Below are 72,089 nucleotides of genomic sequence, written 5' to 3'. Positions count from 1 at the left end.
CTTACATTTTTGCATCCATGAGATTGAGTCGCTGAGACCGAAATTCGATCAGCACACAGGGAGACATTACATGAATAAATGCCCTCGTCGTTTGATTGTTTATACCAGTTTGTTGGCCAAAAACTAAAGTTATTCAAAATACTATAGATTTAATGTCTGTTTATTTATTTTTTTATTTTAATTAATATAAAACCGTACAGATTTACAACGAAAGCGGTACCGTATGACTAAAAAGAGCTGCTATTTAGAATTTATTTTTTTATAGTTAGTGAGTTTTATTAACAAAGCTCTTGTTATTATTTACAAGTAGTTAAACTTTACATAATATTCAGTTGGTCCATTCATCAAAATACACATATAATAACTACCAATGTAAGTACAGTAGTACTGAAGGGAGTATGAAATAGGTAAAGCGATAATGTCAAATAACATAATCACAATTTATGACCTCCGTGGTCAAGTAGTGTGTACACCGGTTTTCAAGGGTACGTCACTCCGAGATTCCGGGTTCGATTCCCGGCCAAATAGATGTAGAAAAAGTTACTAGATGTTGCTTGGGCTTGGGTGTTTGTGGTACCGTCGTTACTTCTGATTTTCCATATTACAAATGCTTTAGCTACTTACATTGGGATTAGAGTAATGTATGTGATGTTGTCCAATATTTATTTATTTATTTAATTTGTGATTTGAAGGATCAAAGTGCTTTGATCAAAGTACTGGTCCTCTGAAAAACCAGTATACCTGCGTATGTTGTGAACGCAATATAAAAAGAAGGAAATAAATTAATGTGGGTATAACAATAAAATATAACATAAGAAATACAGTACGTAATAAATAAAAACCTATGTTTTTATATCGTATAGTTTGGCGAACTGGCAAATGAGCCTCATGATAAATGGTCACCCTTGTCCATAGACATAATGGTATTGTAAGAAATATTAATCATTCTTCGTATTACCAATGTCACCGACCTTGGAACTAAAATATTATGTTCTTTGTAGTACATACCCTGGCTCACTCACCCTTCATACTACATAACATTACTAAGTATCGGTGTTTGGCGGCAGAATACTGATTAGTTGGTAATAGCTACACAACAGGCTGGTACAAAATCCTACTAGCAAATAAATACAAAAATATACTAGTATTTTTCAACAATCATTATTACACTTAAATATTATATCATTTTTATAATGTACTCCAAACATTTAAGGAATAAAACCACGATTCTTTCTTTGTTCTTTATTTAAATGTTTTTAATAATTGTAATAAGTTTAATAATTATTATTATTCTTCAGTATTTCCCTTTTTATAGTTTCCCTTGGTAATTAAAATTCTGTTAGTTTATTAATTGCCGCTAAAACTCTCTAAGCTGATTGCGCTTTATAAAACTTTGTTGTTTAATCAAAGCTAATAATGTGTCAACAATTTTCTATTTACTATTTAAACTAAATAAAAAAACATATTTTTCTTTTTACAATAATAAAATATAACCTACTATATTAATAGTGCAGCTTGTAGAATAATAGTTTATAATTACAATTATTGCATGCATCGATCTTCATTGAAACCGATAACATATACATGTATTAGAACTAAATAAAATAATGTAGTTTATTTTTATAGAAACAATATAAATTGTCACGGTCATATTTTATTTACCGAAGAGCTAATTTAGTTTTTTAAAACGCAATTGTCCACTTCGACTTTGCTCACAATAGACTCTATCGGGTTTATTTGTATTAGTTATTTCCCAGATTATTCAGAGGACCTTTTGTTCTCTATACAATACAACCTTCGTTCAGCGACAATACGGTTGAAAAATAAACTAATATATTTGAACTTTTTATTGGCTATATAAATGGTGATGTTTTTGATCTTTATTTAAACTGAAAAATGGAAAATATATATTATTTTATAACACTTTAATAAGGATTGGACTGTTATGCAATTTTCGTCCGTGAAATATAATCTAGAATAATTTTAATACATAAAATAATAGCGATTTTTTTTTTGACACTTTATTTCCGAATCCAAGTATTTTGTTTTAAAAATCTATCACTAGAAATAATTGATATAGAGACTCATAATATAAGTTGTTGTTCTGTATGTAGTATTTGCAACTTAAATAGAAACCTAAATACGTACTTATACAAATATTTTTATTTTTCCCTGCTTTTTAGTATAATTATATTACTTCAATTAAATCGGGCCTCTAACATATCTAGAGCGGAACGTGTGCGTCATTGTCCCGTACTTAGCGTCGATTGCGGTGCATTAACGCGACTGCTAACCGCCGCTCATATTGAACACCGCTGCCGCCCCGCTGCCGATGCTCGCATAATACAAATCTCTTTGAACACTCGCATGATAGTAATCCCACTAATAGCCTTTACCGTCTAATTACCAAACGTAATGAAGGATTAATGTCCGCCACTAAGCCAGCAGACGCTCCACGTCCCACTAATAGTCGCTAATCTCTTGGCTTCGCTGCCATATTTTAACGTTCTACATTTAAATGCTCACAAGCGCATTGTAAGTGCTAACGAATAAAATCCGTTCTAAAACCCAATAAGTTAATGGAATAAAAAACGTTGCTAATCTCTCACATCGGAAAAATTGTTGTCGATTGTGGATTTATTTTAACTTTATTAATAAGGCTGTGTTGTGTTTTATATTACTTGTAAACCAATAAATTATCAGTGATTACTAACATGTTATTTTTATATAATCTAAGTCTTTCTCCGACCAGAAATTATATCATAATAATAAGCTAAAATAACGCAGTCATGATATGACAGCCGTCTTCTATAAATCTTGTATTATTAGTGAGATGTGTCTCTTGAGACGACAAATAATAAAATCATATATTTATATAATGTTAAACTGACAAAAGAATAACCTGCGTTGATAAATATTTGGATTCTTATACCGTTTACGTGTCTACAATGGTTATGAATCTGTTGTTATCCCTTGTGCCTGTAAATTAACTGAACACTAAGATAAGTAAGTAAGTACTGATTTTTACTTAGCCAGTACCTAACCTAACGCATTTGCAGTTTAGGCATTGAGCGAAATACTATTTTAGTTTATTACTTTCTGTGTACCTGATACTATATAACATCGGATCGGATCGGAGGCATTATTCAGACACCAACACTTTTTTGAATTTAAAATGTCTGCTTTCATATGATTAAATTTAACCTCAGTCACGACACAAATATAAATATAGTATGCAATGCTAATCAAATATAAGATTCTACTACTGTGTAGAATTCATCATCATCGTCATTTTATGGCTAGTTTTGGGAGTCAAACGATTATCGATTCTCTGAAATACCGTTACATCAAAACGGCGTTTATATATAATTTATGGCCAAAATACTCAATCAAATGATGCAGGATACACCTCATCACAAAAGCTTAATACGTGTTGAAAAAAGGTCCCAAATTTCTGTAATCGAGATTTAATTGTTAACAATACCTATACACCATTTTTCAAATATTTATAATTTTTCAAGGGCATTTTGACGACTTATCGATAAAGTGTATAATATTGGTTTTTATATTTTTAGGACGAATGTATTTTGAATTAAATTTTCAAAAACACTATACCAACTACCTTTTACCTATAAATAGTCTAAACAGCATTTTTACGCCAAATATTTCATATTTCTAGCATTGATAATTGAGAAAATTCAACTAAATTTTCACCCTCTTAGATGATTTTTCTAAGACACTTAAACAACTATATTTATTGCCTAAGCACTGATATCCATATTTCCATCATCATCATCAAACTTTCATCCGCTTTTTAAACCCCTAAGGAAATTTTATATTATACTTAGTTCTCACCGACGTTCCATATGAACTTGTTACGCAAAATTCGTAATTTTAAATACCTACAAAAATAATTTATCCGAATCTCTTCCTAACAATTCTCGACTAGACAAATGTTTTAATTTAACCGAGGTTTGCTAATAAACTTAAATAACTTCAAAACATTGCAATCAGATTTTCAGGCTTGCAAATATGACGATATATCAAAATTCCATTCTAAACTCAAATGGCTACGTTTTAGCTAGAAACCACTCTTTATTATATAGTCAGAATTCTCTTGCATACCTTATAGAAATTTTAGAGTTATTGACATCGTATACTGATAAAATATGCGGTAATAGCATTTACGACATAGATATCCCCCAGCATTAGCATAAGCCTTCCAATCTGTAGTACATAGGCATAATGTTTTCTCTTGTATAAAAAATATTTTCTAATTTTCCCAACCGAAATCCTGTACCATACCTGCAGTCGTTGTGTGTGTATAAATTTTGCACGCCAATTAGGGACCTAACTATAATGGTTAAGACAAGTAAACATACTATAACACGCAATAACCGAAATATTTGATCTGTTTCTATACAAACGAGTATGTACATACACAAAATTGAATGACCTCGGTATGTTTGTATTTCACTAGTAACGTTTGAATAGTTCCGCTTTACAAATCCAACTATGAAACCGAATATTTATTTTTGCAATTCCAAATTCAAGTTTAAAATGATAATTTTTTTTTTGCATAACTTCACTCCGGCTTTGATCACAGCGTTTGAGTGCTTTGAGTATATATGTATGTCAAAGTGGAAAAGCAGCCGCTTTTTTATTTAGTTAAGGAATATCTATCTACTAGAATAACGTTTATTTCCTGGAAACCAGACGGCCCTAGTTTGTCTACTATTCTGTATGTACTCGTGCACTGATCCATCTTGTTCAAGAAACAACTTCAAATTATATTTGTATTGTTGTATACAAACGGAACGTTAAAACCCCTAAAATATCTAAAACATTTATGAGGATAAAACTTTGTTTAACAGCCTCCACACTGCATACATATTCAACTCGAAAAAAAATACTTTCGGCATTGTAGTAAATAGTAAAACGAAACCAAAAAAATTACCACTAAACAGTTATTATCCTAGAGGGTAAATTAAATTATACGGAATAGCAAATACGAATATAAAAATATTATTAAAGTAATAAGCCTTTTTTTAAACAATTTTACAATTATTATTATCATAACTATTGTTCAAAGTACAGATGCAACAAGTTAGCGATAACTTAACTCAATGTGAAGGGTATTAATACTTCAATGAATATACACATCATGCTTCGCGGTAATTTAAAATGTAAGGCTACGGCATAAAACGTCCCACAGCTGGGCTAAGGCCTTCTTTCCTCTCAGGCTATTCTACTGCGGATTACACATGTGGTAGATTTTATCCGACGTATGCAAGTTACTCACGATATTTTCTCCTAACATTGAACACGAGATGAATCATAATAACAAAATGACAATGACATGGAAATTCAGAGGTGCTTGATCAGATTTAAATTTCGAAATCTTTGGTAAATAGCGTGTTCTATCCATTAGGAAATTATGCATCGAATTGGGTTTAAAGTCCATTAATTATCTATTCATCTTTCACATGTTCCAAAATTAAATAACCAAATTGACATAATGATAAAACCAGCATACAATGAGCAGTCATCAGCCGGAGCATCAACAGGTGCGTCGCGCCGCGACTGAACTTCATACAATATTTACTTCTCACTCCACACCTCAAACATCTCGTGCAAACGATGTTTGGCAAATACGAACAATGCACGTGAAAAATACTACAGTCAACACGTAATGCTATATGCAAATAATACGGTATGAAGAATACTGTACTTTAAATTTAAAATCTGGGGGAGCTACTTTTTTTTGGAAAACAATACGAGCAAACGTGGCCCGTAGATATTGTCTACAATCTTAGACTGGAGGTTGTTGTTTTCTTGTTTTTTTTTTTTTTTTTTGATGATATTGATACGTGGACTGCAATTTGGAAGCGGTGATCACCACACATAGACATTCATCATTCCTTGCACCTCTAATCAAATGTGTTTCATCATTCCTTGCACCCCCAGCCTTCAGAATAAGTTACAATCTCCTTTGTGTTCGTAGTTACATTGGCTTGCTCAACGTTCAAACTAGAACACAATAATACAATGCATTGCTTGGTAGAAAAATATATGATAAATGAGTAGTACCTACCCAGACGGGCTTATATAAAGTCCTAATATCCAATAAAAAAAAGAAACAAATTGATCACGGTCACATGGATAATGACAAGAAGAGATTATTTCATATTTCTAATAAGGTCTATGCAAGCCATTGTTTAAAAAATCCTCTAAATAGAACAAAAGATTTATAAGAACAAGAATGAAAACAATAAATATTATTTACTGATAAAAATAGAGACACTGATATTAACATTATACAGATAGTTGCCATTCTTTATAATATACTTAGAAATTTAAACAAATAATATTAAAAAAATCTAAACATTATCATTCAAACGTCTTATGGAACAATCGTATCAACCTAATTTGGGATTCATTGAAACATTTGGAACTGTTAATAAATGTCTTTTTCACGAACTACATAAAGTGTATTAAATGTAATCTGAAAGTAAACTAAAGACATTTGATAACAAATGAAGCACGAGGGCAATGAAAAATAAATAATCCTGCTGTGGTTGAATTACAAGCATGTATGTATTTGGTTGGGACGAAGCGTCGCATTCCTCTCTCTTCAGATTTACTACCTTTGTATAAATAAAGGTCTTTTTACGACCTTATCACTTACGTATGCTGCCGGCCTACTCTATATCCACTAGGAAATATTATTTAAATTGCGACGGGAAGAATTCGCAAAGCTTTCTAAATAGGAAAAAAATCTCCAATTATTATAGTGTTATTTTATTCCAATACATTAGATTAAATAATTATCATTAAATTTCCTATCTATACATATAATAAAAATGGGGTGTCTGTTTGTAATATTAAAATAGCCCTTTTTACTCAATGCATATGTATTTATACACCATACATATACCAAAATAACATTTTTTACAATTTCTGTCGGTCTGTGTGTTCCAGCTAATCTGTGGAACAGCTGGACCGATTTTGACGGGACTTTCACTGGCAGATAACTGATATAGTAGAGAGTAACTTAGGCTACATTTTTTATAGTCAATGGCGCACAAGATCGCGGGCACAGCTAGTTTTTAATATAGCATAGCAGTTGAGAGAATACAAAATGAACATTACCTATACATATTTACACAATTGGTACCAGTAACATACAATCGATTCCACAAAATAATCGACAGTACTTGATGAGATACAATCACTAGAAAGATTATTTCTGTGCAGCCGGACAGACTATGTTTTAAACTAAAATATTATATAATAATTATTCACTCTACCAATAAAACCGCTGCCTGAATGGAAAGTGAAATTGTAACAAACCTAAATCAGTCTGCAAGCGAGTCGGCGCTGACCGTAGTTTTACAAATCCGAAATTTGCGCGGTTTATTTGTATTGTTCAGCTACAGTTGAATAAAATAAAGTGCGGAATGAACATAAATGTTCGTATAAGTTGCAGGCGCTCTCGATCCGATCGAGGCTTTATTTCCCCAAGTTTGAGCGCAGTATCGCACAGAGAAATGCAAGTCGTCATAAAGTCGGCGGGCAGCGCCGCCCGTTTTATGAGGGCAATTTGTCGAAGCGGTCGCATTCGACACTCGATTTTTGATATCGAAACTTTATTGTGAGCTTGGGAGCGATTGCTCTCAAGCGCTGTAAGCGCCTGTGGGTTGCTAGTACCTACCGCCCTATTACTGTACGATTGCAACAAATACTTTATTTTATTGTCAATAAAAGCAAACTTACGCAAGTAAGCTTTAAACAGTAACCATGTAAGATGTCTTTATATTTTATTTTACTTTAAATCTTTTTTTTTGTGCAGCAGTTCCACGTTTGTTACAAATACTTCAGGATTGACTTTTTCCCTTCGCGTTATTGCGAAATCATCTTCTGGCGACTTATTGTAGCAGACGTTGGTTTCAATGCCAAATTCATGATTAAATATAAAACTTTACATACATATTTTACTTGCCCTTTTCCCATTTATTAAACTTATAAGTCTGACGACCAGTTTCACTTGGTAATGCTTTCTTTAAAAGGTTGTTTCATTGCCTCCACATGGATTCTCAGTTGCTGGAAAATAAATATTAAAATTACAATGTAACAAATATAAAACAAGAGCCAACATATAATTATGTTTTGTGGCAATTTTGTTTATATAATTCAAGTAACTTTCTTATAAATTATTTTTGAGATTTATGCATCGGCTTCAATAAATCTTTTAAAGCAAAGGAAGAAGCTATATTCCAGTCATATATTTTTAACTTTTATAGTAGTATTTTTAAAATACATAAGATTTTATAAATACATATATTGATAAGTTATTTGCGAGGAGATTGAAAAAAAAATTTTTATTTGTACAAATTTACACCGATGATATTATTTGAAACTTACAATTGAAAGTGAAGTCAGCTAAAACCAAACTAAATGCTGAAAATTAGTTTATATAAGATATATAATATTTTGTCGATATTCGGACACATGAAATGCGAATATCCAAATGATTGGAAATCGGAATCTAAATAGTAGAAATTAAAAACATAAAACGCCTTACTATGTTCAGTAATTATGTTCACCTTAAGATTTTTATAGCCACCGGCATTTTTCTTTTAGGCCTTTGTGATAACACCGTGAGCGCAAAACGCCTTAATAAAGGCGAGGCGGAAAAAGTTTAATGGGAACTTGAATTTTATGACTTAACTGCAGCACCGTAGCGCTAATAGACTCTTCAACTGACAAAGGCGACTTAATTTTAACAATGACATCGTTGACACGCGGACCCGTGCCGAACAAATTGTGTTTGAGCATCGGTGAGGCACGACAATGCTATCTAGCGAATAAAGCTAAACATAAAGGGCTATAAGCAATTACGTCGCCATCGCGCCTCTCGAGATTCAACAGCCGACACCTTTAAATGTTCAGTCGATTCGAACTTTATATGTATTGGCATAGAGTACAGTTTACTAAATTTAAATGTAATTGTTTATCGGCGAAGAAATACTTAGCCTTCAAGGGTCTTCTCACTTTATTTATTCCGTATAACGAGCGAAGTCGGCTCAATGGGTAGGAATTGTTGCGGCTCCCGCGGCTATTGTCATGGTAATAGCTTGAGTTATGTTTATCGATTCTTTCAGAAGATATGGAACACTGGAAAGGAGATTTTACTCAATCAGCTTATAATGTTCGTCATTCCAATATAAATAAACCACAATATAGTAATATTATATCAATTTGCATTACATTCACGCTTTTAATAATGATAGATCATGAACATTTTTAATTCGAGTGTTTGCATAAAACAAAAAAAAATGTGAACCAAGAAATCTTGGTGTTTAAAAAAACCGTCGTTACAGGATTCATACAAATATTCCGTAAGCTTTAAAGTGTGCTGTTATATCATAAGGTTGGAACGCAAGCTGTTTGCTCAGGAGCGAAATAACTTTCATCTGAGTAAAGTAGCGAGGAAAAGAAACGCAACAGCCGGCATGCGCTGTAAGTAAGGCACTTCATTACATCAAAGATTTTTCACGTTTGTTTTAATGTGCATACTTTAATTCGCCAGTTTGTGGGACTAAGATCCATTAAAAAACACAATAACGGTTAAATACTCAAAGAAATAAGTACTAGTAACTTAGCATACAACAGGCACCTCATTTTATTATTATTTAGGATAAAAAAAATAATAACGTTAAGATAAATGTACAATTGCATACTAAGGTTCAATTTATACTTTTTATATTAATTCGAACAAATGACGAATCACATTTACACCCTTTTATTTCCCAGCGATGTAAGAAGTTTTGATAGCGAGCAATTCGGTTGACGCCGCGCCGACCGCTCAGCGAGTCCATACCCATATATTAAAACTCGCCTTTGAACACGAATAACACTCAGCGTTATAGAAATGAGTCGTCGTTCTAAAACTATAATTATATAACTATTTATAATGTCAATTGTAATATTAATAATCGCTCGAAAGTCTTCTCGATTATTAGCCCCTTACTGATAATAATAGCAATTTTTATTTGTGACAATTTGCTTTTATAATCCATATATACTTAAATCTCTTATTTATTAATTACTTTGCTATGAAATATGACTTGACTAAGAAATATTGCGATTCGTTTGTTCATTTTATGTAACTTATAATAAAGATGTAATCGCCACGTATTTTAACGCTTAGCCAAGTGCAGTGCACAATAGAAAGAATAAAATCAAGTTATCACGATATCAGGAAAAGAACGAGAGTTTTTACAGGGTAACCTTTAATCTGTAATAAAAACAAGGACAGAGAAATAACTTCATTGAATTGATATTAACACAAGTGCGAACAGTATTACGTTTTCGACACAATTGTTATTCCATACTACGTCGACTAAAAATTTTAATTCTCCAACTTTTACTAAAGGAATAAATACATTATTAATACAAGGCAAATAAAAATCTACAAACTCGAAATAAGATTTCAATATAATACTCAGTATGAAAAACTAGACTGACGTCACAAACATGTTTAATAATAATTCTGAACTCCACTTAAGCTTAAAATATAATATTTGATAAAATAACTCGTCAAAACAATGGCAACAGTACTTAAACTGAGCGGGTGCAGGAACACTCACAAGTCGGCAAGTTTAATGCGGCGGCTATAAGTTTCAGATATACGAGGGGATTATCGGATCGGCTGCTGCGACTTCTGCAAGTGCCGGCGACACTTATATAATAGAGCCGTAAACGGGAGTCGGCGCTACGACTGGGCGGACAGGTGACTCTATCACTGATTCCAAAGTATCTTCATTCCATTCTTTTTAAAGATTCAAACTCAACTTCTATTTCTATATGGAATAGCTTGAAAATTTAAATTGTTAGTAAATAATATCTAATATCCGTATAAAGACATCGAGGCGACCACAAAGCTTTGTCGAGTTTCTGCGTTTCTTCTTCACAAAGTCGTTTTAAGTTTTCAAAAGGATTTCTTTGAGTGGATGAAGAAAGCTTTGACTCTTCAACTATTTATGCGTTCAGATATATAATTAAGCTCGATGAATTAAATAAAAACTATACAGAAATTATGTCATTATTTAAATTATTTCCACATACAGAAAACCGATATCTTGTAGTAGATAGAACACGTAGATCTTAGACTAGGATAAATAGGTAAAATACGACAAGCATTACTGGGTTCTCATGTGTTTATTATTCACTTCATGTTCGGTAGTTAACGGAAATTTCATGAGAACACCTATTTATTATTGTTATAAAATAAATAGCACTACATATAAACTTGCTTTAATTTCATCATTTCTAGTTAAAGAATTCATAAAAATAAACGGTAAAATTATACCCAGTGGTATAGGTAATATTTGTTCACATTGATTCGTCTACAAAAAATTTAGAGCTATTTTTTTTATATAATTTATACAAGTCACAAAAAAGAAATTAACTATTTTTTAATCTAATAACCCCTCACTTCATACAGTTTTCGCTACAAATATTTAACTCCACTTATTCTTTCAAAGCCATAGTCATGCCAATTAAGATGTTACGTCCTTTTTGCTTGTAGCTCAACGCTCTTTAAACCCACACCAAAGTATTAGAAAGTATTAGTACTATTCTTAGAGGCTTGGAACATCAACAAGTTATTATTATATTCAACCTCTTATAAATTTTCATCCAAATCATTAATGCCTACCACGTACCATTAGATTCTAGTGTTTTAAAAAAGAAAAACACCATATAAGGGAGTTATTTATATATATTTTAATTAGCTTTAGTGTTTATTAACACAAATGGTAATATTGTATGTGAATGTAAAATTGTATACAACGCGTCTGGTCATATAAATTGGACATAATGTAATGTACCCTTAAATAAGAAGACGTTAGTTTGTAATGACTTAATTAGGAAAAAAAATATATAAAATAAAAATTTAAAAAAAAAGAAAAACCGACTTCAAACAAAACACTATTTTAAAACAAATGAATATGCACGAAAAAGTAATAAAAATAATTGCGTATTCAACATATTTTTTAGAGTCTTCCTAAGTTAAATGAAATGAAAAATATATAATAATAGACTACTTAAAAGTCGATTAACGATTATATCATGTAGTTATAGTTATTGGTATATTTGGAGCCGGTGTCAGCCACGGTGCCCTTGTCCCAACAATCAAAAGAAAGAAGCGATACGAGCCCCTTGATTGATCCAGTATATTATTATGTAAAAGGTAATTTGTAAAAAACATATTTGTTAAAGTATTCTCGTATTGTTTTTTGATAGATATACTGTAGGGTTTTATTGGCTGACACCGACTCCAAATATAACAATAATTATAACTACATGATATAATCGTTAATCGACTTTTAAGTAGTCTAATATTTTTCATTTCATTTAACTTAGGAAGACTCTAAAAAATATGTTGAATACGCAATTATTTTTATTACTTTTTCGTGCATATTCATTTGTTTTAAAATAGTGTTTTGTTTGAAGTCGGTTTTTCTTTTTTTTTAAATTTTTATTTATTTTTTGATTTTAAGTGAAGCTGATGTTGACTAACTAATTTTTTTTTAAATATAGATAGATTAAGCGTTCCGTTTATATGAGTCAGAAACTACTTCGAGGACAATTTCAAAGGAAACTTGCGAATAAAGCAAAAATAGACTTTCGAGAATGCGGATTTAATACGTCACGCGGCGTAAACTACAAGGATCCCTCGAAAGAGCTGTAATCGAACTCAGCAAAAAAACTTTGAAAAAGACCAACTATATTTCGTACATCATATGACATCACATCACATACACAAAATTTGATTATAGATAGTAAGAAATTCTGCCCCATATCGCACTCTAACTGCGAGCCGTATAGGAGATCCATCACTACATAGTATATAATTTAATTCAATGCTATATTAAAGTGTAAATGCTTTCAAATATTAATAATATTCGTTAGTCTATTCCTTGTTAAGAATTGAATCATTTTTAAATATGAAGAAAGATTGAGATGGATTTTTATGTGCCTACTATGCGTATAATAGCGCCCCAGCTTTGCACGAGTAAAATACCGATACTAAATATAATACAAAAAATGTGTTTACTTACGACAATACATTTTTTTATAATATAGTTTGGCGGACGAGCATATGGGCCACCAAATGGTAAGTGGTCACCATCACTCATAGACAATGACGCTGTAAGAAATATAACAATTCCATACATTTTCAATGTGCCACCAACCTTGGGAACTAAGATGTCATGTCCCTTGTGCCTGTAACTACACTGGCTCACTCACCCTTCAAACCATAACAACTATACTGAGTACTGTTATTTGGCGGTAGAATAACTGAAAAGTGGGTAGTACCTACCCAGACGGGCTTGCACAAAGCCCTACCACCAAGTAAATTTAACTGACAGATAATTTTGAGTTACATTAGAAACTTCTAAAATTATCAGTGTTTCTTTACTTTAAAACCGTCCTCCCCAATCAATCTCTTTACTAATAAATAAAATTTTAACAAAAAGAAAAACCGACTTCAAACAAATCACTATTTTAAAACAAATAAAAATGTACTAAAAAGTAATAAAATTAATTGCATATTTAACATATTTTCGAGAGTCCTCCTAGGTAAAATGAAATGAAAAATATTAGACTACTTAAAAGTCGATTTACGATTATATAACGTAGTTATAGTTATTGTTATATTTGGAGCCGGTGTCAGCCACGGGTACACGCTTCAACAATCAAAAGAAAGAAGCGATACGAGCCTCTTGATTGACCCAGTATAATGTCGTATAAAAGGTAATTTGTAAGAAACATATTTCTTAAAGTATTCTCGTATTGTTTTTTGATAGATATAGTGTAGGTTGACTGACACCGACTCCAAATATAGCAATAATTATAACTACATTATATAATCGTAAATCGTCTTTTAAGTAGTCTAATATTTTTCATTTCATTTTACCTAGGAGGACTCTCAAAAATATGTTAAATATGCAATTATTTTTATTACTTTTTAGTACATTTTTATTTGTTTTAAAATAGTGTTTTGTTTGAAGTCGGTTTTTCTTTTTGTTAAAATTTTATTTATTTTTTGATTTTAAGTGAAGCTGATGTAGACTAACATTTTTTTTAATATGGATAGATTAACCGTGCCGTTTATAAGAATCAGAAACTACTTCGGGGACAATTTCAAAAGAAACTTTCGAATAAAGCAAAAATAGATTTTCGAAAATGCGGCTTTAATACGTCATGCGGCATAAACTACCACCCTCGAATGAGCTGTAATCGACCTCAGTAAAAAAACTTTGCAAAAGAGCTATTCGTATGCTAAGTCGTACATCATATGACATCAAATCATATACACAAAACTTGATTAAAGACAGTAAGAAATTCTGCCCCAAATCGCACCCTAACTGTAAGCCGTTTAGGAGTTCCGTCAATACATAATATACAAAGTCGCTTTCTCTGTCCCTATATCTTTAAAACTACGCAACGGATTTTGATGCGGTTTTTTTTAATAGATAGTGTGATTCAAGGGGAACGTTTGTGTATATAATAAATGAACAATATAGTAAAGAAACACTGACAATTTTAGAATTTTGCAATGTGATGTCGTAAATAAACAAATTCTTTAGTATATTTAGTATCAGTTTTGCACCCGTGAGAAGTCGGGGCGGGTCGCTAGTTAATTATATAATTCGATTATGACAATTACATGAACATAACCACGTTCCGGAAGATGATTTAAATATCCAAGTAACCCATAAATAAAAGATTCGATCGAGTATTGCTAACGTGCTCCTCAGAATTGTTCCGTTCCCTCCCGTTCCCTTAATTTGTCATGGATCCTATACTCAGAACCTTACCAAACTTTCACCAAACTACCCTTAAAGTATGTCCTTTATAATTTTAAAAGAATCATCAAAATTGTGTCAACCAATTTTGAGTTATTCACCTATTTATCGCGCATATACATAATGCAAATTTAAGACTTATGTCGTTTTCATACGGATACCATCATCGGAAAAAAATAAATAAAAAATGGGACCCCACGGGAAGCACTACCTTTCAAACAAAAAAAAAATTATCAAAATCGGTCCACCCAGTAAAAAGTTATGAGGTAACAAACATATAAAAAAAAAAAAAAAAAAAAAAACAAAATACAGACGAATTGATAACCTCCTCCTTTTTAAAGTCGGTTGAAAACAAAGTCGCTTTCTCTGTCCCTATATCTTTAAATCTACGCAACGGATTTTGATGCGGTTTTTTTTAAAAGATAGTGTGATTCAAGGGGAAGGTTTGTGTATATAATACATGAACAATATAGTAAAGAAACACTGATAATTTTAGAAGTTTGCGATGTGATGTCGTAAATACACAAATTCTGTAGTATATTTAGTATCAGTATTGCACCCGTGCGAAGCCGGGGTGGGTAGCTAGTTGATTATAATATTCGACTATGATAATTACATAAACATAACCACATTACGGAAGGTGACTCAAATATCCAAATAACCTATAAATAAAAGATTCGACTGAGTATCGCTAACGTGCTCCTCAGAATTGTTCCGTTCCCTTCCGTTCCGTTACTTTGTCATGGATCCTGTGCTCAGAATCTTACCAAACTTTCACCAAATTACCCTTGAAGTATATATTTTATAATAAAAAAAGAATTATCAAAATTGGTTAACGTGATTTTCAGTTATTCACCGATTTGTCGCGCATATACATAATGCAAATTTAAGACTTATGTCGTTTTCATATGGATACCATCATCGGAAAAAAAATTAAAAAAAATGGGACCCCACGGGAAGCACTACCTTTCAAACAAAAAAAAATTATCAAAATCGGTCCACCCAGTGAAAAGTTATGAGGTAACAAACATAAAAAAAAAAAAAAAAAAAATACAGACGAATTGATAACCTCCTCCTTTTGGAAGTCGGTTGAAAACTTATACGGGTAGCAGGGCGATTCGAAGAAGGTTGAAGTAGCCATATATATTTATGCTTTCTTCTTAAAAACTCTTTGAATTTTGACTCTTGGATATCCCTGTATATTATTTTCCTTTTTGGTGTGCAATAAAACATTTATTTTGTATTGTATTGACGCGCGACAATTTTAAGTTAATATATCTATATTTGAGGTTAGTAACATGATACATAACTACGAATGATAAGTGTTCAGTTGTAATTCATATCTTGTTATTAGTCTAATCTTATCTCTTATCTATATTTATATAGAAATTATGTATAAATATTTTAATGATTTCCCTAGTTTCAAAACAATGCTTCTTGAAGACAATACAAAAACGCCTATTATGATTTTATAAACCAAAATTATTCGGAATCCTTACATTGTATAAAAAAGTCACTTTCCGCTTTTTTTCCTATATATGCTTAGATCTTTAAAATCGGGAAAAGAATTTGATGCGGTTTTTTTAATACATAGTTAATAGAGAGGAAGGTTATGATGCATACACAACATAGTAAAGAAACATTGATAATTTTAGAAGTTTCTAATGTGATGTCGTAATTAAACAAATTCTGTAGTATATTTACTGTCAGCATTGCATGCGAAGCCGGGACGGGTCGCTAGTTAATTATAATGTGAAATATCATCATGACACTACACTTTTGCGACCGGATTGTTAGATTGCACTCTACGAACAATTTAACGATGACAACAACCTGTATTCACGGGAATTTTCTTCTACAATTGCCATATGACTCAGTATCAAGGGCAATGAACAATCTTCTGAATTATCTTTGACTACTGATAATTAATACTTTATAAATTCTATCTGAAAGACCTTTTCAGTTTTGGTTTCTTTTGTTTTATAATTTTCATATTACTCAAAATCCCATAGTCCCCGAAATATAATTCAACATCACATTCAAGAATTGGGCCACACTCATTTATTTGAATATACTGCGAATAACATCGAGGATGTGACATCAGGAGCTTGGACGTTGGACGTAAAATGTCTGACGGAATTGACGTTGATGTTTGTATTTTACTTGTTAAAGTAAAATAAATAAAGACAACATCAAGATAAGGCAACTATGAAAATACATAAAATAACAACAGCCTGTAAATTTCCCACTGCTGTGCTAAGGCCTCCTCTTCCTTTGAGAAGTAGATGCCAATGCGGGTTGGTGGAATACACATGTTGCAGAATTTCTATGAAATTAATGCAGGTTTTTTCACGATGTTTTCCTTAACAATCGATTTCGAGATGAATTATAAACATAAATTAAGCATATAATATTCTTTAGTGATTGTAAGGGTTTGAACACGGAACAGCTGTTAAGATGCACGTGTTCTAACCACTGGGTCATCTAGGCTCTAAAATACATATACATAGGTTTATAATTATGAATATTTTAATTTAAACATCTTCAATCTGGTAACTCGACTATATTGCAACCACCGCCGGGCAACAGTTAACCATGTGTGAAGAGTTTACATGTGGAACAGTTAGCACGGTACATCACCGAGCCGTTAAACGGCAACCGAATGCATGCATATTTGAAAAGTCACTTACAGTCCTGGGACAGAAGCGCAGCGTCATGTTTGACAAAATAATTCAAAATAATCACTCGGAAATTTGCATTTGGTCATTAATTATTGTCCTAAGTAACTGATAATTTAGGTTTTATTATTGTGGAATAAAAAAAATCATAATAAAGTGATCAAATATTGACCGGTACAAAAATTGGCGATATTTTCATAAAAAATGGATTTGATCTGACCAAACTTCAGATTATAATCTCCTCTGTCAGAAAATCCCATTTTAAAATGCTTTATTTTTGAAAAAGTATCTTTTCTACATTAATGAATTCTTCTTGAGCAAATTCCCGCCGCTGTGACCCTACTTGATCCTGACCTGTCGTTTAGACGTAATTATTAACCTCATAAGCTAAACTATTGACTGATCAACAAGAACTTTGCAACTGTAGGATATTACACTATTAAAAAATTCATGAGCAAAATAAAATTTCTAAAAAGTCCCTTAAGTGTACTTTAACAGTATGCCAGTGTTATGTCTTTGATCACGTTAAATTAAAGGCGTATTTTTTAGTTTGTATAGTCTAGATACCTAAAGGTTATCATCATCACACGTCCACTGTAGACTGAAAAGTAAGTATGGCATTGATAATTACTTCTAAAATTTACAGTTCCCATCCAGTTTTGAGAGACACTTTGATCTCAATCTGATGGCTAATCGGAGCGCGGTGACCTAACGCTCTCCTAAAACTTCTAAAGTGTCTTTCGTAAGTAATCAATGTTGACTAATTTATGTCTTTTTCGTCTATTTTAAAACTACTTTGAAATAACTTTTAACAGTGATGATTTTTATAGTAATTATGAAGAAATTAAACTGTATTGTTTAATATTTACTTAATATTTAATGTAACAATAGACTTATCTGCTATTGCTAAATCGCTGATCAAAGTCAAATCCCCAAATTTTGGTTTAATCTGAATGGTTATTGGTAGATGGCAGTTGACGATGCAAGAGACGACCAATAAGCGTTAAGCATTTAGTCACATTAGCAAATCCAACGGATAATTTAGTAACTATGAATTACACACTTAATAACATTTTTAATTGACTAGCTAACAGAGTGCAGGTTTAGACATAATGATATAGGCCTCAAGGTAAAATTTAGGAACTAATTTTAAAATAATGATGAAACGTAAGTGAACATTGTGGAAGGATTATTCAAAAACATATTTTTAGTGGGTAGGAAGGATTAAAGTTTGTATAGAAATTCGTCATTTCTGACGAACGAAATAATCAAATTGATATTTAGAGTTATTTTAACTAAATGTGTTTATACTACATCCTTATGTTAGAGACTAATGGACCTAGTGTAACTATTATCTAGGAGGTGTTTGAATTTAATTAGGTTAATAAGAAAGACAGATGAATAATATTTAAGTACACTGCCGAGTCAGTGAGCACAGGACGTTGTTATTGTCAAATTTTTCGCACAAAAACAGCCGTCGCCGTCAACACAATCGGAGTGGAAGAACGGCAGTATCATGCTGATATCTGGCAAAATAATTCATACAAAGTAATCGTCTCGGTATCTTGAATCGTAATAATTATGAATATTAGTTTCAAATGTTATCGTGTTTATGTCTTTTGTAATATAAGTGAAATGTTCTCTGGAATATGAAACATGGAAACGATTTGCGCTACAAACTATGCCAGCCATAATGAATCGCAGCAAGAGAAAATTTTATTTGGCCAAACTATCACAATTTCAATTTCAATATATTTCAGTATCAAAAATGCCTGGCTTTTTAATTGATGTAACACTTACCTTATTTAGTAGAATATTTAAGTTATTACAAAATAAATATATATGTGTATATTTTATAGCTAAATGATAAGTCATCTTATGTAACATAAATATATATCCAAACCGCACCGCACTAATAGTGAGTGCTACAGGGCTTAATGCTGTACACTCTTGAAACATTTCCACAATAGACCACCTGATGGTAAGTTGCCAACACTACTGATAGACATTGGCGCTCTAAGAAATAAGTACAATTATTTGCGTCGCCAATGCGCCGCCGTCCTTAAAAATTAGAAGATTGTTTATTTATGAAGATGTGCCTGTACTGGCCTACACACCTCTCAAACAACAATAGTAAGTAAGGGATGTGTACCTACCTGGATAAGTGAGCACAAAACCCTACCTTTTTGTAAGGATGATTGTTACAGTGTGTTGTTTCTTACATTAATCTCTGTATCTAGTCATATCCATATTTTTTTGAAATATCACATCCTTTCATATACATGGACCTTTTATTTAGTAAACCTCTTACCTTGTCCATATTTAATATCCGTCTTGTAATGAGATACGACATTCGGTTATTGTTCAGTTTATTTCACAAATACTTCTTTGCTATTACATATTCATCGCATTTTTCATCCCTTTTCTTCATTTTGTGACTCGGAATTATACTATTAGTTGTTTTCAGTAAGTTTAGTAATAAGACATTTTGCTGTGCCTTTTACTTTCCTCTCTCTTCAGATGACATTATGGATTTTATATAATGGTACTGTTCCGATGTAAGTGATTGAATACACATGTGGCAGAAATTTATAAGCACGTGACGTATCATCATCATCATCATCATCAGCCCGTTTTTGTCCACTGCTGGATTCCTTTCTCCGGCTACTCGCATCCAGCTCCTGCCTGCCGACTTGCGTATATCGTCACTCCACCGTGCCTGAGGACGTCCTACACTACGTTTGCCGAGACGCGGTCTCCACTCTAGAACACGTTTTCCCGAACGGTTGTCGGTTCTACGACAAATATGACCAGCCCACTGCCACTTCAGCTTACTAATCCGGTGGGCTATGTGTACCGATGACTTTGGTTCTTTGACGGATCACCTCATTTCTGATGCGATCCCTCAGAGAAACGTGACGTATTAGAAGCAAGAATTAAACTGATGTAAACTTAAAGGTACTTACTTGGATTTGAATTCCAACTGAGATCTCTCGGCTATTACATAAAATAGTTTAATATCAAACTAGATCTGTATGTAAATTATTTTAAATGTAAACATGTTTACTTGCAATTTGTATAATGCCAAAAACATCGAAACGTTGTAATGTGATGTATATGGTTCCGTATTAGTTATAAATTTTATCATCACATGACATTACTATACATAGCATATCGTAGTATTTCCTAAGCACGAGCCCCCTTTTTTGCTAAACCTCGTCACGATTCTGGCACGCCACAATGTCGCGTTATACAACACGCCCGTTGCCAACTCGCATACCATCGTGTGCAAAGTATTAGAGTAATTATGATTATGTAATTATACACAAATGTAATTACAATATTAATATGAGAAAATTGTGATTAGTATTTATCATTTTTTTCTTCTTGTTCTCAGAAAAGGAAACTTGAAAGTGAGGCTTTACGCATAACATACCGTTTGCCATCACAACAGTCAGAGGTACCCCTTAAGAGCTCCAATAGATGTATCACGTCAAAAAATTGTATGAAGAACGCACCGCAAGCGGTGCCAAGATTAATTTCCAAATGAATTCCGATGACGCCAGAATTTATAAGAAATTAACCTTAATTTCGTAAGCGTTTGTGTTTTTAAAAGCTACAAAAGAACAGAACTAATGCGTCGTCATAACTCCCGAGTAAACATAATCTCAGACGGAGTAATTGACGAAACTGTCCAATTTCGAGTTATTTACGTGGCGTTCTTTTCCTAGCGCCTTTTTGTATTCGTGTATCTTCGATTTCAAAATAGAATGTTTTTTTAAGCATTCGTAATATATCTATTTTTTTATAATTTGATGTTATTATATTTTGTATTGCTTTATTACATTCTAAATCTAAATTACTAAAATGTACGAAAAACTTTATTCGTATGGAATTACAGATTGAATTAAATTTTGATAAATAGAACGTTAGATGTCCGATTTAAACAAAGGACTTTTCAGCTTTCTATATGTATTATACATTAGTTGAATCAGTGGCTTTATCCGCGCGAAATTTGCAATAAAAATCGTATTTCCCCTTAAGGGTTGAATTAATCGAAGACACAGTGACTCCACAACTGATTAAAGAGCAAGAAATGAGATTGACTTTGATGGGATACAACGCTGGGTCCGATTCCAGGGCGTGTTCTGTACGACACCCTGGAATACCAAAGTGCAAGGCTTCAGGAACTGTTTGTACAGAAACAAGCGGCTTTTTACACTTTTGAAGTCATTTCTATTTCAGTCTCCTGGCATCCAATAACTGCATAACAGCAAAAACAAAATAATATGATTGGTTATTATTAAATATATTACATACATATTTCTTGCAAAGACAATGAATACAATGTTATCGGGCATATTAGTAAGGTTATCTACCTAATAAAACCGGATATACATATATATGATAGTAATTAAAGTTCTTACTCTTGTAATTGTTCGTACACATTTGTTGATAAAAGATACCTAAATAACATTTGATAAGAAATTTAATCTCTATTTGTAAACGGTAATTGAGACGTGATAACCTGAATAGAAGTTATATAAAGGTTAAACATAATATTGTTACTATATATTAAGTCTTCGAATGTTTGAAATTTACTTGGGGGTAGGGCTTTGTCAAGCTCGTCTAAGTAGGTACTACCACTCATCATCAATACATAGTATAAAACAAAGTCTCGTACCGCTGTTTGTCCCGATGTATGCTTAGATCTTTAAAACTACGCAACTGATTTTGATGCGTTTGTATGTATAAGGTTTGTATGTATAATACATGTACAATATAGTTGAAAAACTGTGAACATTGTAAGATTTTCTGCAATATATTTAGTATCAGCATTGCAACCGTTCGAAGCCGAAGCGGGTCGCTATTATATTACCCGAGAATCTGTACTTAGTATATTGTATTCCGATTTAAAGAGTCAGTGTATCTACTAGCACATGGGACATAACATCTTCTTAGTTCACAAGGTTGGTAGCGCTTTATTCATTTAAAAAATAATAATTAATTGAGCGCTAATTTATATGGAATGTGGTGACCACTTACCATCAGGTGACCCATTTGAACGTTCATCTTATAAAATGTATAGTTATTGTGTAGTGTATACTGTTTTACAAAATGAACTAAATAAAATTTCCGACTCTGCGAAGTCAATATATCCTTCGAGGAACGAGGATGTTATAATAAGACCACGCAAACGTTTTTACATTCTTCACTAAAGGCAAGCATTAAAAATACATTAGTACAAATAATATCTTATCAATTTTGTATAAAAACTTAGTTCAAATTCTGTAACTTTTTTATGTCTATTATTTTTAATAATAATTCCATTCGAATATACAATTGCGACTATATTTAGTTTTCTCTTGTCTCACATTTTTTTTATAATTAATAATTCTAAATCACAACATTAAAACATTTTAATATGACGTGCTATAATGCAATTTTACGGAATATATAGTTAAGATTTGAGAGATCTTGTTTCAGAAACTGCAAATACGTAAAGGATGTTAGCAAATAATAAATAATAATCCACAAGCAAAATTTATTACTTATTATATACATGTAAACAATGTATAAATCAATTGTTAGGTACATGTTTACATTAAGCATATGTATATTTAATTCTGTTTCATTTATGAGAGTATATTAAAATCACATTATTTTTATGGTTAGTTGAAGCTTTCATCCTCGTAAATCTCGGATTATACATAATCGTTTCATCTACTTAACGAGTACATCACCAACCGAAGATTAATTAATACAATAACACAATTTGCTAGATTGATGTCCGTTTATATTGATCTCGTTAATGAAGCAATTTGAAAAAATATATCTTAATAAAATAATACAAAAAATATATATATTTTCTAACACACACAAATTCTACTTTATCTCTTTTTGTATACCAATAATATATTATCGCCCCAATATATGAAAGTGCTATTTTGGCATATTATTTATAACCAATGGCAGGAGGGGTGAAGACAATAAACCACTTTGACCTTGAATTGAGGTGACCTCATTGGTTAAAATTATAGATTCGTGTTGAAGTTGACGATCGAAAATATGACGTTTTGAAAGTAGTCGCCGTTATTATAAGAATTTTGGAAGGAAGATAATATTTATGTTATAAATTACTCAAGAATTATTTGCAGTGCATAATAAAACAAAATTCAATTTGGTCTATCTAAAAGCAAGGTTTGTTGAGAATTTCTGCCATTTGAATGTTTCCTAAATGGTTTTGAATGTGAAGTCCTCTGAAAACGATTTTTATCAATAATCTTCAATTATAACTCATGTAACTGTCATAGCTTATGGTTTACCAAGCATAATGGATACAGTTGTGCCAATTTCCAAGTTAATTCGCATAATGATTTAAGTTAATACTTTATTAAATGTATACATACATTAATATCATGAGTTTCATGACATTGTGGCTTGTAACGACGTACTTCGGTTACGCGAGTAAATGGTAACAAATGTAATTTGTTTATTTTTTACTAAAATGTTCTTAAACTGGTGTAATATGATGTTCTTACCAATTTCGGTCCAAAATACGAGATTGATTATTCGTAATAGAATACATACATACAGTAGTCCAAGTAAGTAGGTATATTTAATACAGGACAGTCAGGGGCTTCGAAGTATCGAGGAGATGGTCTCGTACGATCTATTGGCTATTTAGTTAGTCTATCGAGTATCTGTAGACTGTTGACCATTCGTCTTTGCAGCACTAAAATCCAAAGTTCCCATCAAAGTAGGTTGTTCATCTGAGTTGTGCGGGGTAATCACACAATAACACTCCCAAGTGGGAACTCTCCTAGTGTCCTTTCCACCCTTAGACATTCCAGTGAATATAAGTGTGAGAGTCTACCAGCCTACCTCCATGAGAATGGAGAAACGACTCCTCGACTGCGTTAAAGCGATGTGATACTTACACAAATACGCAGTTGAAGCAATCCTGGTTGAGTCAAACGCAGACAATAACTGACGTCCATAAGTCAGTAGTCCTCATGCGCTGATTGGCTGGCTGTCTTGGTTCACGAGGTCGGATTAGACTGTCTCCTATGAGACTGCTATGGTCTAAAGTAGAAGACAAAGTAAGAAATAAATTGAGCCGATCCTGCTCGGCAAAAACTACGAAAACGTCATCTGAATTTTCTGAAGGTTTATGTCGTGTGAAGAAAAAGCCAATTCATCATTTACACTACGTGACTGTACTTTTTCCATACATTATACAGTCAACTAATATTTAACCTCAATTACCGTCGACTACATTAAAGTAACTGTTATGTTTAAATTAATTAGATAATTATTTGAAATTGCATACAATAGTTATTAGCATACTTGATAATTAAAATTGATAAAGTAAAAATAAAAATATATTTTTTATACATTCTATAACCTATATAGGTTTCATATGCTAAGTTTGTTTTTCTTATCTAATTAGAACTACACGAGCACTGTATTGGGCGTAGTATTTACAACGTGAGGCTATTTGAATATAACAGCTTCCGCGTACTAGAATAACCGATACGATTCTTACTCATTAGCAAATTTGCTCCGATGGAATCGAAATTTAATGTGTATAGATAAATCTTTAATTAATTAACAATAAATCAAGTCATTAACCAGCAATGTCTTATGTCCAATAAAAGTATAGCGACCGCGTAAACGGGGCACGTTGCATGTGTGGGCGCATAGTGCGTGAATGTGTGTGCGTGCCGCAACAAACAAACCGCTAATAGCACGCTTTTTCAGGAACGCTATATCTGGCACGCTCGCCTCGCCTTGCGGCGACACTCGGTTGATCTAGCATTCCTTCGTCAACGTCAAAGATAATCGTAGAGTTTGACGAACGACGTAGTATATCAAACGGATACCTGTTTCATATAATTTTGCTAGCGATGATTAATGTTTTTTTTTTAATTTCGAATACATTTTGATCCCACTATGAAAAAGTCAGTTAATTGAAAATGTGATTGGCTACAGATGCAGCGAATATGTATATATTGTATCTGTATTACGAATAAGTATTTCAAAAGACGGATGTGAAACTATAGAACAATACCTTTTGCTCATGACTTGAACGATGATGATTGAAAATGTAAAATTATTTGAAAAGTGACTTTGTATAATATCGTAGTGAATCATTTTTCATCACAAATATTGTTAAATTCGTACCATTTTATTTAGTAGTGAATTTAGTTCTTTTTAGTAGTTTATAGTAGTGTTTATTCACACACACAGTCAGAGGTACTTTTTTATTACAGTGGGAAAACATTCACAGCTTACCTCTTTATGTTTATATGTATGTATGAATAAGAGGTTTTCCCCTTCGGGACTCTTTTCGGAATGTTTTTAATAAATTGGGTATACTTTCGATTGCTTCATAGGGTGTTTGCAACAATATTATATGTATTCACAATAATATATACTTAATATAGATCTTTTCGGAAGAGACGGTAATAATCATTGTATGTACACCTCGCTTCCGACTTCGCATAGTTAATACATTCTTCCTAGGGCAAAACATTCTAGGATAAGATTCTATAGCTATATTTAACTTAGCCTATAAAAAAGAAAGTGTTTTGAAAAAAATACTCATAAATATATATCAAACACCGTGAACTTAGTATTTATTGATTTCTAGGCAGCGTATTCAAAAATGTAATTATAATTTATTGACATATTCTGAAACTAAAATGGCGTTAAATAATATACTAGGTACTGAGTTTCCTGCCGGTTCTTCTCGGTAGAATCTAGACTTTCCGAACCAGTGGTACCTTCACATTTAATTCAACACTGTAACCGGATTTTTCGGATTTTTATGAGTCTATTTGAATAATGAATAAATTCGATATAAAAATCATAATACTAAAAAATATATGCATGTTTATGAAGCATTTCATTAAGGAATTCATATACTTGACGAAATTCGTTTATTTTTATCTAATTTAAATAATCTAAAAAGTTTTAAATGGATTCTAACTCTCTTTAACTACATGTCCCTAGAATACATCCACTCTATTAGCAGTAAACTCTCAAAGTTCAAAAGTTTAGCTATTACTTTTAAAAGGTTTATAATTTCATAGAACATTACTTATACCTACTTTTATACGCTTACGCAAATAAAATTTAAATTAAAACGTCTGTTTCATTTTAATGTAGATATGTACGTTTGAAACAATAAAGTAAATAAAATAAATAAAATTGTTATTATTTTGTAGGCGTTATTATTTTTAGGATTGGGAAATACTCGGCATATAACCGTTCTAATTCTTGCGCTATAACTAGCCGGACTGCCAACAGCGTGCCAATAATCGCAACCCGCGACCTAAACCTCGGAGTAATTTATGAACTGAAACAACATCAGCGTACTATCCGATATTTATTTACATTCTATAAATAACCATATGTACAAGATTTACACAGCCGCAGTGCGCAGGCGTCGTCACGTGAGAACCAGTGGTAATAGCAGCAGCAGCAGCGCTGAAATAGGCGCCCGCTGTGAGCGAGGAGTACCGCTCACTCGCGCCACAGCTTGATCACGTTGCATAGTCTCCATTTCGCTCTCTAAGGAAACAAGAACAACAAATCAAGTACTTTATTTAATGACAAATAAATTTTATGCTGGTGTTCATTTTATAAACCAGATGATAATGATACCTTCCCTCAAATACAGGTAGTATAAGGAATAGTCTACAAGTCTAGCAGTATTGACAACTAGGGAATTTGACATGCCACATATACTGGGTCATTACATGTCAAGACACCGGAACACTATGTATTGACAACTTATAAATAGTGTACGGTGCTAATGGCTTTGTGTAGTTATCTAAACGGGTGCTCAGATAAGCCTGTACAAAGCTCACATTTAACTAACTAACTTGGCATAATAGTGAAATAAAATTAATGCTTCAACTACAGTTAAGTAGTAAGCAACTTCAACGGCAAAATTGTTTCCAATAATTTCTATATCATTTATCTCGATTTTTTTATCTTACGAGTGAATAATATGAAAATAGAAAATCGATTTTGTATCCCTTTGTTCATGAAAACTAATTTTAAATTTATTTTTCCTCGACACGTGTATAATTAAGCAGTTGATAACGTTCATTGCTTCTAAAATATTTGGCAAACTAACACAGATCTTTTGAAAATACCTATTTTATTATGTATCCAAAACTATTTCAGTTTCGAGAAAGACAAATGATTGAAGAAAATCAGTATAAGATATATTATAATGCGAGAGACCTTCGCGGTTAAATCTTTCAGTTTTATTATTCGAGGTGACCCAAATAACTAACGGAGAACTCATTAAATACAATGCAACTAAAATGTATACACGTGTAATGACACGTATTTCAGTAGAAATGTAACCTAAAAATATTTAGCAGTAATAGAGCTATTTATATCTTCACTTTAAATTTAAAAAAAAAAACAGGAGTTGAGTACCACTATTGTGAACCGAGAAAGTAACGAGCCCAGGTGGCCTAGTTGTTAGAACGCTTGCATCTTAACCGATGATTGCGGTTTCAAATCCAGTCAAGCACCACTGAATATTCATATGCTTAATTTGTGTTTGTAATTCATCACGTGCCCGGCGGTGAAGGAAAATATCGTGGAGAAACCTGTATATGTCTAATTTCATAGGAATTGTGCCACATTTGTATTCCATGCGGGATTCATTAGAGCAGCATGGTGGAATATGCTCCAATCCTCAAAGGGAGAGAAGACCCAGGAGTGGAATATTTACAAGCTGTTGTTGATGATGATGATGAACTCGGTAGATAATTGATTAATATGTAAAACAGTAGAAGTAATAATGATACCTATTGCTTCATAGTCTTGGTCGTCCATTCCTCGTAGTCGCAACAGTAGGGTGGCGCTACGGTCGGCCGCCGCGCACGTGTAGCGCCCCGCGTCGAGCGCGCTCAGCTGCGCCAGCGTGAGCCGCGACAACACACGGCCCGCCCATCGCTCCGTATCCAGTGATATGCCTCCACGAGAACCCTGCTCAATGACGTATAATATCTTAATGAATTAGAATCCTCTTTATAAATATTTTTTCATATATTTAGTATATTATGCCTCTAGGATAGTTGTTTAGAAAATTTTAATCGGTAAATTAAGAATTCGTTCATTTGTTTGGTAAATTTAATTTTTTGATTTTTAAAAGTTTTATCAAAATAAATTGTTGAATTTGATAGAAAAATTAAAATAATTAAATATATAAATTACTTTTGATTTCATAGGTAATAAAAGATGTGTTCAAAAGTATTATACGATAAATGATGGCCATATAGCCCGTTATGTTGAATAGAGATAGACAATAAAGGTCCCTGCAGGTAAACGTAGATTGGCAAAACTCTAAACAAAATGGGAGATCGACATAAAAAAGATCTCAAAAAGGAAATACTGGCTATAACTGGCTAATGACAGCAAATAAGAGAGACAAATGTAAAGCCTTGGAAGTGGCATTGACTTGAGAGAGGTCCATTCAAACACAAAATAAAGAAAATTCAGACGTGATTAATGAAATGTACCTGTGGATCTAGTGTTATCCCGTCATGTAGCCAACGCATGCGCAAGGGTGGCAGTGCGGCTAGAACGTCAGCTGATAACTCAGCCGAGCTATGGGCAAGTTCGTAGCGAGCTTCGCAAGTTAGCCTCGTTGCTCCACCGCGCGTGCCCCACACCGCACCGCCGTTAGTACCCACCGCGCGTACTGACACCACTGGTAACGCCGACTCTGCTGGGATAAGATACCGAATTACATAAATTAAAGAAACACAAAAAAAACATACAAAATCGCGACTACAGCTTATCATATAATAATGATTTTAAATAAAAATAACAAATATCGTTCTTCAAATATACATAATGTGCTTATATTAGTATTATTAATTAATAAAAATAATAAGAATTTTGGGTTCCATTATTTGCCCAATTATTCCCCATTTCCAATAATATTACTTTTTATTATTTAATTAACTTTTAATAAATCTCGTATCACTTCATAGATAAAGCTGTGAAGTACAAATCTTACAATTATTGATCCTTCGAGCCGGATCTTTCGAATAAACATAGCGTATAAACTATAAAGGCTAATAATATTATTTCATCTTGTTTCATATACACACCTACTACTGTTAAATTAAAAAACAGGCTCAATTTGGGCTCTGTGTTGATCTGACACTCGTATCTGCCAGAGTCGCTCATTCGTAGCCTCTCGATGCGAAGCGTATGTACTGCACCCGTCACACGGCCAGTGTCGTCTCGTGACGTCAGAATATCACCAAGCAGCTCATCCGAGCCTGTGTCTCCTATAGCAGGCCCAGCCGGAGCCTCGGAGCACGATACGCGCGCATCAGCAGTAAATACAGCGCCCGCGTGCGTCAATATCTGCAGGTCACTCGATCTGACCCATGATACCTAGAGGAAAATATTTTCATAAGTAAACTACTAAAAGGTCGAAAAATAATTTGTTTTAGTGTATTTGTCGTGATCATCAACATTTGATACCAAATATTGTGTTACGAAATAGGTATATAGTATTATAGTGATTGTAGTCTTATAATTGATATGGTGTACACCATATCAAATAGTTAAGAAGCTGATGGTATGGACTGAATGTTTTAAATTGATTTAAGTTAAGAGATTTTACCTCAACTAATCCACTTATAACTTTAATCTAAGCACCTCTTTATTGGATGAATCAAAATATGAAAACAAATAAAAACATAAATAGGTACCTACATATAAATTTGGGACTTATCATAAATAACAAACGTAATAAAATCCCTTTCGTAAATAGTAATTTTAAATTACTCTATAATTTTGAATTGAATAGTTCCAGGAAGCTAGCACTATAAAAAAATAATTGAGAAGACATCGTACGGTGGCGATTATTATCTCGTAGCTAGCTAGCGTACTAGCGCTACGCTACTCCCTCGCGAATCCTCCTTGGCAGCGACTGCTTCCGGGAAGCAGCGCGCGTGCCCGCTATATTGGGAGCGAGTCGATGACCGGCTTTTTCTAATCGCCCGCACGACATCGCCGAGTCGCCACTTTTAGCCGCGTGACGTCCCTCCAAGGATTCGCGAACGTTTCCGCGGCCGCAGTCCGCACGCTCCACGTCATCTCCTGCTTGGCATACCACTTACCGACCTATACTTCAATGCGGCCTATATCCCCCTATCGATTTATATCGCATATTTTGAATAAGGTGACTAGATTCGAAGCGTAGGTATTTATGTTCCGTCATTTTTATTTTTCATTAAGACTCTTGATACTCGTCGCCAATAAAAACCGAACTTGTTTTTATTACAAACATACTTCTTAACAAGCTTAATAGCTTCTTGTACCGATCGTTCTTCGACCGTTTTACATTATCACTGAATATTATTTGGTTCAGTTGTTGATTTATGCATCAAAAGGATTTCGGTTTAGTTTAATGTGTCACATGTAAATGCTCCGAGGGTTGGTCCAGTAATTCACTTAGCGGAAGCTCGCAAACAAACGAACGGACATCCGAAACACGTGGGGAAGCGTGTGACATTGGCATTGATTATTTTTAGTATACAGCGAGTTACGCCGCTTCGTGCGAACTCGGGCGCCGCAGAACTGCGCGGATCTAAAGCGATCTCTCGGTGCACATGACTTTGATTACACATGACTATTCTATGCTAGACCACAGATATTTAATCTATTTTAAATCTTCGGTATGTGACTGGAGATTTAAAAAATAATAATAAAGTATACTTCGACTTGAGAATAGTTCTTGCTCTGACAATCCGCTCAAATGTTTTAAATACATTAGATTGCTTTTAAGCTTCGTGAGTAATTAATAATACTGTAGCTCATTTAAACGCTTCCCTCATTTAGTAGACGGTAGTAATACTAATAACTATTTATTTAATTTATCCGCTGGGCAAAGCAAAAGAATAGAGCCTCTGTTCTATATCTATATATGTTTGTCATGTAATATGTTAGATGTTACTATTATTAACACATTTTGATTTCTAGTTATTAAAACTTTTGGTAAAATAATGGTTTATCCACTAAGTGATCAAAATAAAGTAGATTTATATAATAATTTAGACGTAGATAAAAGAGTTCATGTTATTTTTAAGTGTACGTATAATTATACAGTTCAGTTCCTGGTCAAATATTAATTCTACCAATTTAATAATAAAAAAAGGATTTCATTAAAATAACGTTGAATTCATACAGTACAGAAAGGTTAACAAAAAAATATATATTATATTTCAGGAGTAAAATAGTTACCGCGCGATCAGCTAGATGTAACACACGACAGCGCAGCGCAACAGCCTCGCCCACTCGCGCCAACAACGCAGTTTGCTGGTGCACGTCGAACGAAGGACCGACTGCAGCAGCCGTAGCCGGTGCGACGCGTGGACCTAAGACATAACAATATATTCATATGATAAGGATATGACAAAAGAAAATCACGTCAGGTCACGTGGTCTCGTGCGGAGTTGAATAAAACTACATATCACCCTTAGTTTAATCGCAACCAACAATGCCATCAGCACTTCAACGACAGCGTCTCAAAATCTCATATAGTTAAGGCAAAACAACCAACAAACAAACAAAAAGAGTGTATTACTAGTACTAAGTGTACTATAACCAAATAATTTGAACCAAGACTATGGAATGATACGATATTATTGTATAAATAAAATGTATTTGTTCCAAAGACACACTTATCTCCAATTTTTAAGTCTATAACACTGACTGTGTAACTTATAGTCCAATTAATGTATTTTAATTGTATTTTGATTGTAGTAGTAAAACGTCCTTCTGACCCATTTTGGATACAGCTGCCATTCTTAATTAAGACAAACCAAATACGCAAGGGAGTTATAGCTCACGCTCGTGCGCAAACATAGGTGCACTCTCTATATAACTCACATAGTCTGATGGGATGTGGAACAATACAACCGGAGAGTTCCAAGGCATAGGAATTTAGGACCTGCCAACTAACTTCCCTACTACTGCTGCTACTGGGAATTCCTTGGCAAAATTGAATTGCTCGACCAAATTATATGAACATTCCAAAAAACTTTTAAAACAAGTTTAATTCGTATCTAGATGACCCTTTCTAAATTCAAAAGGTACTGTAATACCTACAATATGTACTCATTAGCTATTCCATATTATGCCAGATTATTCTTTCTTTATAATTATAGTAAATTATATTTCAGATAATACAAATATAGCTTTATCAACAAACAATATGATCCAACCGATATAATTCCAAGAATTCCTTTCTTTCACTAATGTAAATGTATATTGGTATATCCACAATTCCGATTAACAGACCATAATAATTATATTCAGATTATACTTCAACACATACCATGTTTTTGTTCCACTTAAGCATTCTTATTGAGATGGTTATTATAGTATGGGTATCAATTATGTTATAGTAGATATGATTACAGCTCATCAACTTTTATTTATTTCAACCTATCGCAATGTCTTTGCTGTTACAGATAAATTATCTCGAAGATAAGAAAAATAATGATAGAACTCGAATAGAAGTATTAATAGGAACAGCCATAAAAACAGAAATGTGGAAAATTTGATGCCTATTCCACCAAAGTCTTCTCGTCTGATGTCATGTAGTGAGACGTACAGGTTAGCTCTGAATTTCGTATTTACTGTCAAGCACGAGTTCAATTATAAACACCTACGAATGACGTGAAAACTCTAAGTAATACTTAGAGTTTTAAACGAACATTCAGAGAAAACAGAAATTTATGTAGCAAAATTGCTGCTTGTTCCACAATAGATTTCTTGTCTGATGTCATGTAATGAGACGAACAGGTTTGCAATGGATATCATGTTTACCGTCAAGCAAGAGATGAATTATGAACATATATTATTGACGTGAAAACAGCGCACATGTGCATGACCAAAATTGACCGAAGATCCACGTATTTCAACCATATAAAAATCTAATCTTTTCTTTTGTGTTATGTTCTGTGATCTATGAGATATGCAACAGTATAAAACCGCATTGTACGACACAATTTAGCTGTAGCATCGGCAAAACTCGTAAAAACGATCACATCCGAATTTAGTACGCTAACCCAAATTATCAATATTCATTTCTTATGCGAATATGATCTTTAGGCGAACGTAGTAAACTTGAAATATCATATGACGTTCGAAAATATTCGTCAATTTGACACGTCGATTTACATGCACTTGATTTCTCGGGTTGAACCGACACGAGAATCTATAGTGACGTACGGCGTATAGCGTATAGCGTCGAACGGCGCGATAGGGAGCTATTTCTATTGGTTGTGTGAATCGGCAGGACTCGGTTTTATTGAATTTGCCGATGCTACATCTAAGTTGTGTCGTACTAAACATGACAATGGGATCGATAACAAAATGAGCTCTTCAAAACTATGCAAAATTTTATCTTACTTGTTATTTAAATTGTTACAAGTTATCTTAAACATTTAAATAATTATTTAGTTCAAACTTTGTAGGTAGAAAATAATCGTCGCCGATAATATTACGAAATATATTAATATGTTATAATAGCTATATTTATAAAGTAAATATTATTTATAAAACCGAAATGGCTAAATTTCTCTACTAAATAATTGTAACTCCATCTACTGAAAATGCGGTGAACGTTTTAGTCTTGGTTTAATGTACTTAGGGAAAGGAATGAAATCGAATGCTTTTGAAGGAAACAGTAAAGATGGCGCTTATAATAAATCACCTTTTAGTACCTTTGTTAAAAAGTTAGTGGATTAAAATTGTATGCTTATAAACTGTATTGCACATTTTTCTATATAAGCTTGATATGTCTCTAATTCAGCCCAATATCAAATACCCCAAAAAATCCTATCATTACTCCTTACACAACTAGCGAGTTTTTGACAGCACAATTCTAGATATATATTTTTTTAAATATTTAAGCATTAAGCAAACGTGAAGCATGCATTTTAACTGATGTTCAAATTTTACATCATTTATTAACATAAGAATTAATAAAATTAATTCCTTAAATATATACAAATATAAACTAAAACTAATTGCTGTATAAATCTTGACCGCGTGGCGTGAAGTATTAATTTCAATTGTTGTTGAAGATTGTACCATCAGGGCTATACCCTCTTTAAACCTGTGATTGCTGGTACTGTAATAATTGTGTAAGGATTGTACATCACAAAGCCGAAACTGGCTTTAAAGTTATCATCGTTGGCCCATTTGGTCTGCCTGTTATAATAAAGTGAACCTTCAAATACGTCTCTTTGAAAAATTCACATTTTACAGGACCATTAAAATCTAAACTCTATATTAATTTTAAGTTTCCACTTAGAAAGAAGTTGGTAACATAAATCTCTGCTCGGCTTCGTTTGGAAATCTTTTAGTTAAGTTTTTTTTTTTTATATTCAAAATATTATAAATTAATAATAACGTTATCTATCAGTATCCTGAAAAGGCCATCACATCCAAATTATGAAGGTTATACTTTACCTATATAATAGGTAAATATATATGACAATGACTTGAAAATATATAAGCATATAAGAAATTAATCTCTCACAATTGATATTATTAGTCAGCAGTTCGATTAGTACTAAGAAAATTAATTTATTAATTAATGTAGAGTACGAAAGGCAACATAGGTCGTCTTAATCGATCATAAACGTTCAGCTGCGCTGGCCTGCATACTTTCCTATTTCATTACTTGTTGTAATAATGTGTTTACGTGACACAGATTGTAATTTGTTTGTAAATTTACTCTAATATATATAAAATGGTAGAGTAAAACAAGTAATTACAGCTCTTGGTGGAGAGTAACTACCTCTAAATGTTTTATTGTCATTATAAAGTTATTCTCTTCTTTAACTACTAATTAAAGTAAACATTAATCATTACTAGAAATTTCTTTGGTATATATGTATATATGCCATATGTAAATGTCTGGCGTTCTTTCAAATATTATAAATACTAATCAAAGACAATGATATATCTCTACATGTCATGTTTCTCTAGATAGAGTCATAGATAATTAAAGCATATTTTACTATTTATTATTATCCTAACAAATAATTATTGTACCTAATAAAAGATACATATTGAAAGAATATTTCGATAACATATACACATAAAATTCACAAATTCACAATACAGAGTAGGCAACATATTTGAGTAAAAATGCATAGGTATATTTCATAAATGATAAGCTGGAAATCTGATAAAAACAACTATAAAACACAAAAAGGGATAGGTGAGAAATTTTATTAAAATAGTACTAAAAATATAACGAAAGTACAATTATACAAAGTATTATCATTATCATTCAATTAATTTTAGTATGCGAAATAACTGCAGAAGTTAATTTGGCGCTTCATTCTCCAAATATTAGTAAAAACTACTTTAAATATTTTGGATTAAAGGGATTTAGCTTACATAAGGGTTATCTGTTTGTCTTCACGTCATTAGGGTCGGTTTAACCCTAAGGCGTGCCAACGTTTCACACCGACAAGAATTCCGCGTAAGATATTTAAATTATAACCTTCGCGAGTGAAATCGTGTTTGTGAGCTACTTTTGTAGTCTGTTAATATAAAATAATACATGTATAACAAAAATTGATTAACCCCGTTTGTGTAGAAAACTTCGTTTTTGCAAAATGAATTCACATAATTGATTTATAATTGAAATAAGTAAGGGGTCGCCTCTGATCGAACATTCACATTTTCATCCCAAGGGGAGGCTAGCATTAATCGCCATATTGGATAGTTTTCGCCATATTGATATTTTGTCAATTTCAAAAATAATAAAACCGTTTTTATTGTAAATTATTTTTCATGTATACTTTTATTATAGTAGATATTTGTCAAGATAAAATTTGTTTGACAACTCAAACCGAAAACATCAAAATCAAAATATACTTTTTCAAGTAGGCTTTACTTTTACAAGCACTTTTGAATTGTCATTTAACAAGTATTTTAAGTGAAGCTACCGGTTCGCAAAGCAGATTCTACCTAGAAGAACCGGCAAGAAACTCAGTAGTTAATCTTTTTTAACATTTAAAAATACGGTCATGTTAGTTACTTATAATTATAATTATATGTATGTAATTTATCCTGCCTGGAAGTCTACAAGTAAATCAAATATTGATTTTTGAAAACTTTCAAAATATGAAATTCGACCGTTCTGTATTATTATTTTTTTCTCAACGATATACATCAGTGATTTCGTGATCTTACGCGTGTGCGCGGGTGGGATGTGGGAACGACCGGCCTCGCATTATTAACATTTCAACGCTTCATCGCAGCTTCGCGATATTTATACATAGGCTGACACACAAACATAGCTAACGGCCCACTCGCATTTATCTTCCGAGAGTTATCAGGATATCCTCCAAATAGTACCCAGCTATTTACAAGCGTTATCAAGAACGCAACCGAACTGATTTTTTCGAACTTTTTCCTGTTCAAACGTAAAGCTGTAAAAGGTAAACGGAGGTACCCCATTTGAAACGCACGAACGAAAATAGTGCTATTTGTATATATCACTGTTTAATCTACGCAGCATGCTACATTTAACTCTTTATATCGTTACTGTTAAAAACGGGTCAATATAGGGATGTGATTATAATTTGTATTGTATTAAACATTATAATAATCCATAGTGATTCGTACCACATGTTAACAATAAGGGACCACCGACTGAGGTACACGCCGTGTGTGGCGCTCTTGCTTGCTTACTTGTTGATGTAACCCTCTTTCGTTGCGACAATAAATCTTTGGCATTATTATGCAAATCAACAAGTTCGCGCTTATTAGCATTGTAGTGAGTAAACACAGCAAAGCAAATTAACGGGAGGCGTCACACGTACACAACGAATTATTATAATAGTGACAAGTTATTAAAATTATTGCAGTAATTTCTTTTGTAAACTTATTTTGCATATTCATTGAAAAATTGCCATTCATTATTTTTGTTTTATTATTATTGTTAATGAAATATTTTTTCAGGATTCAAGTTGAAGGTTTTGAATTTTTCTTACAGATAATTTTTATTAGCAATTCGGATTTTGGGATAGGGCTGCATATCTTTGCCTCAAGCAGCATTTAAAGCTATAGGCCTACGATTAAACTGTTTCTATTTGTGTTTTCCTACCCATGGGTTTATAAGAGTCAGGGGATAAAGAAATTCACTTGTGTTCATACACCTAAGTTGCGCTTTAATACGGCCTTAGCAGATGTATGGGGTCCCTTGAACTCGATCAGGACATCATCATCACTATTACAGTGATGAAAATCTCTAGTATTGAATAATTAAAAAAATACAAAAATATGTTCGCATGTGTAGTGTACAGTAAGCCCAGTGCTGTTACTCCAGGGAAGATGAAAGAGCTCAATTAAACGTGTTTACGTTACGCGGCCGCTAGGCGCCGTTCAGATCCGCTTAGTGTACACAATATCATACAAATGTTATTTAAACGGAGTGTGTATTTTTTGCCGAGATGGCACAGTGGTTTGAACTCGAGAATAAGAAACGAAAATCACGGGTTCAAAACCGCGTATGTATTGTATTTTGTCTTAATTGTAATTTATGTCATAATCAGCGATGAAGCCAGCCAACCGATACTTACCCGCATGGAAGTGTGGTATAATAGATTTGATACTATAAACTCATACTCTTACTTTCATCTCTTCCATTGCTTCTATATATCTTAATCACAAATCATTCTTACCTAAATAGTCACCATTGTATAATCAACATAGTTACAGACACATTAAGAATATATTTTATTAATGTGTATTAATGTATGTGGCGTATTTTTTAATTTTTTACACCGTATATTACTAAACATTTTTTGTCACGCTTCCCTAGTTCAAAAAAATTAATTTTAGTTTTGTAATACAAATTAATATTCTGGAATTGCCTTGAGAATGAGTGTTGTTTCATTAGTGGTCCTTCGAGCCGGATATGGACCAACGACTTATGGATATCTATAATCTAATAATCGTACAAACAAATAATGAAACCCATTACGATATTATTATTACTTACATGTTTCCGATGTAAATATACGCTTCGAAACGATGACGCTCCCTACAAGCTTCACTCGTTTTAATACATCCACGTTGAGGGATATTTCTTTGATCAAACGTTAAGATAACAAAGCATAATCCGTGTTACCCTTTATGATGTGTTGTATACAATTGTTTATTACACACTAATAGTGAGTTATTGAGTAAAGACCGATCCAAACATCGATATTACAACGGACGTTAATCGGTCGCTCGTTTGTTTTCTCGCACACTTACCAATGAGTAACTCTGCCAGAGCCACCGTTGGCCTCGAAACGTAGACAATTCTATAGGACTAATCTCTGTAATTGTTTAAAGCTAAACTAAATATTTATACTCATTTCGTATTTAAACGAGTATTTGTTTCCGACGAAATTGCTTCCCTTTGATGAAATCACCTAACGACATCTGGACCGAACGCTCGCGGATCTGAGTCACCGGAACGAGGGAAGTTAAGTCATTTCGCCTACTCCGTAATAAAAATATATTTCTTTCCTCTATTTTGAATACCATCTCCAGATTCCAGTGCCAAATCATCGCACTCGATGTGTTTATTTTATTATACGTGTCGGTCGGAAGTGCGTTCGTTGCGTGCGTGGTGGGCGTGAAGGGCGCGCAGTACGGGCACGTGTCGCTAAGAGCGATTGTTCTGACTCACTCTGAAAAATGATCGTCAATTCTGTACTAAATCTTGTGCTATACATCTAAAGTATATCTTCAAATTTCGAACTATCCTATTATTCTCTACAATTATCCCTAATACAGTTATTTTAATTAAATAAAATAAAACCTTTTTCTGTACAATAAAACAGATAAGTTTTTTTTTGTATTGAGGAAAATTAGTCTATGTTGGTTTATGGTCAGGTGGTATATATATCAAGAAGTATGTGAAAAATAAATCAATCAAAAATACGACACATAAATCCATTTCAAAAACATTAAAAACGTTTCCGATCCCGTACACCCTATATAAAAGCGATGTGATGTTATTTATTCTACGCGCAATTTATATGTAAATTATTCAAACAAGTGTTGTCAAACTATCCCAAAAAAAAATCTTAGGAATATTTGCAAACACATCAACGTATCTTTAAGAAATTAAAGTGTCTGTAAAGTATTAAATATATTCACGTAATCATTCATACAAACTAAGCTTAATTGCGAAACAAATTTTAAAAGATTTAGATTATTAAAACGCTTAAAATACATTAGATTCAACATTCCGTGCTAAAGTATTTATTACACTTTCAATATTTATGTTGCAGCTTGCACGAAAAACTTCATTAACATTTTACACAAGTAAAAACAAACAAGATGCCGAATGCTCTAATGATTTAGAACAAAACAACATCGGTTAAAAATAAATGAAGAGCGAGTGCAAGGGATCAGCTCGGCTGCTTAGTGTCGATCGTATTGCGACCGCGCACCGTCCGTCATCTCGTGACAAGAGATCATGTTCGAGATGTGACATCATCGGATACCCATTATTACGACTGACACCACTGACTATATTCGGTATTAGGTGACGCTGTGACGCATATTCAAATATCAAACTCAATTAATTGCACTATAAAAATAAATATGAATTTTTTAAGATAAACAAATTATCTATAACGTTATCTTTATTAATAAACGATTTATGATTTTGAATATAGCCAGCTCGTTTAGTTTTGATATTTTAATCGATAGTAGGACCACAGACGGATAGATACTAGTTACCACGTATTCATCTCATAATCTACCGCCAAAGAGTTGTACTAAATAATATGGTATTGCAGTTTGAATGGTTAGTGAGTCAGTTTAACCACAAGCACTACCCTTAAAAACTTAAAAAATACCTATTCCGTCTGTCTGTCTGTATCTCTGGTACAGCTGGACCAATTTTGACGGAACTTTCACTGGCAGATTGCTGATATAATACTACTAATAGACCTTGCAAGTGTCAACAATCAAATTTCCATATATCGATCTGGCTCACTATTAAAATTAATAAAAACTTACTTCATAGCTAAACTTATGTAGTTTCTTGTTATATTAACCAAATTATTGTTACTTTGCGCTAGATGGCGGTACAGCACAACGATCTTTATATCGTTTAACCGTCATAGCTATTGGTATACTTTTGAGTACGGAGAATATTTCATCTCAAATCGTACCGGATAATATTTTACAAACAAAAGACTCGAGAGCCGGCAACGTATGCGGGGCGTCACCTACTATAATATATCTGTCGCTCTAAAATACATTATAATAAAATATATAAACAGTTGATTGCCTTATAGATATGAAAGTCAGATACAAAAACATATTCGAATTACATAGTTACGTTATCATAAAATATATTAAATGAATTATAAATATTAAAACATCAAAATTAATTTTTGCAAACCGTTAAAAATCTCATTTAAAAACATTTGGACGCTTTCCATGAGCTAAATGTTAATAGAGAGATATATTTCGAATGACTAGAATACTGGCCTAGATAGAGACAGGTCATTTTTACGCCTGTCGTGTACTGCCCATACGTAGTCTTTGGCTAGAATTTGATATTTACTATGAACACGGAATGATTTGAGATTTAGCAAATACTCTAGTGTGTGTTTTGGACCAAAATAACGTGAGCACGTGACATTATATGTACAGTGTCCCACGCGAACTCACTTCCCTGTCATTACGCACTTAAAATGAATTATTACTGCAATCTACAGCAAAATAATACTATAATATTTACGCTGACTTTGAAGGAATACACGAAGTAATTACGTTTGTTTTTTTCTTAAATAATTAATGATAAAATTGAAATGTTATAGATATCTATATCTATAAGATTTTAACTCAATAATATCTAGATATATTATAGAGTTTTATTATAACATATTTGGTATCTTATCTCATTGTTTTTTATTTACATATAATCCTTCTGAAAGTATGATAATGTTGGTTAATTTTTATTCATTGTTTTGAACTGTCTAAGGCTGTCTAACAGATCGGTTATTAAGGGATAAACCCTTTGTTCACTTCATAACGTCGTTTGTTTCGCTAATATTTGACAAAAAGAAATAGCCTATGTTCATTTTACAAACGTTGAACATTATAACTGATCTAATCAGGTGACAATCACCTCAGGTGCAAACTTATCTTACAATAGATATTTTGACAAACTCTCATTTCGCTAATATTTACTTTTAAATCGTCCTGTTTTTTATTATTTTTATGATATTAATGTTTGCCTGGAAGTTGTTTGTGAAATAACAATATTATATTTGTTACGTTGACTATTAAAAATCAATTCATTGTATCGTCTACTTAGGAGCATATTTAAAATGTCAAAATCAATATCAAAGGTCGTATTAAATCGAATCATAGACATAACGAAACAGAATTATTTTGATTGAATACTCAAGCGATGCAGTATCATGACTATATAATTTTGATACTTTATATTCCCATGACAAATCAGCGCCATGTGTGCAGTGTCGTCACAGCGCGTGGCCCCGCGGTGCCTATAAAAGCTTTTATGAGAATTCTGCCGCGACGCGGGACGGCAGCGGCGGGAAGGATGCGACCGCCCTACGCGCCTCACATCCACGGCTATTTTAACACTTTATACATACCTTTATTACCTTTATAGCTGTTAATGTTATACAAACTTACATATGAAATCGTAAAAAAATCAATCGCGCTTAAAGAATCTAAATTTTGATGAAAATATCCTCAATATTACAACAATAACCTTAAACCGCCAATTTACAACAATCTTTTATGCTTTTAATAACATTGATACTGTTGTTTGGTGCTATATAACAGTGAGTGTAAAAATATATAAAAATTATATACTATACCAGCGAGCGCCGGTAGAGCAGCGAGCAGCAGTAACAGTCCGCACACACAATCGCACATACTGCACTCGCACTTGAACCCACACCAGCAATACCAGCACTTCCAGGGGCACTTTACACCGCACAACACACAATGCACAGTATTTTATTGTCACAGTAAACACATCAACGAACTGTCCGTCCAGCATCCATTGCGTTTTTCATTTAGAACATCTGTAATAAAAAAATATATTTCAATTAGTAAATGAAGTCACCAATATTTAATCTATAATAATATTTTAAATGTGGAAGTAACTCAGTCTGTCTATTCTTTCACGACCAAACAGCTGAACCGATTGGATGAATTTTGGTATGAAGCAAACTTGAACTCCAAGAAAGTAAAGTACTTATTTGCCTAACATGACAACCAACACCCTAAAAAGCGAAGGAAGCTGAGAGCTACTTGTTGATGTTATGTAGTTGTCAAATAATTACTAATCATATTGTTCTGTCACATTAAACAAAAATCGCGCTTATAAATCTGAGCAAGCGCTGTGATGATGATTAATCTTGTAGTCGACAGTACAGGATATATCGTAAGGAAACCCGCAGAGGAACAGCGTAGAACTAATTTCAAACCTAAGAAAGTCCTTTGTCAGAAGCCGAATATAATAGGGTATGTTTTTTGTTTTACTATACTGAAAGTCTTTTGACTGATTACACACGTACGGAAAAAACTTAAAATATCTCTTAGTACCATACAACCAGTCACATGCTTTGGAATGGGAAAATTAGATCTCAAATCCCATATGTGCATACAAGGACCCGAATTTAACGATACAATAAATTTGAATGATTATTATTAGTTATCGTTTAAGTATCAACTTTTATTACTCATAAAGTCAACGTCGGTGTTGAAATCGTGACAAACTTATAATTAATTATTCAAATGGGTCACTTTCTAATAAGCTTCATATGAAATCAAATAGATATACTGAAAATTATGAAATATTTAAAGATACATTTAGTTATGTGATATACAGAAGGATAGACGTTTCGTTCGGAATCGACAGGATTAAAGTGGTGGAATGCGCTCGCTTCGAGGACGAGCGCGGGCGCGTCGAGCAATGGAAAGATATGGCAACTATTTATTGCAACATTCGAGAGTTACTACTAATATCACATCATAAACAATCTCGTTATAATATTCCGCCATAAAGTAATCAAAATTTAATTACGTATACAAACCTAATTTTAAACATTGTTCATTGTAATATATGTTAAATTATAATAAAGAGCTCTTAGATGTTTTACTTTATTTTGTTAGAAGTATCCTATGTAGGTAACACATATTAATTTTATGAATGAAGATGTTAAAAATTGTTTATATATACATACATATTTTTTGTTTTAAACATTATTGTAAATTTTATTTTATTTTTTGTGTTTAATTCTAGGATTTCATTATTTTTATTTGTGGTATACATTATATTAATTAGTGGGCATTTAATTTCATTAACTACGTTAAGTTATGCATACATCTTAGGAAGTAATCAGTGCGAATTAGACCGCTCATTATAGAAACATAATAACTTAAAAATATGAAATTAACAATTATCGACTTAAATATAGTATATAATGTAAAAATATTTACATTTTTAAATAATTTCCAGACCGCATTTCAATAACATCTTACTTCGATATTATTATTTTTACGAATCAGACTTAAGTGCTTTTACGCGCGTAAATATGAATACATTCCGAATTTCCCTGTAGTCGTAAAGCCGTCTTGGTATATAGCTAATTAAACGCGTACTTGTGCACAAAGTGGGCACAAAGTCCGGACTCCACAATAATCGTAAGAAAGCACTTTGATCTTGCCGACCAGCTTGCCATGATTTACACCGCTTGTCGGCGCCACCCGTGTAAAAGTCAACGATTAACACCTAACTCATTGCACGCTCTTCTAGCTTTTCGCCGGTTTAAAAAATATAACTTCTCAACAATAACATAATATAAAATCATAAGAAATGTCCCCGCTAATAAATACATTATCTGTAATTCATTTTCATTTATAAAACGAAATAACTGACGTTGTTACCTTACTCATAAATGACGTTTAATTAAACACAGTTTTTCGGTATCATAGATGTCATTTTCGATAAAAGATGAATCGTCATTACGTCTAATCAGCTAGAAGTCCGTTTTAGGTAAAGCCGTTCGTCCGTATAACAAACGTTCTATCTAAGTCTATATACGATTTTAAGTAAGATATTTAAAGTATTCAAGCTGAAGCTGACAGTGGGTCTACGTGACCAAGTATAGGAGGGTCTAAGTTAATCAGTGGTCTGTTGGCGCGCGATGCTATTTGCAAGCCGCCGCAAATAGCTCGCCCGGAATATCGCGCAAAGGTTACGCGGGTCTCCTCCTCGCCGCAGCTGCGCGCCTTACTCTTCACTGTCACCGCTCTGACAGGCGAAGGGGGGATAAGAAAGGGGGGGGGGCGTATTCTTTCATTTTTAAACTGACCACATACATCCTCAGAGATTTACATATATATTATCTTGTTTGTTATTACCTGATATGGTAAACAATTCTGAAATAACGATTTTTTTGTCGTTTTCGGTTGTGGATCAATGACTGATTTGTAATCCCATTGTAACAAAAGAGGTTTTAGTAGAATATTATACAATAGATAATTAATTAAATTATTAAGTTGGTTCTTATTATGTGAGGTTAAAATTAGTTATGGAAATGTCACACGTCACGTATAACCAACGTGATTTATGTTGTATCATCTTACAGTAGTAAAAACAGGAAGCTGGACCTAAAAACGTACATACGTACGTATTTCTTAGATGGAAGCATTTTATGTCTATTATTGTATGATATGCTGATGGTAATTTGTATAAAAATGGTAGTGAAATCAGACAATTAGGTACATAGAATTTTGAGCTATTTGTCAAACATCGTTATTTTTTTTTACTTTTTGTAGTATGAAAGAATTGAGGGAAATCATTTCAATAGAAATTTAAAAGACTTTTCGTTAAACATATTATTCATTCTCATTAATTTTCAGGTTACTCTCAAATCTATCGAGACTAGGTAAAACATTTTCTTATAAATTCATTACAGACAAATTTAGTATGTTTCAGGCTAAGATATATACGGACTATAAACTCAGTCGATTATCTAAATGTAACTGCTCGTTTGATTTGATTACGAAATGTATAATAATAAAAAAAAATTGCGAACCAATATATATATACACAAGAAACTTTTGAAGAAGGTATACGTGTGACTAGTTATAAAAAAAGTATGAATCTCTTATTATTGTATGAAATAATAGACAAAATTAATTAAATATGGGTCTTCGTTAATTTATTTAAGCGACGTTGCGCTCGCTGACAGCACTGACATTTGACAGGATCATTACGCGGATCATAGGATGCCGGAATCGCCCCATCTAATTATAACTACACTTTTGGTGAAACATTTGGTTTTCATTCTTACGCCAGACATATATACTATTTTGTAGTTTACAATATAGATACTTTAAAAAAAATGACATTTCATTTAGCACAATTACACGTTCATATACGATTTTGATATTGAACAAAAATGTCACTTGGAAGTCTTTTTTTTAACTTAATATGGTCATTTTTATCGAAACTTTTAGTATCTGAAAAATGATCACCTCATACATAATGAGTCCACAACAACAACAACAACAACAGCCTGTAAATTCCCACTACTGGGCTAAAGGCCTCCTCTTCCTTTGAGGAGAAGGTTAGGAACATATTCCACCACGCTGTTCCAATGCGGATTGGTGGAATACACATGTGGCAGAATTTCTATGAAATTTGTCACATGCAGGTTTCCTCACGATGTTGTCCTTCACCACCGAGCACGAGATGAATTATAAAGACAAATTAAGCACATGAATCAGCGGTACTTGCCGGGGTTTGAACCCACAATCATCGGTTAAGATGCACGCGTTCTAACCACTGGGCCATCTCTACTCCACAAAATAAATTATAATTTATCTGTTTTAATATTATAAATGTGAAAGCAACTCTGTATATCGGTCCCTCTTTCACGACTAAACCACGGAACTAATTTTAATGAAATTTGGTATCTAGCAAACTCGAACTCCAAGAAAGGGCAAAGGGTACTTTTTTGCCTAAAACATAACAACCGACACTCTAAAACGCTAGCGAAACCGCGGACAACTACTAGTTTGTATATATAATTAATTTATAAAACGTATTATTCAAGATAATTGATAGTTATGATTAATGTCATCATAATATTACATACTAACTTCTCCATGTAGTTTCACATTCAAATGTTACTGCACCGCCCGTATCCACATTGTGAGTATTTATATAATCTACAAACTTTCTCAATAAATGGCCTATTTAACGCTTAGAGATTTCTTCAGATGGGACTTGGTAGATTCTGGGCGTGTGTAAACAAACGAAATCTTCATTTCTATATTAAGTATATATTTATAGATTGTTTGTTTTGTACACTCAAACATGATTTATTAATACAAAATATTTATAAATCTGCTGTGAAAAAACTTAAAGCTTGTAAATGTTTAATTGTTTTTCTGTACTTGTAAAACCCACAATTTTAAACGAGACTTAGCACTTAGTAGACACAATATTTAATATATACACAAGTAAGCACAAAATTACAATCTATTTTAATATTACAGAGCAGACGAGTTATGGAGTATTATTTGGAAGCGGTAACGTCAAGAACTGTCGATTCGAATGAAAACATCCTTCGTATTATATAGTCCGTTAATAAAAGAATCTTATGGGCTATAGATCGTTAGCTTATATGTATCGAAGTCCGTGAAGTAGCAACACCGACAAGGGATGATGGGTAATCAATTATTCAGATGATACGAGTATTATCCAATATTTCATTTCTATACCTTAGGTAGAAATAAAACCTATTGATTAACACCTGATATACGCAATGATATGTCATACGCAATGATCAATTTCTGGAATCAACAAATTTTTTTTAACATTTTTTCTAGTTTTCAATTCGAACATGGTTTATTTACGGCAAAAAGTAAATTGTGAATATAAAATTCAATTTTTAAATATTTGAAGATATTTGTGATTCTACCCAAAATCTTTTGTTTATATTTTAAAAAGGCCAATAAGATTGAATGAGCTCTGCGAGAAGTATAAACGCCTTACTTTTTCAATATGCTGCCAACCACGGCGTCTTAGGTGTCATGAGTTAGCTATATAGTTATAGAGAATTTAACTATTTTCATACTCTATTTAGTTTCAATAACTTAAATTTAAATCGGTCGCTTTATTTATAACACTTAAAATTGTAACAAAAAAATAATACTTACTTTACCTCTCTAATTACTACTTTAATCTATCCTCTTAAAATGTCATTTTATTTTTCCCGTTTGCAAGGAAAGCCATAACAAATATGCTCATGTATTGATTTATTTATAATCAGTGTAGTCCATGTCAAAATGGCAAATTATGAAAATATAAAAGAAAAACTTTTGCCTATGTTTAATAGTAGCAATATTTGTACTCATAAAGCATCGTAAAAAGTTAAGAAAATATATAATGTAATATGTCTTACCTTTAAGAATAAAGATAAATGAACGGCTTTTAAGGAAAATCACAATTATTTCCTGGAACTCGATTCGAAAAAAAATTATCTCACGATCTTCGAAAGCGATGTTTCAAAACAGAAACAAATCTTAAGCACATGCGTCCGCGCAGGCAACACGCGCGGTACTGTACGCACGCGTAGGGTTCATCGTGCGTGTCAAAATTATACGTTTCGTACGAAGTTGGGCAACCCGCCCCACGCACATCACGCTGCGGGATCGGTTTCGATCAACCCTCTGATATATAATCCATTGTTGATACGGGTTCGTGTCCACGTGTGCGCTCTCAGCGGCCGCGTCGTTGCTGGCCGAGCCCGGGCTGCGCGGGCCACTTGACAAGTGTTTACGAGCTGCGTCAGCGGCTCGGCACCCGGGGGCGACGCCGCGCCGCCATACGGGCGCCACACGCAAGTTTGAGAATCTTGCGTGAGCGTGATACGCCCCTCAATCATCACTTTACCGAATAACGTATGTCGAGTCTCGTAAATTACGTTTTTTCGAAATAAGATTACAAACAAAATAGAACAACTCATAAAATGTCTACGTAACATTATACAAGGTATAATATAAAATAAGGTTACATAGAGATTTTATTAGATTAACAAAGCTCCTATAATTATTTTGGAATTATAATTGTAACACTGAGTACAAATTCATTAATTTATTAATTTCATAACTGCAGCTTTGTATGGAATTATACGCATGGAATGCCTCAAAGCTATGTATACTCATATTATAATAATTGTATTATTTGCAAATAATACATATTTTAAACATCAAAACTACTTCTTTAAAACTAAAATGGTTCAAAGGTACTATATTAATACTGATCAAGAATCATATCCTGTCCCAGGAAGTATTAATTTCAAGAGGTTGAGGTTTGGATTTTATAAGTTTATCCTTACTTCTATGTGTTTTTGTTTGTGTCTTCTCAAAATTAACAATTTTGGATATGCTTGACAGTGTCATAAATGTATTGTAATCATTTAAAATTAGTATTCCGACTTTACTGATAATACTCAGAAAGATGTTTCTAATTTCAGTTAGTATTTAAGTGAAAGAGCAGAGATTTTGTAATTTTTTTTTTTAAATAGAATTATTTAATATGGCTGTTATTTTATTATTTCCATACAAAAAATCTTGTTGGTAAAATTATATGTGATAATATTTTTTATTATTAATTCATTATGTTTAGTCAAATTAGGGACTGTACACGAGGTAATAAAAAAAACTTGCATTATTACCGTTGATTAAATCAACGGTGCAATTCAATTATAACAGGAAATAACATTACCTATTGATCACTAATGGCTTTGCTTTTTACGGATTTTTGCGGGACAAAATACCTTATAGCAGCTCACGGTCTATAAATGATCTCTACACCTAAAATAACCGTTTTTATTAAATTGTCTGCTAAACTTGAATATGTCTATAAAAACACTTTACACACACCCAAACTTATCAACTGACGAAATTAATGCCTGTGAAAGTCTAATAGATGAACTAAGACTCCTTTTATGGACAGTGCATTGGAATTTGAAACATGAAAATTCATCGATCACATGGGAGATGCAGTTGTGTATCTACAAATCACACAATTCGAATCGAAAGTCAATCCATGTGCTTCGTGTGTAATTAAGATGTGGGACTCTATACCTATCCCATTTTCAACCTGCGAGTGGGTTAGTTACATTTACAAGGACTTCAGGAATTAATATTGGTAATCCGAGGATTTATCTCATGAGGGTAATCTTTTTACTGACGTTGTAGGATTCCTGAGCGTTGCTTAGAATTTTTTAGCTCTTTTAATATCCCAATGATATTGTCGTTTTTAACCGACTTCAAAAAAAGGAGGAGGTTCTCAATTCGTCGGGGCCTTTTTTTTTTTTTTTTTATTTTTTATGTATGTTACCGAATTACTCGAAGATGGCTGGGCCGATTTTGACAATTCTTTTTTTGTTTGAAAGGGCATGTTTTACAGGTGGTCCCATTGTCAGGAGATCAGGATCTGATGATGGGATCCTGGAGAAATCGAGGGAACTCCTCAAATTTTATAGGCACACCTATAGTGATTTTGGTTTTATTCAAAGTGCCTTGGTTATATGCTCACGAAAAGTGACATTTGATGAAGTGGAACTGATGATGAAGACCACAACTAGTAATCAGAACCTATTAGTAAGTAACTATTTTACAGGCTTAGTTCTATTTCTTTAAGATAGTCGTCAAGCAATTGATGTTAGTAAACATGCCTATGATGAAGTCTAGCTGATGGTGGACTACCAGGAGAACTCCTCAATGATTAACGGCATTAAAGTGAATGACAAACACTACCAATTGTAATTATAAATAACAAAACAACACTGAAAAGCAGTAAATAAATTTTTATAAATAAAAAAAAACCGCCTTCAAAAATTAACTAAAAAGAAAAAAATAATCAGTTACATCCATATCCAATTTACGATTTTTTAATCACCTTTTGAAGGCGGTGCCAACAAAGTAAATAAATTCCTATATTGAAATCATTTAATTTGTATCGATAGTAAGGTTTGTCTAATGGTGTTATCTATACAATAAATAGATTTAGTTTTTGTATGTATGTATTATGTACCTATATGCATATATAGCAATGTTGGCACCGACTTTGAGAGGTGATTAAAAAATCGTAAATTGGATATGGATGTAACTGATTATTTTTTTCTTTTTAGTTAATTTTTGAAGGCGGTTTTTTTTTATTTATAAAAATTTTTCTAGATATAAATCGTCTTATTCTTTATATAAAGATAAACCGTAAACAGATCCATACCCTTAGTATTCTAACTTCGGTAAAATTTTAGACTACTACTAATAGTCGTAATATTAGTAACATTTTATGTATTACGAAGTGTTTGTTTTTATGTGTGATTTTTAATCTTGATTTTAGAGTCGAAATGACTTGATTAAAAAATATATGAATTAACACATTAATATTATATATTGTAAACGTTTATGACGTGTACACAATTGTAAAAAAGCCAATTCATAAGCTAATTTAATTTTGACGACCTCCCTGTTCGAGTGGTGTGTACACCGGTTTTCATGGGTACGCCACTCCGAGGTCCCGGGTTCGTTTCCCAGCCGAGTCGATGTAGATTACCATAAGTTTTCTATGTTGTCTTGGGTCTGGGCGTTTGTGGCACCTTCGTTACTTCTGATTTTCCATAACACTAGTGATTTAGCTACTTACATTGGGATCAGAGTAATGTATGTGATGTTGTCTCATATTTATTATTTATTTATTATAATTTCAAAACTTTTGTGTGGAGGGCAAATTCTTCGCTTAGCAGTGGGATAATTACTTTTTATGGTTTGCTTATCTTTACAAGTTTTTGATAAAATCTTTAAATATCTAAAAAGGTATGTTGGAATGATGTAGCCACTTCAAAACACATAAAATGTGTTTTAAAGCGGCTACATAACGTTACATGTATGTAATATTTTAATATTTTATTGCACAGTTATCCATTAGGATTATTCTAAGTTCAAAAGATAGACTTGTTTATTATATTTAAAAAATAATAATTATCATATTTATAACTTTATATCAGACTTATCAATTCCTTTATACATTTTTTATAAACCGTATATCTTATCTTACTGAATCTCACGTCAACTTATTGCTTTATGATTCGCTATGTTATATTATAGTTACATCCAATAAAGGCAGTGAACTACTTAGTATACTCGAGTCCGTGTTAGCCTTTGCGCGTTTCCCTCTGTTATGGTTTAGTTTGTAACACAAACACAATTTAAGACGATAAGATGTTTGCGTTAATAATAGTAGCAATTTTGATTTTGACTTTATACTTGTACGGAACAAGAAACTATAAGTACTGGGAGCGAAAACGAGTGAAACATGACAAGCCAGTGCCCTTTTTAGGTAACAATGCAAGAAATTATTTTATACAAATAAGTATGTGCGAAATGGCATCAGAAATGTACTGGAAGTATCCATCGGAAAAAGTGGTAGGATTTTATCGAGCATCTGGCCCTGAACTTGTTATTAGAGACCCAGAGATTGCCAAACGAATACTCACAACTGATTTTGCTTACTTTTATCCGCGAGGAATGAACATGAATAGCCATGGAAATGAACCTTTGCTTCGTAATTTATTCTTCGCCGACGGTGACATTTGGCGGTTATTGCGTCAACGAATGACGCCCGCCTTTACCAGTGGTAAGCTCAAGGCAATGTTCCCGTTGATCGTAGAACGAGCTGAACGGCTGCAGATCTGGACACTCAACGCCGCTTCTAAACAAAAGGAGATTGATGCACGTGAACTTATGGCGCGATACACGACTGATTTTATCGGTGCTTGCGGCTTCGGACTTGACTCAGACTCACTCAAAGAGGAAAACTCCGCTTTTCGAAAACTTGGAGCTACTATATTTAAAGTGGGATTTAAAGAAATTTCCGTAATCTTTTTGAAAGAATTCTTTCCCACTATATTCAAAAACTTGAAAGTTATGACTCGAGTGGAAAAAGGGATATATCAACTAGTGAACGAAGTCTTATGTCAAAGAAACTATGAACCGTCAGGTAGAAATGATTTTATAGATCTTTTGCTTGAATGCAAGAAAAAAGGAACAATTGTTTGCGAGTCAATAGAAAGAAAGAAATCAGACGGAACACCAGAAATAGCAACGATAGAAATGAATATCGATCTGATTGTGGCTCAAGTGTTTGTTTTTTTCGCTGCTGGTTTCGAAACTTCCTCTTCGGCTACCAGCTTTACCCTACACGAGCTAGCTCATCACCCTGATATACAAAATAAGGTGCAAGAGGAAATTGATAGAGTATTGGAAAGGTATGATAACAAATTAAGTTATGACGCTATCAAGGAAATGCAGTACCTAGAATGGACATTCAAAGAAGCGATGAGAATGTTTCCATCACTAGGTTTCTTGATGAGAAAGTGTGCACATAAGTACACTTTCGAAGACTTAGATCTGACCATTGATGAAGGAGTAAGAGTGATTATACCTATTCAAGCAATGCAAAACGATCCCAAGTACTTTGATAATCCAAATGAATTCCGACCTGAAAGATTTGATCCAAAGAATTATAATGGTGAAAACAAATATGTATACTTACCATTTGGTGTTGGACCTCGTGCATGCATTGGTAATTTCAATTCAATATCTTATTTTAATATCATATCCCTTAACCTATTTATTCAAATACCAGATATTTCTATATACTAAGAGAAATTTTATAATAGACAATTATATGTTATTTTATACTGGCACCTTATTAAAATAATATCATATCTTCCAACTGATTCGATATCATAGAAACTCCATGTAAGAAATACGTTTGACATTTTATAAAACATATAGGTACATATTATAGTTATTTGAAACACGTTTCTTTTAACTAAATGAAGTATGAATTCATGCAATGTATATGTAATCATAATTTATAAAATATAATTCTTTTATACAATTTATATTATAGAATTTAAGCGACCGCACAATATTTACGATAAGTAAAAATGCATAGTGCGTGGTCCTAAATTGCTGAGTATAAATGAAGCAATTAAAAGTATCTCATGTAATCAATTTTCGTATCACGAGATATGGTAAAAAAACGTAATTTTCAAGATAGGACCGAACACACATATAAAAAGACTACTTTACAAGATTATATATAGATCTATATTCTTCACCTTATGTCTCAGTGTTTGACAAAGAAACTGTTACGTCTTTATATCTTTAAGTAAACATAATGCAATCAAAATTTTAGCTTTCTTCTGTGAGATATTTGCTTTGGAGTTGTGTTATGTGTATGTGTGTGTGTGTGTGTGTGTGTGTGTGTGTGTATGTGTATGTGTTATGTTATAATTAGTTTGATGTGTTTAATCTAGGTGAGCGACTCGGGCTGATGCAGTCTCTCACTGGGCTGGCTGCGGTGCTATCGCGTTTCACCGTACGACCCGCACCCTCTACGCAACGTCATCCAGTAATTAACCCCACATCGGGAGTCGTGCAACTTTTAAAAGGGGGCCTGCCACTTTTGTTCCAAGAGAGGAAGTCCAAAAGCCAATAGATTGACTCGAAAAATTCGGTAATTTAATTAGTAATGTAAATAATATTATTACACCTGTTAACTTTTCTACAGTGTTCCTAAGAAAGCTGATCGAACCGACTGATTTATGTTAACATAAATCCTTTGTTTCTTATAAAGAATGTAACATTGAATCCAAGCTATTTCTATTCTATAAGTATTAAGTTAACATGAAAAATCCTAATAATTTATTTAGTCATTTCAGAGTAATTTTGGATATAATTACTTCTTCTTATTATCTTAATAAATTATTAAAGATACACTATTAAATGCTTTGATATTGAGTCTCAAAGTTGAATTATTTTTTATGATTTCTTAACATCAAATTAAGTGATAAGAATCATTTAATCACCGCTTGCTGACATATAGCAGTATATAATATCAAATTAATAGGCCTTGTAGTAAACCAACAAACTAGTAAATTACATACTGCATTGCTAGCGTTTCTGCCTATGTCCTTATGTACTAGTTGACCACGAATTAATTTTATAATAAAGAGATATAAGCATTTACGAAGTACAATTAAAAAACATTACAATTTGACTTTTATTCTTAAAGTTTATACAATAATAAATATATTATAAGTAGTTATCTTTTTATAAATCTTTGTGTTTTAATTTCCTTCGTGTGTCAATTTTTAATAAGTGTAAATACATACGAGTATACGTATCTATGTGCCAGTACTCAAATGAGGAATTTCTAAGCGGATTGTCACTGGCGATCAAAAGTGATTGTGGTATGAGAATGGAGAATGTCCGATACGCTGGTTGAACAAAAGAACATAAGAGAAGCAGCGAAACTATGTCTTTAAAGGGATTTGAGACAAGAAAATTAAAAACAATGATAGTGAATTGCTACATTTTATTCACCATAACGCTGTTTTTCACACGCTGCACAATGTATCAAAAGTATTGTATTGCGTTGGTGATAGAGTTTTGTGTATAATTTGGCGGTAGGGATTTTTTCGAGTCTGTCTAATTAAGTACCACTCACTCTCAAATATCACCGCAAAACAGCAATACGGTAGGTTTTGCTGTTTTGCGGTAGTATTGTTGTATTGCTGTAGTATTGTTACGGTTCGAAGAGTACGAACTACCAACTGTATACCTTGTACATAACATCTTGGTTACTAACTTTGGTACAGCGATGTAATGATGGTTAATTTTCTTACATATGTCTATTAACGTTCGAGGTGACTTATTATTAGGTGACTCATTTGACCCTCTACCAATATTCCTAAAATAAATAACATTTTCAAGTGAAAACTCACCGCCAGACTCACGATGCTCGAAGTGACTTGATTTGATTTAATTTTTTGTTCAAAATTGTCCAATTTTCTACTTTGTAAGTACTTTCAACGAAAACTATAGCGGACTTTGTATCATACATAGTTATTTTTATACAACTCGACCAACCAGTTGCCCTAACTAAATGGTAATGTATGGAAATAACTACCTACAAACTTTGAAAATAAGTAGGAATGTTACATACCTACATACAGAAGTAGGCCAGGGTAGAAATAGAGATTGCTAAATTTCGATCTTATAGCTACGGAACCTTTTATGTGCGTGTCCGACACGCTCTTGGCCGGTTTTTTTTTCCTTCTGTGCATGTATTTAAACAACTTCCTGTAGTGGAAGTTGTTTGAATACATGCACAGAATTACCCAAATTATAGCGTCGAATTGCTAATCAAAAGCACTATCACAATTATTTTCAATACATGATTAAAATTGATTTAAATATACGTTATAAATTCAATAACTCACACAGATTAAAACATTGCATTGAGACGAAATACATCAGCATTTCATGGATTCAAAATACGGGTGCTAGGGCCGTCGTGTGTTAGAGAGGGAAACTGTAAGGACTTCAGACCCTGGTGTAGTTTAAACAGGGGCGCCTATTGTAACCAAACTAAGATAAAAGGAATTATGGCCGATCTGGAAGACGAAATCCCCATGCCATCTGTGATTTGATTAAAACAGTGCAATCAGGTACAGTACTTAGAATTCAATACGTTACTGATTTCCACTTACCTTTTTCAGAACTAATTGTTGAGGCTTCCTAGCGTTTTCTTTTTAGCCAATCCTTTATAAGCTCCTACTACTGAAATAATTCTACTGCTTCACATTTCATTCACAAACGCTGAAAGAACTTTCCCCTTCAAAATCAAAATTGTTTTAGTAGAATTTTTATGATACAAAAGCTCTTTGATAGTACAGTTTGGTGTACTAATTGTTATTTCGAGTTTGTAGCTTAAGTGACTGCCGCTTGCACCATCTGGAAATTATCACTAAAAAAATTTGAAAAATATTGGTGCAAATTAATTATTAAAAAAATATAACAGTATCAGTATGCTAAGAGTGAGACGTTTATATGTATTAGTTGTTGTTCTACGTTGCTAATAATGCTTTTGTATTTCAAAAATTACATTTATTGCATAAATTTGCCCAAAAAATACCTTTTTTACCTCAAATAAATGTCTAAGAAAACAATATGGTTGTCTAACAATGCAGTAAGACATTCAAAATAAGACTCTAATGATATTCAAATTATTCATATGTTATAAGACAAATTATTTCGAAATTTTGGGCAACCTGTTTTTTTAAATAAATATTTAAATTACTTATCAATTTACTTTATACTGAAAAAATTATTATCCAATTAAATTATTTAAGGTTATCTAACTCTTTAGCGAAGTGAAAACGCATTAATTTATGATGCGCTATATATAGTTTCCGACGAAAACTGTGATGGACTTATTATATCTAAGTAAAGTGTTCGCGTGCTCTCCTCTGCAGCTAATGACTAGCTTGTTGTTATACTTATACGCTTCAAGACTTCCACCATATGATCCCTATACTTTTTGTGCAATTCTAATTTAAGACGATAAAATGCTTGCGGTCATAATAACGGTAACTGTGCTTTTGGTTCTATACTTATACGGAACAAGAAACTTCAAGTACTGGGAACGAAGACAAGTTAAACATGAAAAGCCAGTACTCTTTTTCGGTAACAATACAAGAAATTATTTTATGCAAAAAAGTGTGAGCGAGATGGCAGAGGAGTTGTATTGGAAATATCCATCGGAGAAAGTGGTAGGATTTTATCGAGCATCTCGTCCCGAACTTGTCATTAGGGACCCTGAAATTACGAAGCGAATACTCACAACCGACTTTGCCAACTTTTATGCGCGTGGATTGAACAAGAATACCGTTGAAATGGAACCTTTGCTTCGGAATTTATTTTTCGCAGACGGTGATCTTTGGCGGTTACTGCGTCAGCGGATGACGTCAGCCTTTACGAGTAGCAAACTCAAGGCCATGTTTCCATTAATCGTGGAACGAGCTGAACGGCTGCAGATGTGGGCACACAACGCCACCTCGGAAGGACAGGAGATCGATGCTCGCGAACTCATGGCGCGATACACGATTGATATTATTGGTGCCTGTGGCTTTGGCCTTGACTCGGACTCTCTCAAAGAGGAGAACTCCACTTTTCAAAAACTTGGAAATTCTATATTTAAAGCCGGACCTAAATATTTTTTTATCATTATTTTAAAAGAACTCTTTCCCAAAATATTTAATAACTTGAAAGTTTTGACTCACGTGGAAAAAGCAATATATCGACTAGTGCACGATGTTCTACGTCAAAGAAACTATGAACCATCTACTAGAAATGACTTCATAGATATTTTGCTTAAATATAAGAAAAAAGGCACGATTGTTGGCGACTCGATAGAAAAAATAAAACCAGATGGAACCCCAGAAATCGTTAGTTTAGAAATGAATGATGATCTGATAGCGGCTCAAGTTTTTGTTTTTTTTGCTGCTGGTTTTGAAACGTCTTCTTCAGCAACTAGTTTTACCTTACACGAGCTAGCTCATCACATTGACATTCAAAATAAAATACAACAAGAAATTGATAGTGTTCTAGAAAAGTTTGATAATAAACTGTGCTATGATGCTATTAAGGAAATGCGTTACCTGGAATGGTCATTTAAAGAAGCAATGAGAATATTTCCAACGGGTGGTTATTTAATGAGAAAGTGCTCACAGAAATACACATTTGAAGATTTAAATCTGACCATTGATAAAGGAGTAGGAATCACAATACCTATAAAATCAATGCAAAATGATTCAAAATATTTTGACAATCCGAGTGAATTCCGCCCGGAAAGATTTGATCCAAATAATTTTAATGATAATAACAAATACATATACCTGCCATTTGGTGGTGGGCCTCGGGCCTGTATTGGTAAGTCTGTCGATATTATATAATATTTGCAAGTGGAAAAAATATTCATTGGACATTAATTCCCCAAAGCTTTTCGAAAATGTATATTGTTTAAGTAACTTTTACACCATTCTATGCGATTGTCAATAAATACGATAGTGATGTGTGCTTAGATAATGATGACACGACGACACGTCCAGCAGGGCAGGTATATTAAATATCTGAGCCCTTACCCTGGTGCAGTCGATGGCCTTCTACGAACTGACCGTTTAGTCATCCTCATAGAGGGGGCTATCGTTCGATATCCTACGAAACGGCTAAATTTCTACACGGACAATCTGACGAATATGGGTGCGAATATTGATTTCACTCAGCAAAACAATCATGTCGGCGATGCTCCGCAGAAAAACAGCTTTTTTTAAACCGTGATGGTCTCAAAGAAGACGATGACGGCGGTTGCGTTGCGTCTCTCACATCTCTGATTTTTCAGCCCTGGGGCTTAAAAGATTGGACGTGTATCTCAAGAAGTACACAATAATTCCACGCTTTTTTATCAGTAACTAGCAACTCGCGCCGGCTTCCTACGGGTGCAATATTGATACTAAATATACTACAGAATTTGTTAATTGACGATATCACATTGCAGACTTTTAAAATTATCGATGTTTCTTTAGTATATTGATCATGTATTATGTATTATGTACACAAATCTTCCCCTCGAATCACACTATCTATTAAAAAAAACCGCATCAAAATCCGTTGCGTAGTTGAAAAGATATAGGGACATAAGCCCCAAATTTTAAACTTGGCCAATTAATTAATTAGTCATAATAAAAATAATATCTCATGTCAAAAAAAACATTGATAAATAAGCCATATTATTCAGTACAAGTTTATATCTTTACATAGTATAAAACAAAGTCGCTTTTTCTGCCCCTATTTCCCTTTGTACGCTTAAATCGAAGTGACTCGAGAGAAAGGTTTTTGTATATAAAACATAAACGCTGGCTGAACCCTGCGAGACAGATCAAAATAATGTACTACAGAATTGTACACCTCTATAATTTCTACAAAAAAGTCTACGATGGTATATGTCTATCTTATTAACTAGCAATTTAATCCTTTCTGAAAGAAAACTCCAACTAATGTCAATTTTCAACCGACTTCCAAAAGGAGGAGGTTATCAATTCGTCTGTATTTTTTTTTTTTTTTTTTTTTTTTTTTTTTTTTTTTTTATGTTTGTTACCTCATAACTTTTCACTGGGTGGACCGATTTTGATAATTTTTTTTTTGTTTGAAAGGTAGTGCTTCCCGTGGGGTCCCATTTTTTTTATTTTTTTTTCCGATGATGGTATCCATGTGAAAACGACATAAGTCTTAAATTTGCATTATGTATATGCGCGACAAATAGGTGAATAACTGAAAATCACGTTAACCAATTTTGATAATTCTTTTTTTATTATAAAATATATACTTCAAGGGTAATTTGGTGAAAGTTTGGTAAGGTTCTGAGCACAGGATCCATGACAAAGTAACGGAACGGAAGGGAACGGAACAATTCTGAGGAGCACGTTAGCGATACTCGGTCGAATCTTTTATTTATAGGTTATTTGGATATTTGAGTCACCTTCCGTAATGTGGTTATGTTTATGTAATTATCATAGTCAAATATTATAATCAACTAGCTACCCACCCCGGCTTCGCACGGGTGCAATACTGATACTAAATATACTACAGAATTTGTTTATATACGACATCACATCGCAAACTTCTAAAATTATCAGTGTTTCTTTACTATATTGTTCATGTTTTATATACACAAACATTCCCCTTGAATCACACTATCTTTTAAAAAAAACCGCATCAAAATCCGTTGCGTAGATTTAAAGATATAGGGACAGAGAAAGCGACTTTGTTTTATACTATGTAGTGATGGAACTCCTATACGGCTCGCAGTTAGGGTGCGATATGGGGCAGAATTTCTTACTATCTTTAATCAAATTTTGTGTATGTGATGTGATGTCATATGATGTACGAAATATAGTTGGTCTTTTTCAAAGTTTTTTTGCTGAGTTCGATTACAGCTCTTTCGAGGGATCCTTGTAGTTTACGCCGCGTGACGTATTAAATCCGCATTTTCGAAAGTCTATTTTTGCTTTATTCGCAAGTTTCCTTTGAAATTGTCCTCGAAGTAGTTTCTGACTCATATAAACGGAACGCTTAATCTATCCATATTAAAAAAAATAGTTAGTCAACATCAGCTTCACTTAAAATCAAAAAATAAATAAAATTTTAACAAAAAGAAAAACCGACTTCAAACAAAACACTATTTTAAAACAAATGAATATGCACGAAAAAGTAATAAAAATAATTGCGTATTCAACATATTTTTTAGAGTCTTCCTAAGTTAAATGAAATGAAAAATATTAGACTACTTAAAAGTCGATTAACGATTATATCATGTAGTTATAATTATTGTTATATTTGGAGTCGGTGTCAGCCAATAAAACCCTACCGTATATCTATCAAAAAACAATACGAGAATACTTTAACAAATATGTTTTTTACAAATTACCTTTTACACAATAATATACTGGATCAATCAAGGGGCTCGTATCGCTTCTTTCTTGTGATTGTTCGGGCAAGGGCACCGTGGCTGACACCGGCTCCAAATATACCAATAACTATAACTACATGATATAATCGTTAATCGACTTTTAAGTAGTCTAATATTTTTCATTTCATTTAACTTAGGAAGACTCTAAAAAATATGTTGAATACGCAATTATTTTTATTACTTTTTCGTGCATATTCATTTGTTTTAAAATAGTGTTTTGTTTGAAGTCGGTTTTTCTTTTTGTTAAAATTTTATTTATCTGTAAGCGAGTTAATGAACCAAAAAAATGGAGATTTCGTTTCTGACATCAGAACGGTTATAAAACATTTGCAGAAGAGAAGTATGGAGACGACATTCCCATAATAGAAAAGCAAGGGCGTGATTACATGGTGTGCTTTTGAAATACCGGTTTCAAAATAGTCTTTGAGAAATGGTATAAAGAAAAAAAAAGGATATTCACGAAAATAGATTAAGAGTTATTCGCGAAGGTGCTGCTATAATCCGTGAAAAAGACGAATAACGTGTGACAAAATGACCACGAGTAATTATAATTTTTTGTAATTATTACGAATTTGTGGGTCGGAACACACTCTATCAGTTTCATTACAGTAATTTTTCGATATCTTTCACGAGGAAAAAGGAATTAGCGAAAATCTATTTTTTCTCCCAAAATTCGTGTTTTTTTATCGAAATCTGGATAACGGTGATCGATACATGAAAAACGTATATGACCTTAATTGTAGATCGTATAAAAAGCAAAAAAAGGTATTCCATAATAAAATAGTATCTCGATAAGGAACCGAGTTATGATAAAAAGTGCTGGTGACTTGATACTAAGCGATGCGCGGCGCGTTATGAAATGACGTCACAGCACTCGCGTGGCTGTTAGTGGGACTCCATATTTTTCGAAACTTTGAATGCCTATAAAATGAAAACTACTAGGTATTTTTGCCTAAAACAAAAACTAGTGTATTTATTTACATACAGACTTTACTGAGAAAAAAAAATCAAGTGATTGGGCATACCTAGTAACATTCTCCATTATAAGTACATTATATAATCGCAAATCGACTTTTAAATAGTCTAATATTTTTCATTTCATTTTACTTAGGACTCTAAAAAATATGTTGAATACGCAATTATTTTTATTACTTTTTAGTGCATATTTATTTGTTCTAAAATAGTGTTTTGTTTGAAGTTTTTCTTTTTGTTAAAATTTTTATTTCTTTTTTGATTTTAAGTGAAGCTGGTGTAGACTATATATTTTTTTCTTTATATGGATAGATTAAGCGTGCCGTTTATATGATTCAGAAACTACTTGGAGGACAATTTCAAAAGAAAATGCGGCTTTAATACATGTGGTATAAACCACAAGGTACCACCCTCGAAAGAGCTGTAGTCGACTTCAGTAAAATACTTTGCAAAAGACCTAATATGTGTCGTACATCATATGACATCACATCACATACACATAATTTGATAAAAGACAGTAAAAAATTCTGCCCCATATCACACCTTAACTGTGAGCCGTTTAGGAGTTCCATCACTACATAGTATAGAACAAAGTCGTTTTCTTTGTCCTAATTGCCCTAAATAAAACTATGCAACGGATTTTGATGCGGTTTTTTTTAATAGATAGTGTGATTCGAGGGAAAGGTTTGTGTATATAATACATGAGCAACATAGTAAAGAAACACTGATAATTTTAGAGGTTTGCAATGTGATGTCTTAAATAAAGTTTAGCATCAGTATTGCACCCGTGCGAAGCCGGGGCGGGTCGCTAGTTGATTATAATATTCGACTATAACAATTACATGAACATAACCACGTTACTAAAGGTGACTCAAATAACCAAATAACGTATAAATAAAAGATACGGCCGAGTATCGCTAACGTGTTCCTCAGAATTGTTCCGTTCCCTTCCCTTCCGTTACTTTGTCATGGATCCTATGCTCAGAATCGTACCAAACTTTCATACATATTGTTTCTAATAAAAAAAAAGAATCATTAAAATTGGTTGGCGTGATTTTGAGTTATTCACCTATTTATCGCGCACATGCATAATTCAAATTTAAGACTTAGGTCATTTCATATCGATACCGTCATCAGAACTGGTCTAAATTCAAATGGGACCAAACGGGAAGCACTAGCTTTCAAACAAAAAAAAAAACATCAAAACCGGTCCACACAGAAAAAAAATTATGGGGTAAGAAACATAAAAAAAAATACTGACGAATTGATAACCTCCTCCTTTTTGAAGTCGGTTGAAAAGAATATCTATTGATTATCTTGCAGGGTTCTCATTATGATTTAAATTCGGAATTGGTGATAGTTATGAGTTTAATTTATTTTGTAATAATATAATATGACTATGAAGGACCTAGAATAAAGTATATTCGAGTTTGATGCATGTTAATCGATTGTTTTTTGTAATACAGGTGAGCGCTTCGCTCTAATGCAGTCGATCGCAGGATTGGTTGCAATTCTCTCACGTTTCAGCGTGCGACCAGCACCATCAACGGTACGACACCCAGAAATTGAACCCACATCGGCCATCGTACAAACTGTGAAGGGCGGGCTACCTCTACTGTTTCTAGAGAGGAAACCGAGAGAGAAATAGATTCAGACTCGACAATCGGAAATCAAGATGTTCATATTAGTAAAGCTTTTAATAGGATCAAAAAATTAAAAATCTTATACTATAGATCAATTGTATGTATATATAACAGTTTCTCTATTTATTATACATCATAATAAAAAAAAAGTAAGTGTCTTCCAAAAAGACAGCTAGCTTGAAGTTTAACGATGGTCTGTTGATGTTAAGTTAAAATGTAAAATATAAAACGCTAAATGTATTAAAGTTAAATGTTGAAAAAGGCAAGACCAACTGCGAGCTCGTAGATGTTGTTAAATTAAATAAAAAATAATAATAATGTTTTGTGTTCAGCAATATTCGTTGATCCGTATCTTATCGAGTACAACATTTTATTTGGATAAAAAAAAAAGCTATTTCTATTCGTTACATAATTTTTATACTATTTTATTATTAAATGAATCGTATAATTTAAGTAATTCATATTTTTAACTGTTTTTAATTATGTTAAGGAACCGATTCGGATTTTTTTTTTGTTTAGGAGGTTTAATTTGCTAATCGTTTGATCTTATTTAAATGTGAGAAATAATAAAATGTTGTTTTTAGGGTTCCGTAGTCTACTAGGAATCCTTAAAGTTTCTTCATGCCTGTCCATCTGTCTGTCATCTGTCTGTCTGTTGAGAGATGTATAATGATAATCCGAAAATTAGTTTTTTAAAATTATCAACAAATAATTAGTTTTTACCCCCTCTTCTATACAGCGAAAAGTTATTTCAAAAAAAAAAATTCGACTTACCCCATCGTGTGGGGTATCGTTAAAAAGGTATCTTTATTTTAATACAACTCGACCAACCTATGACGTGCAGTTGCCCTAACTAAAATGTAATGTATGGAAATAACTACCTACAAACTATGAAAATAAGTAGGAATGTTACATACCTACATACAGAAGTGGGCCAGGGTAGAAATAGAGATTGCTAAATTTCCATCATATGGCTATAACCCTTTCATGTGCGTGTCCAACACGCTCTTGGTCGGTTTTTTTGATTATTATGTGTCTTAATATTTTCAATTAATTTGGACTTATGTCTTGAATTTTATGTATTTGTAATGAACAGATAATATACAAGTGAATATAATGTCAATTTAATAACTTCTAATAATAATCAGAATCATTATTTTCATATTCCAAAAAAGAGCTATTAGTGTTAGAGCGGTAATTTATATTCTTGGAGCTCGAGACTCTCTTCGGGATGATTTTAATAGAGTGGGTATAATTACAGTTGCTTCACAATATGTTTACATAAATGTTATGTATATTCACAATGATATAAATCTTTCAAAAGAAACGGTAACAATAATTTTGTAGACGTGACGAGGAAAGGTAAAACATAGTTGCCGACTTCACAAAGTTAATACGTCCTTCCTGGAGAATGGCGTTTGTTCTTACAATAAGCTTACACGGCTTTTTTAAGTTATTGGGAGAAAATGAGCAGGAGGCTCACCTGCTGGAAAGTGATTACCAAGGCCCATAGACATTTGCAACATCAGGGCGCTTGCCGGCCGTTAAGGAAGGTATGCTCTTTTTTTGAAGGTTTCCAAGTCGTATGTAAGCAGCTTTCACTGGCGGTTTGTAAAAACCGCCAGTGAAAGCTGGTTGTGCGAGGCAGAAAATGTTCAAAAAAAAATTAATATTTTGTAGTAACTTTGAAATGAACCTCTTAATTAATTCAAATACTGCTGTCGAAGGGCCAAGCCCTTGGAGTAGTGGTGCAAAAAGCTTCATCAAAAGTATAACACCTCGCCTCGTTGCATCCACTGGTGACAGGAGAGCTACTTCGTTTTTTGCCCAAAGGAACGGAATTGCGATTCAACGGAGAAATGCTCGTTGCGAGCCGAGATGGCCTAGTGGTTAGAACGCGTGCATCTTTACCGATGATTGTGGGTTCAAACCCAGGCAAGCACCGCTCTTTCATGTGCTTAATTTGTCTTTATAATTCATCTCGTGCTCAGCGGTGAAGGAAAACATCGTGAGGAAACCTGCATGAGACAAATTTCATAGAAATTCTGCCACATGTGCATTCCATCAACCCGCATTGGAACAGCGTGGTGGAATATGTTCTAAAAACCTTCTCCTCAAAGGGAGAGGAGGCCTTTAGCCCAGCAGTGGGAATTTACAGGCTGTTGTTGTTGTTGTTGTTGTTTGGGGAAATGCTGCTAGCATTCTTGCCACCATTCCACGCGGTCCAGATTTATATAGTAACTAGTTTTAGTTCATATTTGTATATATTAAAGCATCTATTGTTATTAATTCTTATGTTAATAAACCTTTATCAAAATAAAATTATACTCCTGCGTAATTTATATAGTTAACCGTAACTGTCATCGTGATTGCTATATATGAGAAGCAGATCTACACTCCCCATTCAACATCTGTTAAATATACATAAATATTATTTTAATTAAAAGTTAAGTTATACGATTCTTATCTTATACTAACGTGAACATTTATTTTCAAATAGAATACATTAAGACTGTGTACATTGAGGTGTAATTAACATAAACGTAGTTTTTATATAATTTAAATTTATTATCGATACATACCTATATACATATTTACATCTCTGCTGTAGTGTTTCTAAATCTATATACTTATTTGAAGTATTAAATATGACAAATTGTGCATAATATCATACTTCAAAATTGATTTAAATCACTATGTACTATATACAAATAACATTAAAAAAAAACTGAAAATATCAAGACGGCATTTCGCAATTTCAATTCTGGGGACGAAAACGTGAACCAGCTCTTTTGTCATTGTCATCTTCATACATCATTTGCTACAAATTTATCAAGGTTGAATTGAAAATCTATTATTCAAATACTTATCTGAAACTGTTAAATAAGTCATATCATTCGTTTGTCTATATATGTAGCAAAAAAGAGCATTTAACAAAGCTCTTTATTCCTTACAAGTTTTACGAATTTTGTTAGTGTATTTAAATATTTACCTTCAACTAAGCCGGGTTAATAAAGTCCATGTAGGTAATTAAAGATATTGAGGATGACTGATATTTATAAAGCAATTATAATTATATCTATATACAAACTATTTAATAGTGATTTAGACTTTAGACAGAGGCTAGAGTACAATTTACAATGACAAGTAGTATATTAATAAATGTACGTCTTAACCAAATTTATACATTTTTTTTACGTAAAATAATAATTAATCGTAGAGTATTCATCATATTATTATATACATATAACTTCACTCCATCTGATGATATGTAGTTATGGAGTCCAATCGCGAAGACGACCAGAACAGTCAGGTACAATGAAATGCACTAACCACCCTTTGTCAAAAGCGAAAAGCGAAGCAAAAATTGGAGAGAATAATTCCTGATAGCTTTCACCGTGATATGAATACAGTTGAGGCACTGAGCGCTAATCTCTCTAAATCTTTGAGGGTGTTTGTGACCTTTTAGTTACCGATAATGTAAACCGCACGTGGCTGCAACCACAAGAGGCTGCGAGGTCTCTATTAAGTAGTTAGTGGGAAAAAAGCGCGTGCAATATTCAACCACATCTGCGTTTTGTAAAACAGGAGCTTTATCGTAGAGTGAAAAAACGTCGTTTTTGGCCATTGCCAGGACTCAGAGTTATCGTGAGGCGGTTTTGATAACAGTCTCGATATAATAATCCCTTAGATTAAGGTCGCAACGAACGTCAATACCCCGCATGGCAATTTTGATTTATGTATATAGCCAACATAGTGCCACAGAGTAATGAAAGAGGGAAATAAATGCAGAGTCTCCGCAAAAGACGCCTAATACTTTAAACTCTATGGCAAAATCTTGAACAAAAGCGTTTCGAATTAATTTGATTTTTATAATTTTTTAATTTATATTCAATAATAATTATAACTTTATCAAAACCATTTATAGAACATGCATTTGCTAATGCGTTATTAAAAATATGTGCATACATTACTACTGGTAAATTAGTTATGTGACTTGCATAATTCATTCTGCCACCAGTTTTTTTTGTACCGTAAAAACAAAGAGACCTTTAGAACAACTAGGGTCTTTGAACATATCTGTCGTAATTAGCAGCCAATCACCGACGTCTAAAATGACGCGCATGACGGTTCCGATTGGTCCTTTCCACCAATAATATTGTGATATTTAAAAAGTCATACGGTTTCAATACATCGTCGCTTTTTTTATTAAAAAAATACGTAGTATCAGGCATCACGAACAAATACTGCTACAAAAATCTTACTATTTGTCATTCGTACAAAAGGAATGCCAATGGAAAACTGGAAGCTAAACTTTTTGCCAATATACGTATTTTATGTTATTCGTTTACTGCTATGTATGCTTCGGTTAGAAAAAACGTGAAACTGCAAGAAAATGTATATTTGCTTGACCAGGAACACAATCCAAATCAATGAAAATATTCTTTTTAACTTTAGGGTTATAATGAAAAGTTGTGGTTACTACATAAAATCAGTAGGGGTGTTATGTATCTATTTCACCGTTGAAACCACCACTTTATGGAACCAACTTTCGCCGGCGGTTTTTCCGATCCGATACGACATCTTCAAGAAAAGAGCGTACTCCTTTCTTAAAGGCCGGCAACGCACCAGCAAGCCTCCTGGTGTTGCAGATGTCCATGGGCGGTGGTAGTCACTTTCCATCAGGTGAGCCTCCTGCTCGTTTGCCACCTATGTCATAAAAAAAAAGATCAGTCAACTATATAAATCTTTAGGCATCCCGATCATAAAATAAAATTTTAAATTTTGTTACATTTTTGAACTGCGTTTGTATAATACCAATAAGTTAAGGGCTATTAAGACTACATACAATTTTGCACCCTTGAACTTTGTATTCTTGAGAGATCTACACGAGTTCTTGTAACAAAAAGACTCGATAGTGCGCTATCATTGTTAGTAATCATAAATATTTGTTTACGAGAAGTAAAATTGGCAGAACTCTATGAATCATAAGTGTTCAATTGATTAATTTATCACATACCTGATTAATGTACTATTCATATGTCATGGCATTTATTATAGAAATTGTAAGCATTTACTTATATATTCAAAACAAAGTTATTCAAGGTGATAATACAATAATGTTGCTATATTTGATGAGAAATCGCCTGAAAAGTAAAAAAAAGTACCACGACCGTATTTTCTCTTGATAACTTTGATTAAATTACCTTTTTTTATGGTATAGGTTGGTGGACCAGCATATGGACCACCTGATGGAAAGTGGTCACCATTACCCATAGACAATGACGCTGTAAGAAATATTAACTATTCCTTACATCGTCAATGTGCCACCAACCTTGGGAACTAAGATGTTATGTCCCTTGTGCTTGTAGTTACACTGGCTCACTCACCCTTCAAACCGGAACACAACAATACTGAGTACTGTTATTTGGCGTTAGAATAACTGATGACTGGGTGGTACCTACCCAGACGGGCTTGCACAAAGCCCTACCACCAAGTGAATTGAAGTAAAACTAAATTTAATCGTATTTATTGAGGACATACATGTACATATTTATTTGTATATTAATAAAAATTACCGTGTATTTGTTAAATGATGATTCTTAAAATGCTTGAATAAAGTATATCTTGATTTGAAAAATACCCGCACACTTCATTGTTAAGTTAAAACGAGAAAAAAATATTTAACATTTTTACGTTTGTTTTGATAGATCCTGATCTTATACGTAAAACGTGTCCCATGATAGTTGTAGACCTTGGTAAATGAGGGTCGACGTTCTATGTTCATTACAACTTTCGTGTAGAGCCCGTAGTTTCTCAGAATTATGCGACAATATCCAAATAATGAGATAGGTCACAGAAAGCTGTAATAAAATCAAATTGGCTAACCCCTCTAGTGTTTTGTAAAGCAAACATCAACTAAGACTCGCCAAAATTGTATTGCATAAAAAATGAACATCTTCTTATTACCTAAAACTTTTGTTGGCAACATTTTTCTGAAACAGTTAAATATAGCGTTTAATGAACGTATAAAATAAATTTTCCTTTTATTAAACGCATGAGTGAGTGTGTATTAAATACAGACCAACAATCATATTTCATAAGAGAAACAAGAGTCATATTTGTCAACAGCGCTTCGAAAAGAATATGTATAGACAACCTCAGAGCAGTCGGAGATATAGGCCAATCAGAAGTTCATCTCACACGGTCACGGCACAAGCCGAGTAAAGCAGTAATTATGAGCTTTCATAACACACTATGACCGTGTAATGTGTAGTGTCTTGTGTCGTCCATCATTGTCTACTATAAACACGATATCGACGCGGTAATCATTTTCATAGTCACTCTAATCGAGTTTTATATGTCATAAAAATTGTTTAAATTTTCATACAGATACAATAAAATTTATTAAAAAAAATAAAATCTTTATTTCGTAAAAAGTTGCCTTTCTCTTGCTCTATGTAAATGAGGTCTTCCTGAGAATATTTCAGCTTCATCGACCTAACTTGGTACTGATTTGGAGTTAAGAGTCTCGTTATTGAAAAGAAATTTTATCACACTTAGAAAAATATACATAATATATATTTTCCTTAAACAAGTTTATTAATTCTAGGTGTCATCGTAATCAGATATCCATTGTAGATTGCAAGGGATGTATGGCATTAATAAGTAGTATGTAGTAGTATTGTAAGTAGTAAAATATCTATACATATAATATAATTGGAGTGCTTGTTTGTAATATTTAAATAGCCCTTTTTTACTCAATGCATATGTATGTATAGGTTACATATACCAAAATAACATTTTTTACAATTTTTGTCTGTCTGTCTGTCTGTCTGTTCCGGCTAATCTCTGGAACGGCTGGACCGATTTTGCCGAGAATTTCAACGGCAGACAACTTATATAATAAGTGGTAACTTGCCCTACAATTTTATTTTTAATATTCATAAGTTTTAAAATATAATCGTAAATATTAAATCGTTGAAGACTGACAACGTAGAAACGTATGTTCCACAGTGCATAACTGACGACGAGATCACTTCAGATAATTAAGAATTAGACGTCACTAGATACGTTAGTCTGATCTTTTAAATTATGCGCATAAAAACAGCTGACTGACAATCATACCGTAAAACGCGGCGTCATCATGATATTTGGCAAAATAATTCATTCATAATTATAGTCTCAGTAGATTTGATAATATACCGACATGATGATTTCGTTTCAAGGTGAGTAACATTTGTTGTGTTTTATATGTTAATATTTGTGGAATGGCTTATAGAATATGAAGAAGGATTTCAACCAGGGGTTTTACTAGTCATAATTAATCTAGAGACACCTTCCATTAAGTTATATTAAACAAACTGTGTTCTTGTAAGTAGATCGAACTAGTGTATCTATAAGTAGTGTTAATCAATTTAATGCTGACCGATATTCAGTAGCATCGATCTGACTCAAGATTTAATCCTAGATCTTTGGGACCTGTAGTCACATGACCAACAAAGTAGTAAATAGCAATACAAATGAGTATACAATATAATGTTGTGGTCGCTGCTTTTGGTCATTTAGAGCAGGTTCATTTATAGGTATATACATTTTTAAAAATATATTAGCTAATAACTATCTTTCGATTAATATAAGCGCTCTGGTAATCACCACTATTTATAAGCATTCTTACCATTCTTTACATCGTCAATACGGTACCAACTATGGAAACTAGCTATGATTATGACCCTTATACCTGTAATTACACTGACTTACTTAACTAATTACGATAACAGGAATTATTATTACGTGGTAGGATATATGTATTATGAGCACCTACCCAGACGGACTTGTACAAAGCCCAACCACAAATTATGTGTACCTAGGTATATATGTTATTAAGTGAGTAGAAAGTGAATTATTATGAATGACTTATGACTTATGACCATGAATTAGTCAGCCACAATTTATGTACCAAATTACGTCTTTTGGAATCTAGAATTTGGTTTTACCGTTAGTGGAACACATACCTTCCGTTTCATTACTAAACCTTTGCAGTAGATACGGACATGACTCAACTAGCGAATGACAACATTTGGACTTTGATAACTATTGAAAATTGTATTCGACGATAGCAATCACTCTTGTTGCGGATTAGTAAAAAACACTTATAACCGCATCTAATAAAAAACTGTTGATTGAATTCAATCACGTATATTTTTTGCATAATTGGTTAGCTAGAAATAATTTATGATATAAAATCAGACACAAATTTTATATATACTATTTGTCTAAAAAAAGTAAATATCCTTCTTATTTTCTTTATTCCTTTCTTAAAGGCCGGCAACGCACCTGCAAGCCTCGGTGTTACAGATGTCCATAGACG

The 72,089-nt window shown here is 33.0% G+C and overlaps 3 protein-coding genes across 4 annotated transcripts; 2 read left to right on the top strand and 1 right to left on the bottom strand.

Annotated features, from left to right (window-relative positions):
- Positions 1-26,935: 26,935 nt before the first annotated feature.
- LOC124534733 lies at positions 26,936-42,710 on the bottom strand. 2 transcript variants are annotated; one of them, XM_047110723.1, is made up of 6 exons: positions 42,508-42,710; positions 31,853-31,986; positions 29,707-29,998; positions 29,110-29,318; positions 28,396-28,576; positions 26,936-27,136 (listed from the first exon to the last, which is right to left on the bottom strand). In XM_047110723.1, exons 1-6 carry the CDS (start codon positions 42,563-42,565, stop codon positions 27,015-27,017), a joined length of 996 nt encoding a protein of 331 aa, XP_046966679.1. In that variant the 5' UTR covers positions 42,566-42,710; the 3' UTR covers positions 26,936-27,014. The 2 variants fall into 2 exon arrangements, with proteins under 2 accessions (XP_046966679.1, XP_046966680.1); XM_047110724.1 differs by having other exon boundaries at positions 29,110-29,315.
- Positions 42,711-51,836: 9,126 nt separating this feature from the next.
- On the top strand, positions 51,837-54,382 carry LOC124534821 (cytochrome P450 6B6-like). Its single transcript, XM_047110841.1, has 2 exons — positions 51,837-53,306; positions 54,049-54,382. The coding sequence occupies exons 1-2, from the start codon at positions 51,944-51,946 to the stop codon at positions 54,228-54,230; spliced, it is 1,545 nt and encodes a 514-aa protein (XP_046966797.1). The 5' UTR covers positions 51,837-51,943; the 3' UTR covers positions 54,231-54,382.
- A 2,762-nt stretch (positions 54,383-57,144) lies between these two features.
- LOC124534823 (cytochrome P450 6B7-like) lies at positions 57,145-63,730 on the top strand. Its single transcript, XM_047110842.1, has 2 exons — positions 57,145-58,507; positions 63,542-63,730. Exons 1-2 carry the CDS (start codon positions 57,145-57,147, stop codon positions 63,721-63,723), a joined length of 1,545 nt encoding a protein of 514 aa, XP_046966798.1. The 3' UTR covers positions 63,724-63,730.
- The last annotated feature ends 8,359 nt before the right edge of the window (positions 63,731-72,089 follow it).

Source organism: Vanessa cardui, chromosome 13, assembly GCF_905220365.1.
Source record: "Vanessa cardui chromosome 13, ilVanCard2.1, whole genome shotgun sequence".
NCBI classification, from domain to species: domain Eukaryota; kingdom Metazoa; phylum Arthropoda; class Insecta; order Lepidoptera; family Nymphalidae; genus Vanessa; species Vanessa cardui.
The sequence above is the reverse complement of the archived record's forward strand: the minus strand, read 5'-3'. Positions and strand labels throughout refer to the sequence as shown.

Bases quoted from the DNA above. Each gene is read 5' to 3' on its own strand.
- LOC124534733 (XM_047110723.1), bottom strand. From the start codon at position 42,565: ATGTGCGATTGTGTGTGCGGACTGTTACTGCTGCTCGCTGCTCTACCG. The intron at 31,987-42,507 runs GTATAGTATATA...GTTATGTCTTAG, and splicing joins TGCTCTACCGGCGCTCGCTG to GTCCACGCGTCGCACCGGCT. The intron at 28,577-29,109 runs GTACATTTCATT...GTCATTGAGCAG, and splicing joins GGATAACACTAGATCCACAG to GGTTCTCGTGGAGGCATATC.
- LOC124534821 (XM_047110841.1), top strand. From the start codon at position 51,944: ATGTTTGCGTTAATAATAGTAGCAATTTTGATTTTGACTTTATACTTG. The intron at 53,307-54,048 runs GTAATTTCAATT...TGTTTAATCTAG, and splicing joins TGGACCTCGTGCATGCATTG to GTGAGCGACTCGGGCTGATG.
- LOC124534823 (XM_047110842.1), top strand. From the start codon at position 57,145: ATGCTTGCGGTCATAATAACGGTAACTGTGCTTTTGGTTCTATACTTA. The intron at 58,508-63,541 runs GTAAGTCTGTCG...TTTGTAATACAG, and splicing joins TGGGCCTCGGGCCTGTATTG to GTGAGCGCTTCGCTCTAATG.